The following is a 60,948-nucleotide window of genomic DNA, read 5'->3' as shown; positions in this document are numbered from 1 at the left end:
GAAAAAGGCCGGAAGGGAGATGGGATGCAGACAAGCCCCAAAACAGCTCCCAGAGCAGGTGGAGGTCCCTGTGTGGGCTTTGCTAGTGGGGCCCCTTGGGGGTCGGCAGAGCCCTGTTAGCTCATGAGTCTCCTTGGCACTGTGGTATTTGCTCTACTCCCTGCCTGGCCTCCCTGACCAGGTCTTGATTTAGGGTTATCAACAAGACCCCCCACCCCCCAAGGGCCTAGCAGCCTCTTGAAGCAACCCGTGCAAGTGCAGGCCAGGGCCTGAAGGAAGCCCAGCCTCTGAGAGGGCCTGGAGGGCCACCGACTCACTAGACTGAGCCGGACTGCGGGCGCTTCTGAGAGCTCGGAGTCAGAGGCCTCGCACTCTCACACTCAGGGGATGGGGCTGCTGGGGTGTCCCCCGCCCTCCGGCCCTCCACCCAGGGCACCCAAGAGTGGGCCCTGGGAGCCCCCTCCTGACTCTTCTATCACCACATTCTCAGTGTTTCTGGGACTGTGGAACCTCCAGCCAGACGCGGGCTGGCGAGCTTCCTCTTCCCACCTTCCTTCCTCTAGGGCTCTTAAAGAGCAAGAGGCAGCGGGAATGCAGAAGATGGTCAGGACTGGGGAAAAAAAAAATGGTAGTCTGACACTCCCTGGGGTCCAGGAATCTGTGAGAGACGCGGAGGCTACCTGAAAGGGGCTCTGTGATTCATTCAGGGTGACTCAGCCTTGCAGACCGGTCTCTCTTGGGCATGGAGGACAATTCTCTCACCATCGCGTGAAAAGCTTTCTGCCTGGGCTACCTCCCTGCTTTCCCACATCAACCCTATAAAAACAACAAGAGCATTAACACGAGAAGGGGGCATCTGGGCAGTGGTGTATGGTTCACAATACCTTGGATTTACATAGCACCTTTTTCTTCTAAAGGGCCTGTGCCTCCGTCCCCTCCGCAGCGGCCACAGCCAAGTGAAGCCGTGGGATGCCCAACATCCCCGCCTCCGTGGCCGAGTGGAGAGACTGAGGCAGAGGCCTCGAAGTAGTTTCATGCAGGCTCGGCGGCATCCGGGGCTCTCTGCACCTCCGTTGGGCCCTCCCTGGGCAAGTATGGGCTCAGCCCTCTGGGAAGGGGCGGAGAGGGTGGCCGGGGCGCCAGACCTCACTGTGCGTTCACTTTGTACTTCAGGATGTAGGAGTAGAAGTTGTGGTTGGCGTTCTCCAGCACCATGACGTAGATCTCGCGGCAGCCGGCCGTGCTGCAGCTGCCCTCCCAGTAGCCCTCTTGATTCAGGGTCAGGGGCCACGTGTCCTGCCCCTTCACCAGGGCTTTGGCAACCCCGTGGAGCTTCAGTTTGAACGAGACGTCCCGGTTGGCTGGAAGCACGCCTGACAGAGGCTCCAGCAGTTCATTGTCCTGCCCCCAGTTGCCAAAGCTCTCGGGGAACATGGGCCAGTTCACTTTGGTGTTGGTGCAGCACAGGAGGTAATTGAAGACGAAGACGTAGTTGCCTGGCTCCAGCCTCTTCTTGACAAAGATCTTGAGGGCAAACTTGCCTGCCTGGGGCAGCTGGACCTTCAGCTCGGCCCGTTTCTCCCGCTGCAGCTGGAAGATGTAGCGTCGCTGCGTTTCCTCGGTGATGGGGCCTTCGTCCCCATGCAGGGAAGCCAGGACGCTGATGCCCTCCTCCACGCCGAAGCTGACGGAGCAGCGCCCGTCGCTGGTGTGGATGATGGGGTCGGGGTGGGAGGGCTTCACGATGCCCATCTGCTCCGAGAACCAGCTGGGGCCCACGGGCTGGTGCAACTCGGCCGGCAGCCGGACACTGAGGTCCACGTAGTTGCACTTGAGCGTGTACTCCAGCACCGAGCTGTAGACGTCGGAGTTGCCCTTGGCAAAGATCTGCAGCTTGTGGGTGCCCACCGCCGGAGGGTATATGTCCAGCTTCATCCCGTTCTTCCGGAGGCTCAGCAGCCCATGCTCCTGCTTGCCGTTGAGCATGAACATGAAGAGTGTCGGGGCGCGGCTCTCAATGGTGATGGTGGCCTTCCCGTTCACTGTGGAGAGAGAGCCAGGGTCAGGGGCGGCCCGGGATGTGCCAACGTGCTGCTGAGTGGTTAACACCTGGCTCTCGGGAGAAGAAGCCCTGACTCTAGCATCTGCCCATTTCCACGGTGTAAGTATTTCCAGCACGATGGATTTTAGGTGATTGAGATGATGTCCCCGAACACCGTGTAAACCTCTCGCGGGCTGCAGGTGGTTCTCTCAGGGTGAGCATCTCGGCAGAAAATCTGCCCCAGCTCTACTTGTTTGCCTCACTCAACCGATTCTGGATTCTCATTAGATGAAAGTGGCCTGGAGGCTTAGCCAGATTCCAGCAGGGGAGAGGGCCCGGGGGCAAGGAAGGCCTGTGACTGCTTGGAGGGGCTCCCTTTGTCTTCTTCCAGTCTTAAGCCTTATTTTACATGCTCCCTCCAGCCTCTGTTCATTACAGCGGCAGTGTCTGTCAGGTGAACACAGGACCTTCAAACCTGGTTGGGAGGGTTTCATTGCCAGAAGCTGTGCTCGAGGGGCAGGGCTGCCTCCTGGCTCGCCTCACTGCTGCCACCCCAGGACTCTCACTTGGCTGTGGCTTGGCCTATCTCTGGAGGACTTTTGCCTCCCCTCCCCCTCTCCCCTTGCCCTCTGGTTTTGTCTTCCTCTGTCCTGGTCCCTGTTTTTCAGGGATAGGTGGTCAGTTCTCCGGCTCTACCGACCATGGGCACTCCCCTACCTGGTCCTCCCTGCCTTGCAGGACCATAGGGAGGGGCTGTGGCTCCTTGCGGAGCCTCAATCCTCTTCCTCTCTGAAGCCCCACACCTGTGCCTTGTCCCAGCAACCTCCCCAGCCCCAGTCGGGTTCACAGGTGAGTGCAAAGGAAGGGGACAGACTACAGTCAGAGCCACTCTCACCAGGAATCTTTTCCCAGTCTGAGGTCTAACGCTTTTGCTGGGGAGGCCATGCCTGGGCTCTAGAACAAGTACCTCCAAGACTTCCCCTCTAATCTGCCCCAAAGCCCTGACTCCAGGCTGCTCTGCTCTTGAATTCAGTTCTAATTCCCAACTAGCCAGTGAGAATCCCAAAACGGCCGCAAGGAAAGGATGGGCGCTCACTGGCTGGCTCCTTTCTGTTTCTTCACGGACTTCTTCATCTGGAAACTTTTCCCGGCCTTCCCTTGCAGGGAACCCCTCCCCACTGCAGTCCCCTCCTTCCCTTGCAGGGAACCCCTCCCCACTGCAGTCCCCTGCCTCCCACGTAACTCATCTGGCCTCTGTCCCCACTCTCCAAAGACTTCAGTGACTTCCTTGGAGCCTCTGGGCTGCTGGCCCACCCTCCTGGCCGCACTCTTCTCCTCTCGCAGCCCCTGCCCGCTGCAGCCCCTGCCTGCTCCAGCCCTGTCCGGCCACCGCTGCCCATTCCCTCTGCTGCTGTTCCTTCCCTCTCTGCCAAACTGCTTGTGGGGTGCTTTGGGCTATCTTCTTTGTCCACTTTCTTTCTCCACTGCCTCCAGCCACTATGGAACATCTGTCCTATGGTAACCTCCAAAGGAACGTGCCCCAGAGTAACAGACTTGTTACCAGTCTCTCTTTGTTGAATCTCTCCTCTCCCCTTGCTTCCTCTTATAGGCCAGCTCGGTGTGCAGAGGCTGTCTCAGCCTTCAACAGCTTGTGGCCCTGCCCTGTTCCATCTTGCTTAGGAGTTGGCTGTGAGATGGCACAGAACTCACCTTTGATGTGGAGTCCCATCCGAGGGCCCCTGGCAAATTAGCTACCTGGTCACTCCTGCGTTCACTTGCGTGAGTCACCATCAAACTGGAGACCAGTGAGAGTCCTGTCCCCTCCTGCCTGGCCTGAGTCAGGACCTCCTTTTCGGGACCACAGCGCATTCTCCTGCCTCCTCCAGGGTACACATCCCAGAGCCCTCAAACCTGTACTTCCCTCCACTCTTTTTCCCTAAACCAGATAAGACCTTAGCACAACGTCTGACTATAACCTTTCCCTGAGCCTTCAGTAAGGTCCAGCTCCCCTGGAGGCCTTTCTTGCCGCTCCACATCCCCTTCAGGAACCTTAGCATTGTTGTACTGAATTAGTTCCTGCGATGTCTATCTTCTCCATAGGGATGAGCGCTGTGGGGAATTGGCTTCCTGCCTCCTTTCCTGTGTGTCCCAGGCCTCAGCAGGGTGCCTGGGCCAGCAGATACTCGGCAAAGGATTGCAGAATGGCTGGAAGACTTGAAAGAAGGACTGGCGGCCCTAGGGACTCTGTGGGAGCCTGTGACCTCTCCTGCATCCCTTCCCTTCTCCCTCCACCTCCCCTTACCCCTGTTGCTGGCATCCCGCCCCCCACGTCCCCTGTCCTCTTCCTTCCTTGCTTTTCTCCCACCTGCTTCTCTCTCCTGCTTTCTTCTCTTCCCCACTCTTAACAAAACTAGCTCCAACAAAGAAATAGTCCTTAAATATGCATCACGAATATGGGATCAAATTTGAGATTACTGTATATTAAGAAACCCAGTGTTTACATTTCTGTGTCTCTTGCCAAGGCAAGTTCTACTCTGTGGCATTAATTTGACTTTGGTGTGGCCTAGTCCATTCTTCGCTGTGGTTGCATGGCCTACACCAGTCAGAACAGGCTCCTCATCTGATCTGTGCCCAGAAAACGTGTTCTTGAAGACAGCAATCTCACACTGTCATTTTAACAGCAGGAGCCTCCAGATATTTGTAGTTTTAGAAGAGTATTCGAGAGCTCAGCAAACTGGTTAAGGAAAGCATTGTGAGGCAGAAGGAAGAAATCAGCTGGAAGTAACTTGGGGACACCTGTGCTCCCCATGCCCCTATCCCTCTACATGGGGGATGGGGCTCACCAGCAGACCTGCCCACAGACCTCTCCATGCTAACAGCCAGTGCCAGCTCAGGCCCTCCCTCCTGGGAGTATGGAGACCCCCTACTCTCCGAGATGGTGCCAACAGGCAGGCCTTTCCTGAAATGTGGGGGTGTGTGTGGGTGGGCTTGGGGGGGTAGGTGCACCAACTAGGCTGTGGTGAGCCCTGTAGTGTGTCCAGGTTATATGCCCGGCCCTGGACCAGGCATCAGGGTCTTCGACGTACATAAGACAAAGGTCATGAGGCTCGTGACCACAGTTCTGTACCCTCTCCCTCACAGCTGCCCCCCCAAACCTCAGAGTACCCAAACACACCTGGCTGGGTGCCTGTGGCCCCTGTGGGGATGTGGGGAGCAAAGGTCAGTCTAGGACAGCCACGGGGACAGCTCAGCTATGGGTCCTGCCCTTCCTACTCCCAGGGAAGTTGGGAAGAAAAGGCTGGACTCTGCCTCCAGGAGGGAAGCTGGCAGAGACAACAGGCATCTGAGGTTGTCAAGGGAAGGACAGAGAGGAAGGCAGGCTGCGCCCCTGGAGCCAGCCCTGGTCTGGGGTGCTTGAGTTCAGACGTTGGAGGGCTTGCTGTGTCCTTCCAGAGCGTTTCTGTCCCTTCGTGTGGTGACGCCTGCTCTCTTCCAGATCCTAAGGTCCCGCTCAGCAGCTACTCCCTGATAAAGCCTCCCCCAGTCCTCTGTACTGGGAGACCCCCGCTGCTCTCCCACTCCCTGCTTGGACCGCCGACACACAGAGCCCAGCTTGGCTGAGCCAACATGTCCTCTTGGTCAGGAGTTCGGGAGAACACAGCAGGCTAGTGAGCTTCTGTCAGGGATCCGAACTGGGAGGTGGGGACAGCCAGGCCTGAGGTGATCCTTTACCTGCTGCAGGAACTGAGAGAGACTCACCCAGCTGGGGACCCTCTGTTCCTGGCTCCCTGACAGGCCGGGCTGTAATTGGGGTCCTAAGGCCTAGGGACACCCAAGCGTTTCCTATGCAGCTGCTTTTTGGTTTATGCTGCCATGAGGAGGTGTCTGCCCCTGCAAATGTAACCTATGGCTGTGTCCTCCCCCGAGGGCCCCGATGGCCTTGGCTGCCTTAGTGGGCATCTGCACATACACACAGCTTACAGGGAGCTCCCGGGCCCTGGCTGGGTCCCCTGGGTGCCCAGATGCCTGAGGGGCAGAGCTGGCTTCCCGTCCCTGCTGCCAGTGTGGCAGCCACCAGCTTTGGGCTTACCTGTTCTGAGGACAGAAGTCTCTGGGTGGGCGCTCAGCATCCCCTTGTTGTAGAATTCACTCTTGTGATACATGTTGCTCTCAAACTGCCTCAGGGATTGAGGTGGCTTTAGCAGTTGCCAGTTCTTGTTGTCTGGGAAGTGGTCCTCGATGAACAGCGCAGGGTGGGTGAGGAAGTAGAATTCATTGTAGCTAGAGGTGGGGGGGGGAAGCTGGTCAGTAGTCATGGGGGTAAGTAGGCCTCAGCTCTGTGGAGAAGGAGGTGGGGGCTCGCAGGGGGACATTTGGGGCCTTCTTTTGTTTAGCACCTCCACAGGAGGGGTCCTGCCAACAACCCAGTGGGGAGAGGCACTATCTCCAGTCTTATCACGGGCACAGCAGATGGCCCCTCCATGGCTGCTTGCAGAAATAGGGGCCATGGCAGGAAGGCCTACTCCAGGTGGAGCGGTGTCCAGGTGGGGAATGGGTTCTGCCTACTCTCAAAGCCCAGTAGAGATTTGAGGGAGCAAAGGCATAACCCAGGCACCCGGTGTCAGCTAGCATGATGGAGAGAGGGCAGGCAGCGGAGGTGCTGGGTGAGCAGCCCTCTTGGGATCCCTGGGCCCAGTGAGACATGGCTCTCTAGCGGTCAGTGATGGAGATCAAGAGAAGAATAGGGAGACTCCTCTGAACTAAAGCTTCATGCGTAGCTTGTGTTTGGCTTGTGTGCCGGCCTGTCGAGATTTAAACTGCAAAAATCAGAGACAACGCTCCCATTTTTCGAGATAAAAAAGAATCTGAGTCGCTGAGAGATGTTATGATCCCGGGTGGATGTCATGGCTGTAGGGTAAAACCGGAGTTGGCCAGAGCCTTGGAGAAGAGACGTGCTGCAGTGCCCTGCGGCCCAGCACCCTGCCCCACCGTGGCTCACAGGGACTCTGTGCACCCACAGCACCCCTTCCCACAAACAGAACCCCTTCCTCAGTGGTGTGATGTGGCTGCATTGAGTGGAGAAGTGGAGGAAGGGAATTCTGACTTTCCTGTGTCGTAACACAGCCAGTGGGTCCAAGGCCTGAAGGGAATCTGCGGACGGTGAAGCAACTCTCAACTTTCCTTCTGCTCTTGTGTGGCCTGTGGGCAGATGCGGGGCTTTCAGCCCTTGGGCCAAGGCAGCGATGGGGAGCCAGAGGAGGGCTTTAGGCAGTGGACGGTGAGGGGACAGAAAGATCCAGCTCTTCCTACTGGCTTGGACCTAGCACACTACAGAGCTGGAAGAAGCCTGGGAGTGGCCAGCAGCAAGGAGAGGTGCCCTTGGCCCTCCCAGCCCTCCTTCAACCTCGTGCCTCCCCGCTTTCCACCAGCTGGACACCCAACAGCCCTGAGATTTCTACTTACAGGAAGGTGAATTTGGAGGTGCTAGAATCCACCAGGCCACTGCCCCAGGTGCTGTCCACCAGGTGCCATCTCCCCTCCAGGTACACAGCATTCCAGGCATGGTCAAACTCCCCTGAGAAGCTCTGCCCCGTCTGGTAGCCAAAGCCCTTGGAGTAGCCAGGCACAGTCACGCACTGCACTCCAGCGATCCTGGGGGCGGGACGGGGATCTGAGAGGTGGCTCCTGCTGGGGTTGCCGGACCCCTGCAAATCTATGGCCCCAGGCCTCAGGCAAGTCTGCTGTCAGTCCCTCTGTGTCTCTCCTTTCCCTTCCCTTTCACACAGTCCCATACAGGCAGCCTGAGGGCTGTTATTTCCAGGGCTAGGAGACAGGGAACACAGGGCTGGTCCTACTGGCGCAGACTGGCTTCAGTCCCCACTGCCCACTCCTCCCTAGAGACTGAGCAAATCACTTTAGAAACATCTTTCCCCAGATCAAACCCGCCTGAGTGCTCCACCTGAGGTCTTCAGGAGGACCATGGGTGCAGTGGCGAGGACGCCCCCAAGAACATGGAAACCAGGGAAAGGATGATGTTTTTGAAGGATCAGAAAAGCTCGAAACACGTGGCTGAGAAGTTGGGTCTGGGTGACAGGGATAGGGTGTCAGGGAGGGGTGGGGGATGAGGGTACAGAAGAAAGCTGAGCCCTACTCTCTCCATGACATCATGCTTTAGGACACCTGTGTTAAGACAGCCAGGGCAGGCCAGCCAGTATATCCAGCCCTGCCCAGGGCAGACGGGCCCATGGCTAAGATCACTCAGGTCCACCTGCCAGGGCTACCACAGTGCGTTCAGGTCGTATGCTGACTGACTGTCCTGGCCACAGTTTCAGTGTCCCCCATAGATGTCCTTTGAGGGGTGGAAACGTTGGCCCTTCGGCCTGAGTTGTCCAGCCCTCTCGACTGTGCTCCTCCATGGCTTACAAGCACTCTGGCACCACTTCGGGTGGCCGGGAGAGTGAGGGATGGATGGCGGTCACCTGTGGGGACCACAGAAATCATGGGCAAGCTACAGTGTGGGTGTTTGTAGCTGAAACTCTGAGGCACCACATCAAGACCAAAGCAAGAGCCCGAGAGTCCTTCCATGAGCAGCTGGCCTTCCTCTGCAGCTGCCTGCCCACGCCACGGCAGTTACCGGGGCCAGCTGCTGTTCTGACCCAGGGGACGCCCTGTGTGAGCCCTCTTGGGGGTCTTTGTGTGAAGGACAAAAAGGTGTTCCTTCTTTAAGAGACTTTTCTTTGAATTCTGGCAGCTTGGTATAACAAACACACTGTCTATGCTCCCCAGGATGTTCACGGTGGCTCCCTCGGGGCTCCTCTAAGCATCGCCAGCTGCCCTACTCTGCGCTCTCCTCACATGAGCCAATTCTGTACTCTCTGTGTCAGCCAGGCTTGGTGGCCTCTGGTGTCTGGGGGCCTTCTGTGGACCAGCACTGCGGACTCCAGTGCCCTCAACAAGAAGGCCAGGGGCCTCTCAGGGTGATGGAGAAAACAGCTCCACATTCGTTACAGGAACAGGGGAAATTTTCCCTATAAAAACATATGTTTCTAAATCTTTTTTTTTTTTTTCTTTTTTAAGAGAGTTAGAGAATGAGAGAACACCTGCATATGAGCAATCTTGGGAACGGGAGCGGGGAGGGGAGAGGCAGAGGAAGAGGCAGCGCCTTCAAGAATCTCAAGAAAGCTCCACACTGGGTGGGGCTCCACCTCACCACTCTCTGAAATCCAGTCAGATGCTCAACAGTGGGCTGAGCCGCCCAAGCGCCCCCAGAAAGTTTGATTGCCCACTGGAATACTGGATTAAATACTACTTTTCATTCGTTGAGAGAAGCTGTGAAGCGAAACGGGGAGCCTGCTCGTTTCCACATTCCACCCTGCTTCACCCGAACACTGTCCTGTTCCCACGTGTGCCTGGGCTTCCCTCCTCCATGAGGTGCAGGCCTCCCCTCCTGCCTGCGGCTTCACAGGCTTCACAGAGGAGGGCCGGGCCTCCCAGGCTCTCTGAGACATGCCAAGGGAACAGAGCAGCCAGGCGCCCCAGGAAGGACTTCAGGAGCACTCAGGGAACGGGGACAGAGAGCAAGAGGAACGGGATCCCGATGTCAGGTTTTTCTGCTGATAAAGGCCAAAACCTACTCCTGGAGCAGAAGGGCAGCCCAGAGGCAGGAAGCACAGGAGGCAGCAGGCCCAGCAGAAGCCCTTGGGGTGGAGTGGTGGACAGTGGGTGTGAAGGTGGGGGGCTGTGCAAGCCTGGGGAGTCCCCTGCCTCAGAAGCTGCAGAGAGGGTGAGTGGGTAATTCTGGTGGTCGGAACTGAATGTGTTCACTGTCTCAGAGAAAACAGGCAGCAGAGGGGGAGGGGCGAGAGCAAGGCTAGAAGGGTGGGATGGAGGGGCCCACTGCGGGGCTTCCCTCGGAGGCAGGGCTCCCCCTACTCAGAGTGAGTGAGAAGAAGTGTGAGGTAAGACGTGCTTCTGACACAAGAGGAACGAACAGAAGCCTACGAAATCCTGCCGTCAGCACGAGGCCTGAGTGTGTGTGTGTGTGGGTGGGGGGCTGTGCGTGTGCAGGGCCGGAGGCGGAGAAGGAGGGCAGACTGCACCTGGTCTTCTAGTAATGCCATTATGGGCAATTGTAATTTTTTTCTTTAAACTTCTCTAGATCTTCTAAATTTTCAGTAATGATTATGTGTTACTTTTAGAATTGGAAAAAAGCCATAAATACTCCTTGAAATTACATTCTTCGGTGAGTTATTTTCCTTTCTTGCCCAGAAACGTCTGTGTGCATCCACTTCCGGGCACATGTGGAGGGATGTGGAGTTCCGGGAAGAGTTCTGCACTAAGGGACTGACGGAGGGGAGCTCTGGCCCTCTGGATGTGCTGCCCGTGGGGGCCCGGCCTCCGCTCACAGCACCTTGTGGTCCAGGAAAGAAGGGGAGCCCTGCACATCCCCACGGCCCTGGGGGTCGCAGTGAAACAGAGCAGGTGTCACTGTGGGCAGTGTGGCAGGCCATGTGCCTGGGCAGTGGGCCTAGGGTACCTTCCCAATGAGGGTGGACGTAGGCTTTGAGAACCAAGTGGGGGAGCAGCAGTGAAAGCCCAACCCCAAGCCTGGGAAGGGCGGAAGGAGGTAGAAGTGCGTGGTTGGAGGGGCAGTCACTGGGCCAAGTCAGGGGATCTGGGCTCAGTCTAAGCTCTATGGTCACCTCTAGGGTGACCTTGCCAGGCCCATCATGGGCAAAAAGAAAGGTTGGCATTATGTGATTGATAGGCAGGGCAATTATCCTAAGACAGGCTGGAGGGAAGCTGTGAAGGCCATGGAGAATGCCTGGGGCAGAATAAATAAGAAAAAAGAATCTTAGCTGTGAGTTTACACCATGCTTGACTATGATAGGAGGATATTTTATTATGTGGCAGCAATATGCAAGGTGAATTGGACAAAGAAGTCATGATGTAAAGCATTATTGTTAATAATCCATAATTCTCATGCAAAATTGTGGGACTAGTAATTCCAGCTGCTGGTTGCTAGTCAGGACGACCCACAAACATTTCTTGCCATTGAAAGACCACTGACTTTTGTGCAAAGCATGTACCAGGCACCAGGGTTAGGGTTAGGGTTGTCATATCATATCATATCATATCATATCATATAATAAATACTATAGCCTAATAAAATATTCTGAAAGGAAAGTTCATTGGCTGCCCTAGATAAGTGAACCATCACTAAAATGCTAGTGATGCACACAGCCCTTTTAGGGGACCCAAAGGAAGAGGAATTTGCTGGAAAGATCTAGGAGAGCATGGAATAAGAGATAGAAGATGAGAAATGTTTCCACCTCCTCATGAGATCTGACTGGCCATTCTAGAGCACAAAATACCATTCCAGGACATCGATCTGATAACCTCAGGCCGCAGGGTCTTGGTTTGTACCTGTGGTAGCTTTTAAATGGCCAACACCTGTGGTATCAGTTGCAGAGGGGGTGCAGCCTATCTGTGACTGTTCTTGTATACAGACAGGGTCCACGGCCTGTCATGGGAACCTGGAACACTGCATTAGCCCCACCACTGCCAGGCCCCCTCCGGGTGGCTGCGTTGTCTGGGGTGGGCCATGTGCCCTGCAGGGGCAGGCTCTGACCTCAGTGTACCGCTCCAGCTCCCATCAGATCTCCAGGGAATGGGAGCCACGTGGAAAATAAGAGAGGGAGGGAGGGAGTTAATGGGAGTTGCAAGGAAGCATGCTCTTCTTCCTTTTTTTTTTTTGTACCTCAATGAAAATGTTGATTATTTTCTATCCTTTTTAAAAAAGATCTATCTATCTATCTATCTAGAACACGTAAATAGTGGGGAGGGGCAGAGGGGGACCGAGAGAAAGAATCATGAGCGGGCTCGTGCCAAGTGCAGAGCCTGATGTGGGGCTCGAGCTCATGACCCTGAGATCATGACCTGAACCCAAACCAAGAGTCGGCCGCTCCACCAACCGAGCTACACGGGTGCCCCCCAAATTTTGTGATTTTTTTATACCAAAGCAGAACAAGCAGAACCATAGCTTATGTTTTGCTGTTTATAGAGCCGATTTCCTGTAAATCTGACAGTGCCTCTATTTCCACTGCACGGTCTCCTTTCCCCTTTCTCGCACCACCCTTAATGGTGAGGTCAGTAACTACAACCGCAGTAATTATTCTCACTCTGAGGCCCTGTGTCGGGCCTTTTGGGCGTGTGACCTCAGGGCCTTCCTCTCTGACAAGCGAGGAGTCAGAAGAACAGAAAGGGAGGCTGACTTGCTTGGGGACACACATCCCACCAGTGGCCAGAGCAGCCGCAGGACTCAGCTGTCCTGACACACACAGTTCAGGAAGCTTTGTGATGTCCTTTAGTATGTCAAGATATGTTTTAATTTATAAATGAATGGGTGGAGCAAAATTAAAGGATGATTTGTTGGAGTGACATCCTTCATCTCCGTGGGCACTAGCCTTCAGTGTATCTACAAGGGCGGGGGAATTCAGATGTCCTTTTCAGAGACTTTATATGACAAAGTCAGATCTGGGCATAATTTCAGGTAAGCCAGGATATCTGCCTTTCTCAGGAGGGTGAAATGGTCACTCTCCAGCCTTTGGGGCCTTTGGAAGCAAATGATGTGTTGGGATCGTCTGGGACATCAGGCTGAGGAGAAGCGGGCCACTGCTCTTGCTCTTTGTGACAGCAGGAGGATGGACGGGGAACCGGCTGACACCTGACTGTTGACAACCAGTCTCCCCAGCATCAAAGCCTCAAACGAGCACTAAACTCCAGGCTTTCCCCAGAGTCTCTGGAAACTCTGCCAGCTGGTGGTGCCAGAGTCATGATAACAGGGGGAGGGGTGGTACTGGAGGCTGACTTGGTGGCAGGAATCTGGGAACTGAAGCTTGGCCGCTGCAAGGAGGTTAAGCAGAATTCATGAAGGCCAAGGGGAACTGAGGCAAAAGAAGGGACACTAATGCTGGATGATGGGAAGTCAGAAAGAAGCCAGACCAGCAGTTAAAAGCAATGCACTAACAGAAAAAACTCACATCGGTTACCTGGGAAAGACGATGAGGAAATGAAGGATGTTGCAAAAATATCTGAGTTCCCCACCGAATTACTCTATTCAATCAGTATTTAATGAGGCCGCTGCAAGGAGGCAGAATGGACGGGCAGAAGTAATGATGGCCGTGTGGGTACTACTCTTGCTAAGAGGCCGCGCTGACAGCCGAGCTGGGATCAATCAGCAAGTGAGGATTACATGTCTTCTGTTATTAAGGACTCAGCTAATGAATTTACCAGACCTCTGGCAATTATTCGGAAAGTAGGGGAATTAGGAAAGTGATGCATGGGCGAGGTTACTGATCTTTAAAGCCAAAGTTAAAGGGATCCAGGGAACTGTGAGCTACCGTTAACCGTCTGAGCAATGAACAGAGTTTTCACATGCTGACTGCCAGATTAGAACCTAGCTTGAAATGATGCAAAATGTTGGGATGTGATTTAATCATCAGGTGCAGCCCAGAGGAAGCCCATTGTTAAGCATCCGGATCGGGCCCAAAACTGACAGGTTCACTTGAGGCAAGTGTCAGTTTTCTGGGTCTATGTGTGTCTGCGGGACAGTTCCACTGAGTGACAGTGTTCCCATACTCAAGAAAGACAGGCAACATTAAAAACAAAAAACGAAAACAACCCAACAACCCCAAAGTCAGGTGAGCAAACTCCAAACTGCATGTTCTCACTTAACCCTAGCACTGCCAGCAGGCACTACGGTCCCCATGTACAGATGGGAAAACTGAGACTCTGAGAAGTTAGTGCCTTTCCGGAAGGAACGCAATTAACAAGTGGTAAATTGAGGACTGGAAATTAAGGACAGGGGAGCTGAGGACGGCGAACGTCTTTCTGACTTTCAGTCTGGCACCCCTCAGCACCATGCTTGGAAGGCTTATAACTGGATAAAGAAGGATGTATCCTATGACTGAAAAATCTTATGCCTGAAAAATCAAGTTGGCCAGCTAAGATGAAAATTACACTTTGAAAGGTGCCAGGCACAAATAGAGCTGAAAACAGACTGAGGGTTAGTCCATGATTTAAAATGAGAGGGAGGCCCATTTCATACAAATCTGCTATGAATATCTTGTCATTTCTGGTCATCCTGGGCCTATGGTGTGTAGGATTCTGAGCTGGGTATTCACAGGGGTAGCAGAAACAAAGAGAGGGCGGCTGAAGACACATAAAAGACCTATTAGCCCCACAAGACAGGTAAGGAAAAATGAGCACAGGTAACATGTATATGATAGAGTCTGGGAAGGAATGTGACAAAATGTTAAGTGTTATCTCTAAGTGGTCAGAATGACCTAATTTTCTTCTTTTTGCTCCTGTGCCTTTTATAAATCATCTATAATTAATAAGTTTTTTTTTTTTAATTTTGGAAAAGTTACTAAATAAAAGCATATGGCAAGCCCGGAGCCCGTGTATATGGTGTGTTGATGACATCAAGGGAGGGGACAATGTGGTCGGGGTGGGGGGGTGTTTGACTATCCAGGAGTGGGGCTGGAAGGAGCATTAGAGAGAGGGGAGTGGAGTGAGCTTGAGGACACAGAAGTGCGGACAGTGTCTCAGGGTGCAGGGCTGGAAGGGAGCCAGAGGTCGGATTTTGGAGGACTTTACAGGACAGTGTGAGCCTATTGTGGGTCCTGTTCAGGAACCCAGGGCCTAGGGAGTCTGGGCAGATGGCCAGTGAGGATCCCGTTTCCTGGAGAGGCCCCCAGGCACGTTGGGGTGCCCAGGGCCTGGAGCTGGGGTAGGAATGGGAGGGGTGGGAGGGAAAGCCCGCTCTGGTGGAGTAGATGGTCTGCGGAGGGGCTGGCATCCACAGGGGTCTGACCTGTCCTGGTTGCCTCTGGGACAGGGGTGTCAGGGGTGGGGCGTGGAGGTGGGGGACATGAAGAGCACGTGGTGTGGGAAGGTGGGAGAGCCCAACAACAGGGCGGTGGGGGAGGGGTTAGGCCAGGAAAGAGCTGCATGTCTGCAGGAGCAGGACGTCTTGGGCTGTCTGCTTCAACATGTACACACATCCCCGACACGTCACAACTGCCCACCTGTGGACCCCTGAGTGTCTGCTGCTGTACTTGGTTTGACGAATCTGCACCTGAGTCCTGGTGGGCTGACATGGGTGCCTGCGAAGGCCCACTACCAGAGGCCTGCAGACATGGTGGGCGGAGCCTATCCATTTCCCCAGGGAAGAGGCTCTTCAGCGGTCTCCTGGGCTCCCCGACTGTTTCCCGAGGAACCCAGGAACCCAGCAGACCTTGGACGGTGGGCATGGGAAGCTGTGAGGTCAGCGGGGCTCCACCAGCCTGGAGTCTCTCTGGAGGTCACCTAGAACCAGCAATGGTGCCTCCGCACACAAGTGGTTTCCTTAGCTGCTGTTACCCACTCGGGGGCCTGGCCAGGAGCTCATTCCCAAAACAATGAAAATGGAGCCCAAAGCCTCTAAGAGAAAAGCCTAACTTCCTACTTATTCAGCTCCTCTAGCTGACAAATCCTTTCAGGTAGGAGATTATCTGTTTCCCCTGAGAGAGGGACCCCGTGCCAGCCTGAGGACAGGCTTTCACTGTCCCCTTGGCATCAGGAGCCACTGTCCCACTGCTCCCAGACCTGCCATTCTTCTAACCTTCAGCCAAGCAGAGATCAGAGAAGGTGGAAAAGGGGCCTTTTATAACCAAATTATCTCTGCGCTTTCATCTGCCATTATGTTAATGCATCGCGAAACCCGGCAGATGGTACAAAGTCAATTATGCTGGTGTTAAAGAGGGAGAAATTGACCTTTTCAGGACTCACTTGGATTCCAGAGCAGAGTTTGCAAACTCCGTTTTCAGGCCTGGAATGTGGGCCTTGAAGGTACGTGAGGCTCTTTGGAAAGGGAGAAGGGAGGGAGGGGTTGCAGTGGTCAGCCCGGGGCTGCCTGCCTTCCGTGGGACCCCGCTTTTACCTGCACATTTTCTCAAAGAGTCCAGCGTAGCCATCACAGTTGGTCTTCTGGGTCCGCAGGATATCTGTGGGCTTGAAGGCCTGGCGATCCTTTTCCTGGGCGGCCTCAACGTCATACTCTGCAGGGCAGAGAAGGCTGTGAGTAAGCAGGTCCTGGGAGCCAACCAGGGGTGGTTGCCTGTGGCCTGTGACACTGTACCCACCCTCTGCTGGCTTTTCAGCACCATTTGGACTGGCCTCCCTCAGGTCCCGGAGAAACCACCGCAGGCTGAAGGGAACCAGGCCCAGCCAGGGCAAGCTCTGGGAAATGTCACCTCCTTGTGCAGGTGGCAAGCGGGATAGTGAAGCATCGGCAGAGCAGGCTGCCTGACTTGTTAGGCCTCTGAGGAGAGGCTGGAAGGGAAGGGGGCCAAGACAGCACCAGGGGATGAGGCCCTTGTCCTCTGCCCTTGTCCTCCCCACCACACAGCTCCGTAAGCAGTTCCTGGGAGGCTGCTCACCACCGTGCTGCAGCTGCTACCCCAAGGTCTCATGCTGACCCACAGGGGCGCTTTGAGCTACTGCTAAACGGGGGCTGCTGGGTAGTGAAGGCCTGGTAGGAGGCCCTGAGGCAGGAATCACTGTGGCCGCTGAGGGCATGAAGGGAACGTGTGTGAGGGTGGCAGGCAGGAAATGTGTGTCTTACTAATGTTCTGTTTCTGATTCTGCTCCCTTAAGGCCCAGGCTGAACGGAGCTGCTGGCTTTGGGGAGGGAGGAAGTGGCCTCTCAGGCTCTGTGGTCAGATACCCTACCTGTGTCAGGTGAGTTCATCCTCTAAGCTGCATCCCTCACTGCTGCTCTGGGAGGACAAAGGAAAAGCCCAGTGGCAGCAGATCAGGAAGGCCTCTCCACTGATTAGAAGGTCATAGGGAAAATGCTAGAAGTCCACCGCACCACCTGGCTCTTCCACTGACTGCAAGGGGCAGCATCCAACATCCAACATCCCCCTAGCAGCCCCTGTGGGGTCTGGTTTGACCTGGCCAGACTCTCAAGGCTGTCCTGTGCAGAGCTGGGGACACGTGCACAGGCCCAGGCCCAGGCCCAGGCCCCCTGAGGTTGCTCAGAGTGCCTGGAGACGGGGCTGAGGTCGTGGGTGTGGGAACAGGGAGAGGGAGGGGCCAGCCCACTCTTTCTGGCACTGGTGCTTTAAGAAACCCTGGTGTTGCAATAACTTTCCAGCATCTATGAACCTTCCCTGTCCTTCTTGGGGATGACCTTCTGTCCTGGGTTCTCAGGTCTGTGCTTCAGGTTTACCAGGGAGCCAGGACTGAGGGAATGCTGCCCCTGGGTAAAAGGCCTTAGCTCTGGTCACTGGCTGTGGGCAGATGGCCACGGGGGATCCCTCACCCCATGACCCTTTATGGAGACTGTTAGTACAAGGCATGTTTTACTCTCCTTGGTTAGTCTTTGGTAATTCAACCTAGCCATCTAGGAACCCTTCTCCTCTACTGTCCGTCTCACGCCATACACACTTGTGGTCAAGTGAATCCCAGTCTCCCCTAGGAACAGGGTCCTTCAGGGAGTGGTATCAAGGGAGTCCTAGAGCCAGCGGCACCACAAGTGGGCCTACCTATGTGGTGGCAGATCCAGATCCAGATCACGCGGACCCTCTCCAGGTCACTGTGGGCCTCCTGGAGCAGGTCGCTCACCAGCTCGTCCAGGCCACTCTTGACCGTCACCTGGGGGGTGGGAGGGGTGGGCTATGTCAGGGTCTGGATGAGGGCTGTGGGAGCCCCAGTGCCTTGCTACTGGCAGCCGGTGCTGCTTTTCTTCCAGGCAGAGAAGGAGGAGGAGAGGGCCAGAGGCACAAGGGCTCGGCTGAGGGCAGCCTTTGGTTGGGGGGATGGACAGATTAGGGAGTGCTGACCAGCTAAGTCACTGGCCCTAGAGCCACACACCCTTTCTTGGCAGACCCTGGAGCCATCCAGGTGGGTGGACATTGGGCAGCTGTAGCAGCTCCTACCCATATTCAGTACTACCCAAAGTGATCTATGGACTTAACACAATCCCTACAAAATTCTTTTGCAGAAATGGAAAAACCAATCCTCAGCTTCATATGAAATGGCAAGGGGCCCAGAATAGCCAAAACAATTTTGAAAAAATAAGAACAAAGTTGGAGGACTCACATTTCTGGATTTCAAAACCTACGATAAAACTATAGTAATCAAAATAGTGTGGTACTCACACAAGGGTCATATAGGTGAGTGGAATAGAATTGAGAGTCAAAAAAATTAGCTTATACCCCTATGACTAACTGACTTTTTTGTCAAGGAAACAAGTCTATTCAGTGGGGAGAGAATAGTCTCTAACAAATGGTGCTAGACAACTGGATATACACCTACAAAAGAATGAAGTAGGACCCCTACCTCATACCATATACATAAATTAACTTGGGGTGCCTGGGTGACTCAGTCAGTTAAGCAGTCAACTCTTGGTTTTGGCTCAGGTCATGATCTCAGGGTTGTGGGATTGAGCCCTGTGTCGGGCTCTGGGCTCAGTAGGGAGTCAGCTTGAAATTCTTTCTCTCTCTCCCTAAATAAATAAAGAGATCTTTTAAAAAAGTTAACTCAAAAAGGATCAATGGCTTAAATAAAAGAACAAACATGATAAAACTCTTTGAAGTAAACACAGGAATAAATAACCATGACCTTGGATTTGGCAACAGATTCTTTGATAGAATGCTACAAGCACGAGTTACAAAAGAAAAAATGGATTTATTGGGCTTCATAACAATAAAAAACTTCTGGGCATCAAAGAACATGACTGAGAAAGTGAAAAGACAACTTGTGGAATGGGAGAAAATAGTCACAAATCACATTTCTGATAAGGGATTAATATCCAAAATATATAAAGAACTCCTACAACTCAACTCTTGTAAGGGATTAATATCCAGAATATATAAAGAACTCCTGCAACTCAAAAAGACAAACAACCCAATTTTAAAATGGATGAAGGATTTGAATATACACTTCTTCAGAGATATATAAACGGCCCATGAAAAGCTTCTCACATCATTAGGGAAATGTAAATCGAAACCACAGGACGCCACTTCACACCCACTAGGAGGGCTATAGTAAAAAAGAGAGTAAGGATGTGGAGAAATTAGAACTCTTGTGCCCCGTGAGTGGAAATGTAAAATGGCGCAGGTGTTGTGGAAAACAGTTTGGTGGTTCCTCAAACAGCTGAGCAGGATTATCGTATGATTGGTAATTCCACTCCTAGGTATATACCCAAGAGAACTGAAGAGAGTGAGACAGACACTTGTTCACCTATGTTCATTGCAGCATCATTCACAATACACAGAAGACAGAAACAACGCAAGTGTCCATCACAATGAACGGGTAAACACATGAAGTATATCTCTACAATGAAATATTATTTATCCATGAAAAGCAATGAAGTTCTCACACATGCTACAACACGGGTGAACCTTGAAAACGTGAGGCTATACAAGCCAGACACAAAAGGACAGGTACGGGGTGATTCCACTTACATGGAATATCGAGAGTAAACAAGTTCAGAGAGACAGCGAGTAATCCGGTTACCAGGGAGAACAGAGAGTGACAGTTATATGGGTATAGAGTTTTTGTTTGGGGTGATGGTTGTACAATATCATGAAGGCAGTCAGTGCCACTGAGTTTCACACCAAAAAGTGGTTAATGTGGCAAATTTTAAATTATATGTATTTTACCACAATTAAAAGAAAGAACATATGAGGTTTTCTTGCAGGGACCCTCAGGAGGAAAAATGGCTGGGGTTGCAGGCAACGCAGCCTTGACTATGTTTAATCTTTCTAGAGAAGCTGGGGCAACTGGGTGCTTAATTCTTGCCTGCACCTTGGCCAGCCCCCATCCTACTGTACTCCCTGAGCTCCTGGATCCTTTCCGCCACTCACCTCAGCACTCCAGGATGTACTGTCTGACCACAAGGAGAACTCGACCCCGCTTCTGCTTCCCACCCACCCAGCTGCTGTCTGCCTCCTTTTATTCAATGTCTAGCTCCAACCCCACAGTTCTCGTCTTTGTGCCTTTCTCAGGGCCAAGGACAGCACCTGACACATCGCAGGGCCCCCACTCCAGCCTGGGTGACTCCTGACTTAACCTCCTGGCTTCTGGGCCATTGGTCCTTACCTCCCGGCTCTACCAGGGCCTGGCAGGCTCTGGACACCCACTGCTTTGTGGCTGGGTCTCTGGCCTCAGCTGGGCTCCCAGCACTGCTCTCCAAGCCTGGCCAGCAGCCTGTCCTGTCCCTTCTGGCAGCCATTTGAACACATCCCACCCTCATCAGACGCTGACATACCACCCTTCTCTCCCTCTGAGACAACCTGGCCTCAGACTCAACAAGACTCAGGCAGGATTTCCACTCAATGAACCTCCTCCCATGCAGCCAGCCTCTCTGTCAGCCTTCGGTCTGGGCCTCTTGTCTTTGCAGGCCTTACTCTTCTCAGGCAGTGCCCCTGCTCACCTGTGTCCTTACCTCCTCCCTTCCAGTCCTGGCTGCCCTATCCCCTCCTGTCTGCACCCCCTCCCCAGATCTCCTTCTTAGGGCTACCTACATCTCACCTCCCTTTCTCTGCCAGGTTCCTGTGGGGTCTTCTCTCCACTCCCTCCTCCTTCACCCCTGCTTTGCTCCTCAGCCTGGCTGAGTCTGGCTGAGGATCTGACCCTCCTCTCAACTCCCCCTCTGGGAATAGGAAGTGCTTCAATGAGGAAGTAGTGGAAATGAGTCTATCCTGACCTCACTGGACCAGACTGAGCGGCTCATGCTATTGACCATCCTTGACCTCAAGGAGCTCTCCTTGTACCTTCGAGAACATTGATCCTTCCTGGTCTTGCCTTGGTCTCAGGTGGCTCAGGGCCCTTTTGGACCTCGTACCCTGTCCTCCCCAAGATGACACCCACCCATGGCTTCAGCTCTTAGCTCAATCTGTTGGTTCCTGGATCAGTGTTTCCTGCCCAGGTCTCTTCAGGCTGGAGAGGGCTCTGGGCTTGGAGACGGGCTGCCCAGTGGTCACTTCCCATGCTGTTCCCAGGTACTAAAGCCCACTGCCCCGAAACAAACTCGTCACCCCTGACCCTTGCTCCCTGTAGCAAGGAGCTATCCCACCCTCCCTCCGTCCCTCAGTCCAGCAGCCTGTGAGCCCCCTGCCTTCCACCTCCCTCACATACACCGGGATGCCGTCCTCCCTTCGCCTGCAGCTTAGTGCTGACCTTTCCACTCCTCTCTGCTCTCATTTTTCCCACTTAATCCACGTCACACCTGCTCCTTCTGGGACAGCGGACCGCCCCCTGCTGATGGTCCTGCCTCAAATCTGACTCTGCATTCAGGTCCCTATCCATCCACTCATCAATTCACCAACCTAGCTTCCTGAGCACCTACTAGGTGCCAACCACAGGGTGGTCTTTTTAGACTATAGATGACCTCCCTGCTTACCAGCCTACGATGACTCAACTTTGGCAATGGGCCCCACTTTGTGGCCCTTCCAATCAGACATGCCTGCAGGGTGTGCACCCTGGGTGGGGGGTACGTCAGGACCCCGCGGGCAGCACTGGGGGGATGGAATGGGCTTCTGTCCTGGGCAGGGGTCTGGTGCCTTGGCCTTCTTTTCCCCATCCGTATGATGTGAATAAGCACTCTAGGCCATCTGCCCAAGGGACTGCAGGTGCACTCAGAAGGGACCCGAAGAAAGGCTTCATTACCCTGACTCGGGAATCGCCAAGCCACCTTACACAGAGGGGTTTGTTCCCTTACCTGTGAGGCATAGGTGTCCAGTTTCTCAAAGTGCCGCAGGTCCAGGGGCATGGATTTCAGGCTGGACCGATCCCAGGGGTAGGCTGCAAACGCAGGAAGGCTTGGTCAGCTACTGAGGCCTGCTGACAAGGGTGGCCTGGCCCAGGCCTTTCTGTCTTTTTGAGGAGCTGGGATTTCCCAACCTTCAACATGCTTCCCAGAGCCTGAAACACTGCTCCCAAAGGGCTAGATCTCCTGGAAGCGTTCTTGAGTCAAATTGGCTTGTGAACAATGACAACTCCTCCAGTTCTTCTGGAGACTCACAGGGGATCTAAGCCTATTTGCAGACCCCGGTAAGTCCGCTGTAAAGAAACTGGTTTCCCCTCAATGAACTAAGCAGTGTTCAGATATATTAATGATGGAACCCCCTTCTCCCCATCATACAGCTTTCTGCAGATTCCTGCTAACTGTTCCAGGAAAGTGTGCTTCGTGGGAAGTGTCCAGGAATGCTGCCAGTCCCTGGTGGGCTCAAGGAGGGAGGGTCTGTGCCATAGCCACGGCGCCCAGGGTGGAAGGCACCCTGGGTATCGAAGGAGGGTGTGCTAACACCAGGCCATGCAATCTTCTGTGGGTTTGGCACCCAGACAAGCTTTCTCCCAAGCCCACAGATAGCTGGAGACTGGAGGACCCCAGGAAAGCCAAGTGTATGCTAGTGACGTGCACCCCAAGTGCTGCGGGCAGGCTTCAGAGAGAGGCTGGGCCCCAGAATCACTCATCTGTGCTTGCCTTTCTCATAGGAAGCCAGGGAACAGCACAGCCCCAGTCAGCTGCTGCAGGGCTAACTGACCAGTGGTCAGACCAGCCATGGATGGGCAGCAAACTCCTGTCTCAGGCTGACAGGGAGCCTGGGCTCTGGCAGGGTCCCTCTTATTCAGGGTTCCCTTGTTCAAAAGGCCGACCAAAGCAGGCAAGGTGGGTGGGAAGCCAGGGTGTAGGTGAGGACAATGGGTCCAAAGGGACACTCATCCCGGAACTTGCTGATAACCCAACTCCCCTGGGATGGGTGCTCCTGGGCCCCCAGAGGACGGCAGCCAGCTTGGAAACCACAGAGCAACATGGGAAAGTGTCCGCTGGGGGCTGGATGAAGCCTTGGTTCTCACAGGGGCCTGATGTTCAGGACCTCCCCCTCCCTGGGGGCTGCTGGACTCAGCCACCGGGCTGCAGCACACATCTTTGGGGCCCCCGGGACAGTGAAGGAGATGGTGGATTGCGTTGTAAGGTCAGTGGCACTCTGTTCCCTGGGAGGGTGTGGGCTGGGAGTCCCCTGTGGGCAAACACAGGAGAGAAGGTATAAAACCTCGGTGCCTGCTGAGGGGGCTATGGCTGCCTCTGCCTGTGCATCCCTCAAGGTCTGTGAGAGACCCGTGCCTTGGTGCCACAGGCCCAAGACATGGGGTGAGGGAGTGGGAGGAGCTCCTGCACAACCCTCCTGGGCCAGCATCAGCTGAGGGGCAGTGGCAGCTGGTTAGGGAGCTGGCCAACTTCCAGCCACAGAGGAGCTCTCAAACTCCAGTCAGCTGTCTGAGCAGGCCATGTGGGTCCGCCTGCACTTCCCCACTGCTGCAAGGTCCCTTCCTGTTAAGAACCAGGCCTTCCTTCCTCACAACCCCATTAGCTCTGGTACATTCCCCAAGGCTGCTTTGCACTGCATTCTTGCTTCTTGCTGACATCTGCAGCGGCCCCTAGAGGGGTTTGGTCTCTTTGACCCCAAGCCTCTGAGTGGGTCCTCACCACCTCACGGGCTCAGACACAACCAGAATCTGAGGGCTGTTCCTCTCCCAAGAGGGGGCACAGCGTGCTGGGGGCGGGCAGGCAGGCTGTGTAAACCAGCCCCTGAGGCTGTGGTGGTCACTCACCAACCCAGCATTTTCTTTCTTTGTTTTTCTATTCCTTCTAAAGGGGCCAAGATGTTTCCTGGACCCTTTCCAAATCTTCTGCCCAGTACACTCTTACCCTGGGGCTCCCTGGAGGCCCAGCACCACTGTGGCTCACATCTCTGATTCTGGAGCTGGGATCTCTTGTCTCTTATTACTTAGATCACTGTCAGTCCCTATCCTGTGTGGTGTGAGCACAGCCCTTGTCCAGCCACCTCCAAGGGAGGAGTTAGGGACCGGCAGCAGGCTCTCAGGGCCTTCTCCCTCCACAGAATCTGGCTCCTGCCACTCTCTGACAAGGGCTAGCAGGCTGACCTAAGTGGATATGAAGTGGACTTACATTTAACAAATTTCTGCTCAGCACAACTCTGCAAATGAGGTCTCCCCCGCCCCCACTGAAAAGAAGGATGACATTTCTAAAATAGGACTCAAAACCCTATTACTAATTTTACCCTTTCTTGGTTCCATTTTACAATATCTGAACATTAAAAATACCCACAATGATTTATGCCTCATTAAATTTACCTTCTGAAGAGATTACATAAGCTCTAAATATGATTTTGCATAAATACATTTAAAATACCAGTGGCATTAACTGAATTATTCTAATTTTAAAGCAAAACAATGGGAAGAAGTGCCAAACTCTGCCAAACCTGAGACGTCATCTGGTCTACTGAGAGGAAAACTGAGGCCCACAGAAGGTGAGTGAGGGACAAAAATAGAATTAGAAGGCAGACCATCTATCATCCCATTCAGGGTTTTACCCTCTGTCCCATTCTGTGTATTCACATGCCTCCTACCTTGCAGATGCTTGGCATTCCATTTAAAGTTAACACAGCTCTGAATTCTGTTTTTAATATGTTTTCTGTAATGGGTTGCCTTGTTATTGGGGTTTATGTTTCAGCTTTGGGGTCACATGGTGTGTGAGCTTCTCATTACCCTGCCTGTGTCCATGGCAGTCATCGCTAATCAATCATGATCCTCATCCCCATCCTGAGCCCAGGGGTGGCCCCCAACTCTCACACAGATTGGCCTATGAGGCTAAACCAATTCACCATACCACAGAATGGCCCCGGAGCAGGCGTTGCAACTCACCGTGGGCATCTTTCGTTCCAGGCTGCCGGGGTCTTGTGTTTCCATTTTTATCACTTTGTAAACCTGCAATATCCCAAAGGTCAGAAGTGGAGATGCTTCAAGAGAAATCCAAATGCAAGCACAGACAATAGTCTAGGTGGTGGTCTTGGCTTCTGACCCCTCCTTCTCACTGTCTTCCCCCCGCCTTCTTGCTCCCATATCACCCACCATCTATTACTGCTGGAATGACTCTGGACTTCCTCCTGTGGTTGAGGAAGCACTGGGAACCAGGGAGGGAATGACAAGAGAGAGAACGGTGGTCTGTGAGCAAAGGCAGGATTTACTCGTACATCAACACTAGTGTTCCTCTGTGAGTCTGCCTGGATCCTGGAGCTCCCGCCTTGCTCTGGAGTCCCCTGCCATCTTGGAATGCATCTGGGGTTGCTAAGATCACCAGTGCATTCATTGCCAGATAAGAACTGACCACGGGAAGAAATGAATGTGGGGCAAGTGAAAGGAAGTTCCTACGGAGTTGAAACCCAGAAAGGTCAAGCAATCATTAAATGATTCCTCAGGAAGGTTCAAGGCAACCAAATCCTATTAATCCTGGACTGTTCTCACAGAATTGTTGCCAAGGGTTATTAGACTCCTCCAGGAGAGGGGCTGCTGCTTTGAAACCAGGTCAGGAAGATGTGGGTCCCTGATGGAACCAGGAGGAGGTGGGGAGTAGGGTGTCAACGTGGGCTGTTTTACATACCCTTGAAATCCACCGAAGGTTGTAAATACAACAACCGAAGGTTGCAAATGAATAGAGGCACAGAGAAACAGTGGTCCTTGTGTTTCTTACATCTATATTTTATTTCCATCTCCATTCTTTGGTAGAGTGATGAGGGTTCAACAAGAAGCTAGCGTTTCTTGTGCACTTCCCATGCCTGCCTTGTGCTTTAGACTATCTCATTTAACTTCACAACAGTCCTATGAAGGAAGGTGAATTATTTTCCTCCTTCCATAGATGAGGAATTTGATTCCAAAAGGAAAGTTAAGCTACTTGTCCAAGGTGAGAGCAGAGATCTGAGCCCAGCCAGTTGACTCCAGGGCCTGTCTGCTCTACACCCTGACTGCCTTTCTGAGACTCTGACCACCAATGGCTGTAGGAGCAGGCAGCCAGAAAGGCCTACCTTGCCCATACATGGACATGGAGAGAACCTGAGCCCTGAACCTGAGCCAGAATTTCCCTAGGCCCCTTTAGCCATAAGGTAGACAGATGTCTAGAGAGGACCAGACATCTGGAATAGACATCATGGGCCCGAGTCTATGCACCTTGCACCAAAGCCAGCCAAGCATGTGGCTAAGAGTACAGGTCTCAGGCAGACCTGGTTCTGACCCACTTCTAGCTGGTCCTTTGGGCAGGTATTTTACCTTCCTGGGCCTCACTTTGCTGACTTATAAGGTGGGGATAATGTTGGTTTATACAAAACACTAAAAAGTTAATGAATATAAAATCTTTACCATTGGGTCTGCCACTTTTGGGGCAGACAATAAATGGTATCTAAAAACAACACTCTTGTGATAAAATTCATCTTTAGCTAAATGCCTTGGGTTACCCACACTTAATTGCACAGACTCAAGAACAGTGGGTATCACTTATCACCCGTCATGCCTCTGCCTCCTTCCAGTGTGTAGACCTACGTTACTCTTCTCTTGCCCCCATAAGAGGCCTAGTTTGGGATCTGGCCCATTAAGTGACTTTGATTCCTCCCTGCCAGCCCTCCACACACACGCAGCCCTGTACGTACGTACGTTTAGCCAAGGAGAACTTCTTGAGCAGCTGGGGCATGGCATCTCGAGGGTGGACCTCCACAGTCAGCTGTGTCCCTGCAAAGGAACGGGAGGTGATATTCTCAGCCGGATGTTGCCAGGAAAGGGTGCAATGTCCCGTGACAGATGTTTGAACAACAAAACACGACTGGTTTTAAGCTTTCTTCTGAATATACAAATGACTCTTGTTTAAAAAATTAAAAAAAAAAATACAAGCAGACAGTTTTCAGATCCAGGCAAGATGGAATAAGAACATTCTACCTTGTCTTTCTCACTGAATGTGACCATAAATGTCGGAAAGAATGCATGGAGCGACTATTTGCGGATTCTGTAAGGTAAATCAGAGAAGGCAAGCTGGGGAATAGGATTAGCATTTAAAGCACCACCAGATTTGCAGTGAGCTCACCATTCCCCTCCCCTGTCATATTACTTAGACTGGACTCAAAGGCAACTCCAAATCCAGAAGTACACAAAGGGTAGAGAGAAGCTGTGCTCCATGAGAAGTCCTTTCTTCCAGCTTGTGGAGTAAGAAAGGAAACCTCTTAAGAGTCAGAGAGTGTGGGGGGAAATCCCTTGCTGTACCCCCACCCTTTTTTCTGTTATTTCCTCACTCAGCCCCTAGCAAAGTCTGTTGGTAGCAGTGTAGCAGTGATTTTGTTGGTCAGACAAAACCTTAAGCACCCAAGTCTTTGAGGGAGGGCACTAGAGAAGTTATGATTCCCTAGAGTGTGGGGGCAAATACTCAATTTTTTCCTCTCTCTCTCTGTCCCCCACTGATTGTCTCTAGGTGCAGACAGAGTTGTGAGAAGTACCTGGCAGGGTGGGGAAACTGAGGTCCAGCTTTTGTGCTGGAGAACTGGGAAGTGAATTGTGAAGCGGAGGGAGCTCAAGAAAGCAAATCTATGCAGGTATGGATGAACTCTTTTGGTCACCTCTGTGTTGAACATACATGGATCTCATCCTAAGCATCATACCACAGTCTTTGGGAACTAAACTGATGGGGTAGGCCAATGCCTCGAGTGGCCACTGGGAAGTCAATGTGCAGGGCAAGTCTGCATAGCATTGCAAAGGCTGCAGTCCAAAATTACCCAGCATGGGTAGAACCAGGAGTACCTGTACTTGAAAGGAAAAGATAATCAACAGATGGTAAGTCCAGGATGACACAGATTTTGGAATTATCAGACAGACTTTCAGAGAGCCATAGTAATCATGCTCTAAGAAGTGAGGGCAAATTGTCTTGAAATAAATGGAAAGACAGCAAGAATTAACAAAATAACAGAAACTATAAAGATGAAACAAATAGAAAGTTTAGAACTAAAAAATACAATAGATTGAAAAATTACCTGGATATACTAAGTATTAATATGGAGATGACAGAGGAAAGAATCAGTGAATTTGAAGAAAGATCAATAGAAATTATCCAATATGAACAACAGCAAGAAAAAGTGAACAAAACTTCAGGGACCTGTGGGATAAATCTTAAAGGTCTAACATTCATGTTATTAAAATTTCAGAAGGAGAGGAGAAATAGTGTGGTGTAAAAAAGAAAAATGAAGAAATACTGAGATAATAATCAATGAAACCAGAAGCTGGTTCTTTGGAAAGATCAGCAAAATTAAGAACAAGATTGACCAGAAAGAAAGGGAGGTAAGACACAAATCAGGAATCAAGACACCAGGATCAGGAATGAAATATGTGAGACCCCTACTGATCACATATGTATTAAAAGAATAATAAGGGAATACTACAAACAGCCCTGTGTACATAAACTCTACAACTTAGATGAAATGGACCAATTCCTTGAAAGTTACAAACTACCAAAACTCATCCAATGAGTAGATAACCTCAGTATCCCTGTACCCATTTAAAAAACTAATTGTAGTTCAAAACCTTTGAGAAACAAACAAATGCCAGGTCTAGTCACTGACAAATTCTAAGAAACATTTAAAAAGAAATAAGACCAATTTTTTAAATAAGATCTTTCAGAAAACAGAAGAGTAGCAAATATTTCATTACCCATTTCATGAGGCCATCATCAATCTGATGCCCAAACCAGACAAAGATAGCACAAGGAAGGAACCCTACAGCCTGATATTTCTTTTCTTTTTCTTTGTGTTTTCAGACCGATATTTCCTATGAACACAAAAATTCTCAAAAAATATTGGAAAATTAAATCCAGCAATATAGCAAAAGACTAATACAGCACAATCAAGTGTGATTTATTTAGGCAACTCAAGCCTGGTTCAATATTTGAGAACCAATAAATGTAATTCACCTAATAATATTAGTAGGCCAAAGAAGAAAAACCATGTGATCATATCAATTGATGCAGAAAATGCGTTTGACAAAATTTAACATTGATAAAACCTCTCTATAAACTAGGAATTGGAGGGAACTTCCTTAATCTGAAAAAGGGTATTTATGAAAAATCTATAGCTAACAGCATATTTAATAGTCAAAAATGGAATGTTTTCCGCCAAAGATTGGAAACAAATCACGGATGTCCACTCTTATTGCTCTTAATAAATATTACACTGGAAGTTCTACCCAGTGAAATGAAACAAACAAACAAAAAGCAATAAAAGCCCTATCGATTGGAAAGAAAAAAATAAAACTCTCCTTTTTCACACATGACACATCTATCTACATAGGAAATATCAAGTAATCGACAAAGAAATTTCCTAGAACTAATAAAGTTTAGCATGGTCACAGGATACAAGGTTAGCACCCAAAAATCGATTATATTTATATTTGCAACAAATGATTGGAAATTGGTTTAAAAAATTACTATTTACTATAGCTCCAAAAAATGGAAATGCCTAAAAAAGTTCCGGAGCTGAATGTTGAAAACTATAAAATATGATTAAAAAATTAAAGAAGACATAAGTAAGTGGGAGAACATACCATGTTCATGAATTGAGAACTCAATATTGTTAAATTGGCAATTCTCCCTAAATTGATCTATATAAATTTAATGCAACTTCATTCAAACTCCCTGGAGGAATTTTATATATTTTAGATTGAGGCAAAATGATTCTAAAATATAGATGGAAAGATAGAGCAACTCGAGTAGTCAAACCGATTTTGAAAAAGGAAAAAAAAAAAAGGTGGAGGACTCCAGCCAGCTGATTTTAAGATGTGTTATAAAGCTACAGTCATCAGTGTGATATTGGCAAAGGGATAGATACATAGATAAATGGAGCACAGTTAAGAAATAGAGTCATCCAAATATGGCAAATTGATTTTTTCACAGAAGTGCAAAGACATTCCAATTAGAAAACGGGTAAAAGAACAGATACTCACCAAAGAAGAGATTACAGATGGCAAATAAGCATAAGAAAAGATGTTCAAAATGATTAGCCATTAGGAAAAAAAATTAAAACCACAATGAGGTATCATACCTATTAGAAGAGCAGTAATAAGAAACAGTGATAACATACTGGCAAAGTTGGAGAAATCAGATCTCACACACTGCTGGTGGGATTGTAAAGTAGCAACTCTGGAAGATGGTTTGACAGTTTCATATAAAACAAAACATACACCGAACATATGACCCAACAACTGTACTCTTGAACGTTTATCCCAGAGAAATGAACACTTACGTTCACACGGAAACCTAGACAGAAACGTTACAGAAGCTCTATTCACAGTGACCCCAAACTGGAAACAACCTAAATGTCCTTCGGTGGGTAAATGGGTAAACACCCGGTCCTACGTCTATATAAAGGAATACTTCTCAATAATGCAAAGAAACTCTTAGGAGAGGCAAGAGGATATAATTACGGAGATTCTGCACAAAGGAATTTTGGGGTGACAGAAGTGCCCTGTATTCTGAATGTAGGGGTGGTAACATGAGCAAGCGTTATGCATACATTAAAACCTGTTAAACTATATACAATTTGAATTTAGTAATTTAAAACAAAAAAAAAATAAGTACCTACTGAACAAAAAAGACTGAGCAGAATTAAAACAAGAATCCGGATGATACAGGAAGATATAAAATAAAGAGTGAAAGTCCAAAGCAGGATTATAGTAAACATGTTCTTCGTAACCTGCTTTCTTTTCTTGACTCTTCACATGTCAGTGAATATAGTCCTACGTCATCATTTTCAGTGGGCTGCATAGTACTCTATTCTACACAGGGTTTATAATCCACATAAGCCATCCCTTTTGGTAGGATAGTTAACTTTTCCCCAATGTTTTGTTCTTATAATCAGCGATGTCTGAACATTCTGATACACATCTCTTTACGCTCTTTTCAAATCAGTTCTTTTGAATAAATTCTTAAGTATGGATCACAGCTTATAGAGATTTTTAAGACTTTCATTATATACTAGCAAACTTCCAGTGAATGATTTTATCATTTGAGGACCACACCCTTAGCACGAGAGGATGCCCGCTGTGTTTGCTGTATTTTATCGCAGAACTGGTCACAAAACTTTGTACTTCTGAGAGGTCTTTCGTTCTGTCCCTTGAATGTGAGCTGTCTGTCCTTACGATGTGGTTTGGCTAGTTAGCATGTGATGTTAATATAAGTGATGCTGGGCAAGCTCTGAGCCTAGGTCTCAAGAAATTTTGCAGCTTCTGTCCTCGTTCTTGGGATTCTAGCCACAAATGCCATGTGCATGAGCCCAGGCTGGCCTGCTGGAGGAGGAGAGACCACGTGGAACAGAGTAGAGGCATCTCAGGTGAGGCCGCCCTACCCTTCCTGGTCTCCAGCCAACTTACCAGTTGACCACGAATACAGGAGCAAACTGGGCCAAGACCTGCGGTGAACTGGGTGTGTCTCAGGCAAGCACACCTGGCCAACCTGTGCCCTTGTGAGCTGGTAAACGCTTACTGGTTTAAGCCACTGAGTTTTGGGGTGATTTGTAATATAAAAATAGGTCACTGATATACTCACTGGTGTTTGATTTTTATCAATCTCAGAAATTTTTATTAATGAATAATGACATCTCATCTTTGTGTATTTAATTTTTAGTGTATTTTTCATATGTTCATTTGCCATTTAAAATTCTTCTTTTGTGAATTGCTTATTTTCCTACTCATGTATTTTTTTTTCTTATTAATTTTGTAAGAGTTCTTTTTACTAACAGGTCCCCTACTAAATGTATTGCAATTATTTTTCACAGAGTAACAATATTGACTTTCTTGTATGGCTCATAAACTTGCTCTACATGCCAAAGAGGGTAATTCTCAAATAATTTTGTAAGATACAATGTGGCCTTCCAAGTAGCATTACTCTGTAGAGGTTAACATCACTTTGAGTGTAGTTTCTAGCACATTCACTGTGAAAGAAAATCAGTGTGTGATTTTATAATTAAGACTTTAAGTATTTCAGAATTCAAAGCATAATTCGGTTCTGTTCCTAGGATCGGGGTGCCATTGCCAAAAGCAAGCATTTCCTGTGTGTCTTCTCATGCTGCATGGGCCTGTCGTCCTTTGCCTTTTCACTTTTTCCATCTGAAACACTTTCAGGTGTTTTCCAAAGTGAGTGCCAAGCTGTACTTGGCTGCAAGATGCCTTACAAGAAACGGATTTTAAAAACCTGCCCACTCTCTCCCCTTTTCTCAGGTCTCAGCATGTAATGCTCTGAGAAGTCCTGCAGTGAAGAAGTCAGTATGACCCAGTACTATTTTGTGAAACACAATTCAGAAAATGCTGGACTGGAACAATGCCCAGAAGCTGTAAGAAGCTGCAAACCTGAACAACTTGGTTTAGGGCTCAACAATAAACCCCTTCCCCAAACTTCTCACATCTAACATCTAGGCCCTTCCAACCACCCCCAATTCAGCCATGCTTCTTTGTCAAAGAAGGAGTGAGCTGAAAAACAAGGGACTATTAAAGCCCTGGCAGAGGGTGGCTGTTGAGATATTCTGATACACTGATGTGGCCTGCAAGGTCCAACCAGCCATTTCCAATCCCTTCTCTTTTTCCTGCACTTCCTCTTCTCTACCTGCTCATGGATAGGGGCTCAACTTCCACTATTCTCCTGAGCCCCATTTCCTGACTCTCCCCCAAAGCAGCATTGCTTATCAGCCCCCTTTGAGGAAAACAACAAAGTTCTCTGGCCTCCCTGATCTGTGGGAGTGTGATACCCACTCTTATCACACACACACAGGTGTATGAGGACCCTTGCCAGGGTGGCTGGAGGGGGGCACTTCTCTGCCTGAGAAACTGGGCCTGGGTGTGCTGTCTTACATAAGCAAGAATCACTGAGGAGCTCTGCGCTTCCTAAAGGTGTGAAATGCTAAGATTTTGCAGACTACTACATTCCTGTATCACATAAAACTCTTAATTTAAGACAAAAATTAACTTGACCAATCTTCCGATGATAAAGAGTGGAACATCATTTGGAGCAAAATTTCAAGTAAGGACTAAAACCCAAGTACAGTCAGATACCATGACACCAATCTTAACGGTCATACCAAACCCACAGGAGGCCCTTCCTGGGATGTCAGGTCACCTGGCTAGCTCTCCCACGGTGCCCCTCCCCGGTTCTGCCAGTTGTCACCCAAACAACACCCCGAAGCTGCAGCCTTGGGTGTGTTAGGAGCAGCACATTCACAGGTGTCTCCTGCTCCCCTTGACAAGTGGTTGCTGGGGCCCTTTCCCAGATGCCAGCAGCTCTGTTTCCTTTTCCCTCTCCTCTGAGATATGGAGACGCAGCCGGCAAGCCCCAGCACGGCCATGGCCGACCGCCTGGGGTCTACCTTGTACCTGGTCAGGAGACTTCTCCCCCTCAGCAATTTCTCCCCAGGTCTCTGCAGCTTTGAATGAGGGTTTGTCTCCAGGCCTAATTTGCTCAGAATATCTAATGCAGAGATGGCAAACAGATTTCCCGTTGTTCATTAACTCTGACTGACTGGAAGTGGCTGCCTGGAGTGTCGATTAATTAGCGAGGACTGTGGGCACGTGAGTGTGTGTGTGTATGTGTGTGGCTGGGGGCAGGGGCTGGGGGATTCATGTCAGATACTTGCCACCCTTGGCCGAAGGGGCCTCACTAACACTTTTTGGAACTGGAACTCGGGTTAATAACCGGGTTCTTTGCCTGGAAATCTTTCCCTGCAGGAGTCGAGAATCAGGAAGCCTCAGCTAAAGCATCTGTAATTCAGAGACACTCAGAAAGAGCTCCAGGGTAGGTGTTTGGCAGAGGCGTGCTGTGGTTTCTGCCCGGGGAGCAGCAGTCCACACCCAAGAAGAGGTGCCCCTGCTACCCCGGGAGCAGCACTCCAGAGGGCGGCAGGGGCAGTCCAGCTCTGCAGACTCCTCACCAGTCTTCGGCCAACGCAGCGGGAAAGGCCCACCCAACAGTTCTCATCACCAGATGACCCCCTGACAGCAGAGTGTGCTGAGACCACTGGGGGGGCACCCGTGAGGCTTGGGGGGATGACAAAGGGCGTCTCTCATGCCCCTAACTTGCTAACCCATTCCGGCTTTCACTGGGCTCTTGAAAACTCAGAGCCCTTCAGGGTTCCTTCTGCAGAGCAGAGCCCACTGGAATTTCCCAGGTCTGGAAGTGTGGGCAGTGTGACCCTAGTGCCTGCATTGTCAATGAAGGTTCCAGAGCGCCTGCATGTGGACAAGGGTGCAGGACCTGGAAGGACAGAAGCCTCAAAAGGAAACTCAGGAGTCACTTCTGGGGCCTGAAATCACAGGGACTCGGGGGATCACGCTCCTGTCATTCCACCCACCCACCCATTACAGACTGATATTCTGAGGCAGCCCTCTCAGCCCTCTCACGAAGATCCAAGATTCCAGGGATCTGTTTGTCACCCCCTGCGTTAGGTTTCTCATACCTGGTGCTCCTGCTGAAAGCTCTTCCCTGATGCCCATAAGACTGGCCTCCTCATCTCCTCCCTTATGCAAATGTCATCTTCTCAGGGTGGCCTCCCTCAGTGACTCTGTTTTACATTGTCCTCACGTGGCAGGCTGTGTGATAGCCCTTAAAGACATCCAGGCCCTCATTCTGGGGACCTGTGAATGTTACCTTACCCAGCAGAGGGGACTGTGAGATGTGCCTAAGTTAAGGATCTGGAGAGAGGAAGATCATTCTGGATTATCTGGTGGGCTCAGTGTAATCCCAAGGATTCTCATAAAACGGAGTCAGGAGATTGAGCTACTTATATGGAGAACAGGCAATGTGACAGTGGTCACAGACAATGGGTGATCAGCTACAAGTCAAGAAGGGCCAGCAGTCTCTGGAAGCTGGAGGAGTCGAGGAACAGATTCTCCTCTGGAGCCTCCAAAAGGAAACTTCCCTGTGGACACTTAGCCCAGTGAGACTAACTTGGGACTTGTGGTCTCCAGAGCCCTTGAACAGAATATCTGCGTTCAGCCACCAAGCTTGTGATAATTTGTTACAGTAGCCATAGGAAACTAACACACACCCCTGGGAGCTCACTCTCCCCCCACCCTCCTCACGGCTCTGTTCCCTCCTTCAGCCTCATTCAACACCCTGCACTTTACTTCTGAAGGCTGTCTGTCTCCCTCAGCAGGGAGGGGCAGGAGCCCTTGCCCGTTTTGTTCTGGACTCCAGTTCCTCCCCAGAGAGGCTCAGCCTTTCCCTCACTGGGGCTCAGGCTCTCACAGGACCCCACTGGGCCCATCTCATTCCAACCTACAAGGCTCTGCTCTGCACCTAGGACACCAAGCCCACCATTCTTTCTGCTCTCTGGAAGCCTCGAGTGCTAGTAGGGGGAACATGAGTGGCCTTCACGTTGAGAGCATGAGAGCAAGGGTGTGGTGTGCTAGGTGAGGCTCTGGGGCCTGGTGGGCCCCTTCCCATGCCCATCTTCCTGGGACACGGTGGGGGCAGTGCCCTGTGGAGCCCTGGCAAGTGCACCAGGTTCGGTGACCACAGCATCCCCTGGCTCGGCTTTCCTGTGCACAAGCAGGGATAACACCATGACCCCAATGCTGTGTAGCCAGAACTAAGCAAGACGAGTGATGTAGTGGTGAATCCACTTTCATGTTCGTGAGGTGTTGGTTCTTTTTGATTTGTGGTGAGGTGTGTGCTGCTGGTCCATTTCGGGGAGGCAGGGGGCTTAGGTTTGTCTTGGCTGTGTGCTCAGGGGGAAGGCAGGGGACCCGCTGAGTGGGGCCTGTTCTGGAGCCATCTGCCAAGAGGTACAGTGGCCCTGGTTGCAAGGAAGCTTGGCCTCCTGCTAATCCATCTTGACAGGCCTTTCCTCACTGCCTGCCAGGGACTGTCTGTGGGGATGCTGGATTAGTCTGTTACTGAGGGCAATTCCCCGAGAGACTCTAAGTCCTCCTGGGACTCCTACTTTGCCACTGCCCCCTGGACATGGTCAGATAGTTTCCTTACAAGTCAGGGCATCAGCACTGAGAACAGCAGTGGTGCAAGCTTAGGGCTGAGTTTACGAGAGCTCTCAGGTACCAGGCCCTCAGTCTTTAACACAGAGCAGGAAACCAAAGTGAGAGGTTAGTATGTGGGTGGGGGCGGAGTGGGGGTAGGGGGGGGGGGGGGTGGCGTCTCTATTTAATCTGGTCTCCCCTCCAGCTATAGCTGTAGAGTCCTCCTGTCTCTACCCCAGCTGCCTCATTTCCCCCCACACCCATCCCCCCCCCACACACATCCTGTGTTCTCAGATCCGGTCAACTGCAGAGTCAGCATGGTGACACCCTTGTCTGAGGCTCCCAGAATCCCCCAGAACCCATCCCTATGAAGTGAGGATTCTCAAGGAAGGGCCCTCTCACTTCCCTTTGCTGAGTTAAATTCATCCCTGGGTGGAAGGCCCTGGAAGGCTGCGTCTCGGAAGGAGAGGCCAGGGAACCGCTGTGACTCAGGAGGAGGGAAGGCTTGGGCAGTGAGCAGGCAGGGGGAAGGCCGCTTTCCAGAAGCTCTGTGGAAGAATTGCTGTGTGAGGGTTAACAGCATAGGTCTTGGGGGTGGCTGTGGGGAGGTGGGGGTCAGGTTGCCCCCCACTCTGATGCTTTCTGGCTCTGTGCTCTTGGACCTATGACAACCTTTCCAAGCCTCAGTTTACTCATCTATAAATCGAGGCCAGCTGAGAGTATGGATCACATAGGAGTGTGAAGTTCATTTGCAGGAGGATAATTATGTAAATGGACCACCAGGGTGCCTGGCACATGGTTAGCACTCATAAATGTTAGCTCTGGTGATGACAGCAAGGGCTCTGAGGACAGCTGTGGGTTCTGTGGCCCAAGGACTTGATCACTCTCTCCCATGTCATCCTGCAGCCTCTCACTACTTCCCATGGGATTCGGGGAGAAGGAGAGGGAGAGGGTGCTCCAGCATCCATAGGGCAGAGAAGAAAGTTTGCCTCTTCCCTTGCTGTGTTTCTGGCCTGGAGAGCAGAGACAGACAGATGGGAGCTGGAGGAGAAGCCACGGGGCGTGGTGAATCCTTACCTTGGTTGTCGTAGGAAGTGATGACCTGCGTCTGCTGTGGATGCTGCTTCTCCGCCAGGCTTCCTGTGAAGCAAGACAGATCCGCAGTGACCACTGGGACAATGGTGGAATTTGCCCCGGGGCCAACCAGGGAACTGTGTGCATCTGCAAGAAAGGCAGGCTGATGGGGGGTGAACTCATGCCAGGCCTGACCTAAATGTGTGCCCATCTGTGTGCACATACGTGTGAATAAGCCCCTTTACACACCCGAATGCAAAGGCAAGTGACTGTGAACCTGTGGGCACACACCCTTACATCTCTCAGCGATGCCAGCAGAGGCTGGGTTTCTTCTCGAGAAGTTGGGTGCCCCTCCCATGGGTCCCAGCTTCAGTGTGGCCGGGCTCAGCTGCCAAAGTGCAAAGGGATGCCTTGCTGATCATCACCCTTTCTGTGGAGTGGCCCGGGGAGTGGGGCTCCTACCCCCATTTTATAGCTGATAGGCCTGCTGCCTGGGCCTAACTTTTGGCTAAAGACATTGCCCCCAGGGACTTGAGCCCCCAGTCTCCTGATTCCTAGGTCAAGCTCCTGCCTCCCTCTGAGCAGAATGGGAACAGCTTGCCTTCTACTCCAGCTTAGGAGTTGGGGTGACCTGCAGTATGGGTCAGTTTCACGGACATTCGTAGGGTCCCCACTATGTAAATGTTCTCTCCACGCACTAGGGATCTTTATGTCTTTGGAACATAGAGCTGTCCTCAGAGCCTAGTGGGGTCAGGCTGCTGTGAGAAAGGCCCCATTCCTGCCACAGGCCATGAAGGGGGAACCCACAGGCTTACCTGCCCCTCTTATGGGAAGCAACGCCTTTTCCTACATCTTTCCCTTACCAGCTGCTACGGCGGCCTGGTCTTGCTGAGGCTGCTGCAGGTATGGCGGGGGGGTGTCAGGGGAGGGGCTGGGGAAGGACCAGGGTTGTGGCAGCAGGGCCTTCCCCTACAGTGACCACCTTGGCCTGCCCTCTTCTCCCTGGCCTCCCACTGGTCTGCAAAAAGTGTCGGGCCTGCCACTGGAAGTGGTCGCTAGGGGTAGGGCCTGGGTCTGGAAATCAGCCTGCCTTTGGGGCGCTGGTCTCAGCAGGTTCCATTCAGACATCTTCCTTTGTGCACCCAACCAGATCTGCCACTCAGGGCTTCCCACACCTGGGCCCAGGCAGAAGTGGTCAAGGTGGATAGGCAGGTCACTGAGCTGGGCTGGATCTTTGTTTGATCCCCTTGGCAGGGTCTTGCCCTGGAGAACCTGCCTGCTCTAGTCTTCTCCTATGAGCAGGCCCAGCCAGGACCCTCACCCTGAGGGCTGAGGTCGGTGGGCTGGCCGAGGGCTAGGAGCACTGAGTGTGCCAATCCACGGTGATGTTGGTCTGGAGCTCTAGGCCAGACTCAAGCGAGGACAGCGAGGCTGCCTCCTTCAGGCACAGCTGGCTACATCTCCTGCTGGGCTGGCAGATGAAGGAAACAGGATCCGGGAAGGGAATCCTCAAGGAGGACGATTGGCTGGCATAGCTGCTGTGGGTATTTATAGTCAGGGCTGCACAGTTGGTTTCCCTGTGGCTATGGGGTGTCCGTCCCCATGCTGCTAGGCAGACTTCGGCCAGGACCAAGGAAAGCAGCCAATCACAGCAGGGGAAGCCCGTTGCCGGGCAAGCTAGTGGGGTTGGCTGGGCCCGAACACCTGCTGCTCGGAAAAGTCTGGAGCAGTCCAGGCTCCCCCCACCCTGCCAACGCCCCGGCTCAAGGAGCACACAGGGCAGTGAGAAGGGGAACATGTGCCTTTTTGGATCTGCCCCACGTTCGGCCACATTTGTGCATACTCCACCAGCACAAGCCATCAGCTGCCTCCTTTGCAGATGAAAGCCATCCAGTTTCCAGGGCTGGGTGCCTTGGACGCCAGTGAGGGAAGTATGTACTCAGAGTCTCACCGTCAGAAAACACAGAGAGAGAAGCCGTGATTTTAGTTTCTGCATGCATATGTGCAACTTGAAAATATACATAAAATTTTACTTTAAAATACCTATACTGGTGGAGTGATGCAACCCTTATCTTTTCCAGGCTCTGCAGAGCCTCTCTTCAGGCCTCCACTTACCTGAAACTCTCAGTTTTCTCTGGTGGTTTGGCAAGAACTACTTTCGCACTCCTCGTTTTTTAAAGTTATTTTTAAAAAAGATTTTTATTTTTTTAAAGTCATCTCTGTACCCAACATGGGGCTCAAGCCCACAACCGGGAGATCAAGAGCCACACACTCCACCGACTAAGCCAGCTAGGTGCCCCGTGATGCTCTTTATTTTGTCGTATTTTCCTACTAACCTTCCCTCAAATCAGGGGCCCTAAAGATGGTAAAAGTAGGATAAATTCACTGTATTTCAATCATCTCCTAATGTAATAACATGGCTGAGAAGCCTTAAGATGAATTTCTGACAACTCAAGGTAAGAGAGCTATAACAAATCAAGATGGCTGTGTTTCTTCCCTCCCACCTCAACCCACTTTTCCACTCACCGGCTTGTACACTGGCCAAGCGTGCATATTTGCATTGCCTGCTGTGCATTTTGGGGACAGGTTGCTGGTGGTCTGATTCTCAGAATTCTAATGAGCCTGCAGTCTAGTTTTCTAACTTTGGCATCTGCTTTGGTCCAGGTAGAGCAGGCGCATCTATTGTCTTATGGTCCCGAAACAAGGATCAGGAAGCCATCCCACCATGTATGCCCATGAGCCGGGACTCCAAGGGCTGGTCCCCAGGGCAGGAGCATGTCTCAAGTATGATCTGTCTTCGTGCATAGAGCAGGGAACACAGGAAATCTCTTAACCTCCAGGGAGCTGGATTCTATTGCAGTGAAAAGCATTATGATTATAATCATTAACATGGTCCCATGAGGGCAGGGGGTCTTGACTGTTTTTATTCCAACACCTAGAATCCTGCCTGGCATGAAGGAAACACTGCAGATGAACGCGTTTACTTTTAGAATTTCTTCCTTCCCTTTTGCTGTCAGGAGGGCAGAGCATAGCTGTTTGGTCTCATTCAGCAGGGGGCCCGATTCTCCACCTGCAGAGGATTCTTCACGCCAGCATTTGATGAGCCCAGATCTGAATGTGACCCCTAGTGGGGCCTCAGGAGTGGAGATCTGACTCTTGTTAGAATTCTCACGTGCCCACAGTGCAGTTTAGCTGATGTTTGCTCTTGGAAGGTGGGCTTATGAATCTCTAAAGGGTACAGAAAAAGACCTAGTAGGGTCAGTCCATGGATGGCATTCCCAGAGCTGTCCTGGGCCTGCAGGGTGACAGACAGCCGGCACCAGAGAAAGGAGGCTTTGGAAATGGACTTCTCTCAGATCTTACTATATTCTGGGTCCCCAGCCAGATAGGAACACAGCACCCATCTCTCTAGGCCTGGAGTAATAATGTCGCCAAACAGGCCACCTCCTTTCTGAAAAAATTTTCAAAAGATGGATACCGGGCCTGATGTGAGCAACCCCACCACCAGGGGGAACACATTCAAAACTTGGGGGATGCAATGCCAGGGAAAACTTTCTGGGGTCACAGTGGCCCCAGAGGCATGGCAAACACGAGCAGCTACTTTCTGATTGATTAGATATCTAGAGCCAGTGAAATCGAAAGCTTCCATCATTTTTCAATGTGTTGAATTACAGAGACGTAAAGAAAATAAGATGAAAAGAGCGTTACCATGCACGTCATTTCCTTCGAATCTCTGCCATCTCCGGATTCCGTTTCCGACGCCCTGGAGTCCTGTGGAATACAGAGTCTGGTTTGAGGGTCTCCATGGTGGGAAGACCCAGGCCAGCAAGTGATGGGCCAGCTGCTAATGCATCTAGGTTGAGGTGGGGCTGGAGGAATCCAGCTCTGTCAGCATCCGGGAGAGGCTGCCCACAAATGAGACACACTTTAAAACATTAAAGAAAAATATTAGAATAGTAGTTTTCAAAGGTGGTTGTCAGGATCATTTGGGGAGAATTTTCCCAGTACAGATGCCCATTTTTCACTCCATATCTCTGCTGCATGAATATGGAGGCACATTGTGGAAGCTGCTCATCATTCATTTTGCCTACCTATTTCCCTATGCGGGGAATCTCCCGCTTTTAGAGCTATGATGTAAGGTGGAGGGTGGGCAAAGAGGGTCTATCCTTATAGGAAACTCAAGTGATTGTTGGAAAACTGTGAAAATTCTCCCTGGATGATAGTCTCCCAGGCTCCCTTGCAGCTATGGACAAGCTATGGACCTATGCACCATGGACAAGTGTGGCCCAGGCACAGCCACTCCGAGGGACCTGTGTCAGCTTCCACCTTAGGAGCTGATGATGCAAGAGAGAAGCGCTCGCTCTCGCTTTCTCTCACTCTCTCTCTCTCTGGTCATGGCTGGAAGTGGCGGCTGCGAGGTCGAGTTCCTGGCACAGAAATGGTGTACGTTCTGGCAACGGGAGCAGCTGCGGTAAGATCAAGCTCCTGATGAGGAAGGAGTCCCTAGGGTCCTTTGGTGGCAGCAGAGGTTTCCTCAACAGACCAGCTCAGCTAGGCCACGGATGGTGCTGTTCCAGGAAGCTCGGCCTCTAGCCTGGGTCTCCAGCCCTTGCAACCCCTGCAAGTACCCCAGTGCCTTCCCAATGCTCTTCTTTTCTCCAGTGCTCTCTGCAGCCAGGATCCGGGCTTACTGCTCAGAACCCTTGCTGACACCTGTGTGGAGTGGAATGCACACATCACACCAATTTGGAGGAATGAAACCTGACTATGGGGCACTTTTAGACTGGGTGGTGGTGGCTTTAGGCCACCTCCTCCAGGGCACAGGATAGGAGCTGAGGGTGTCCAGGCATGCTTTTGAGAAGCACTGTGTAAAGAAGAATGGAAGGGCCATAGAGGAAAGAGCAGAGAGCTCTGTTGGCCACCTGGCACACACTCTCTTTGCCTCCTTGTCCTTCTGACTCTTTCTGCCACAAGGACACAGCAGAAAGCCACCTGATCACATTTTTACTTAGCCCTCTGCATTGTGACAATTATGGAGCTCAGGTCCTCCTTCACAGAGCCAAGGACCTGGGCTGGAGGGGAGATAGGAGGAGATGCCTGGAAGAGGTGTGGGGACATTTTGGATCTTGTGCCCCAACAGGAGGCCTCGGAACATGCTAATTTAATTCAGTGTTTTCCTGCCTTCAGCTGTGTGGGCCCATAGGCCAGCTTAGCCAGGGGTCTCTTGGACATCAACACTGCCCAACAGCCTCGGAGGCTGGACACTCTCCCTCTGCTTTGGTACAGAACTGATGGTAAATAAGTGACACTAGTCTCTCTGCTGGCCTAGTGTCTGAGAGAAACCTCCTTCAGGAAAATTTTGGAGACAAACAGCAGAAATAACAGACCCTTGGCAAGCAGACTCTTCTTCCCTTCCGTCGTGGTCATGAGTGTGAAATGTATTGGGCTGGAGTCCTGTAGGGTGTGTGCTAGGGGTGGGACGCCTCAGGGAACAGTCCTGATCCCTGCCATTTCCGGGGCTTCTCTGTGTTCCTCTTCCTCTCTTTCTAGTGTTGGAGCCTTTAGGAGAGATGTAATCGGGGGGGCGGGGAAGGGAGGAGGGGGCTCATAGGCGGACCAGGAACTGGGCCTCTTGGGGGCCCTCTGGCCTTGCCACACACTGGGGGAGGCCTTCTCAACCACAGTGTCTGGAGGAGAGGCAACTTCTTTTCAATCAAGGAGCAGGTGGACTCTGCCAATTTCCTCATTACAAATACCGGGTGGGCCATTTCCACCTCTCCTAGGAGCAGCTCTGAGAATGAAAGAACCAAGTAACCCAAACAACTGGCCCCAAATCCCTCCAGAGACTGGAGTACCTGATAACATGCACAGCCCTCCAGAATCTATTTCTTTCCCCAAGAGGTCATCAGGAAATATGGGGAAGCTCCAGCCTGTGTGACTGGTGGGGGCCAAGCCAATCACGGCACCACTGCTTCCGTGGGGCAGGTAGAAGGTGGGGGTTCAGTGCACACAGGGCCTTTGCAGACAGAAGAGCCAGAGGCAGACTCCGAGGAGCTCTGGAGCTGGAGGGCAGGTAGGAGGCAGAAGTCATTCTACCCCATGGGTTATTAAACATCACTCCCAAAGCACTGGCCCATGGTCAGCCTAGCACAAACCTCACACCAGCCCCCCAGAAGGTTCGGGAGGGCTTCCCCCTAGACCTAGGACTGATTCCCTAACTTCTGAGGGGCTCATCTAACATCTGTGATTTCCCCATCTGTATTCTCTTCAGTGTGTCCTCTTTGGAGATTACAGTGAGTGCTGCTTTCCGCAACTGCTCTATAAACAGTCACTTTATTTTTCCAGTCTACCCTTCCTCAGACTTTCCTCAGAAAATCTGTAGGAAGAGTAAAATTAATAGATCCGTGAGAGTGGAAGAAAGCAGATTTTAGCTGACCGGACCCAAGCCTGTGTGCCTTTTACACCACCCTTTATGGCTTCTACTGTGGGGGGCCAGGATAGGCTTCAAAACAGGGGAAACTGAGGCCAGGAGTTGTGCAAGGACACCAAGGGAGCTCCGTGTCAAAAAATCTGATTCAGCACACAGACTTCCCTGGGTCCCTTGTGCTCCGCAATGTGCCAAGTGAGGAGCAGGCCTCGGCCACACAGGGGTCAGGCCTGAGGCTCTGGACCCCTTCCTCCAAGGCATCTTCTAACCCTGCTGTGTACCCTTCAGAGAATGGCTGGGAGGAAGGTGGCTCCCCGGGGGGCTGACGGAAGCACCGACCAGCCCACGCAGGGAGTCAACTCCGGAGCAATCACGGGGCTGCGCGTTGCCAGGGCACAGAGGCGCAGGCAGCTGCGGGGAGAGGGTCGGTCTCGCTGACCTCATTTGGGGGTGCCTGAGGCGCCCCCCGGCGGGCGGGCCCCAGGGCGAAGAGGCCGAGGTGCGGGGACCGGGGGCCCGGGCCGGGTGCGCGTTACCTCCTCTGCGCTGCGGCAGCGCGCCCGGGTCCGCCTGCCGGTCCGAGTGCGTGCCCTGCGCGGCGCGCCGCTTCTCCGAGTGCACGATCAGCAGCATGTCGATGGACACGGCGTTGCTGTCCTTCTTCAGCTCCATGGTGCCGCCTCGCTCCCCGCCGTGGCGCCGCGGCCGCTCTCGAGGCTGCCTGCGCTGCAAATGGCCCCGTGCGCGCCGCTAGCTGGCGCGGGAGACGGCGAGGGCGCGGGAGAGGGCGCTCCCCCGCCGCCGAGCCGCTGGGCGCCGCGTTTCGCTGACTCTGCCAAACACGCCATTAGGGCCCGCCCGGGAGGGCGCTACCCTAACGAAGCCGCTCTAAGTCACCTTTGAAAAGAAATCCCCAGCCGAGCCCTGACCTGCACCCGGGCCGCGGGCGCCACAGCCGCCGGCTCCAGAGAGCCCCTCGCCCGGTGCGCTTGGAGCGCTTGTCCCGGCCTCCGGCGCTGTTCCCCCGCTGGCCCAGCGCTGCCTCGTTCCCCGCGGGCTCCAGGGATTCCCGGGGCGCCTGCGGAAGCTGCTGCAAACACTGACACCACACAGCGCTGTCAACAGTGCGAGTCCGTTCTGGAAAAGGAAAAAGAGCACGGGGTGGTCCCCCTTTTTCCCTGTGTGGGTTTTGGAGGTCGACGGCCTCCTCTGTAGGAGGGAGATGGGTAGGGTGTTGGGGTCTGGACCTCTGCGATTACGGCTGCACCAGGACTTGGAACGTGACCACTGCGCATCAACTTAGCAGTTCTTTCTGGCTTGTGGTGGAAGTCTTTTAACATCTCTGTTCCTTCTAGAAGCCTGGCTCATGCTTGGTGGGACAGGGGGGAGGGGCGAGGAGGAGGCTGGGGCAGGGAGCAGCCTGCCCGCTGTGCTCAGGGAGCTGGTCGCGAGAGCCCATCTATTTTTAGTGGGGCCTGGCCAGGCCAGCAAGCAGCAGCAGGGCCTTTGGCTCCGAGTCTCAGGAGTGTTTACAGCCGCATCTGCCTGGTAGCCCTTGGCACGGTGGGCCCACCCAGCCGGGGCCAGTCCCCTAACTTAAGTTTCCACCATTAATAAATGCCATGCACATGGAAGCCTTTGCCCTGGGGCCCATCCCACTGGAGGTTAATGACCCTGTGTGGCAGCGTGGTCCCTGAGGGCTCCTACCTCCCCCTTGGAGGCAGACTGTATTGTGCTAGATTGTAGCTCTAGCTTTACCACTGGATGCCCATGGGACCGTGGACAAGCCGTTTCCCCCCATGTCCCCACCCCTCTCGTGGGCATTAAATACAGGGTCTCACAGGGCTCTTGTGAGAATGAAGTGTACTTAAGCTGCTTGGCGCAGAGTAAGTGCTCTCCCAATGGTAGCTGTGGTTCACGCATCATTTTAAGGATGAGGAAGTGGACAGGCAAAGTGACAAGTCAGTGATGGAGGCAGGGGCCACCCAGATATACCCTCAGTTTCTGAAGGTCTTTCTCCACTGACTGTGACTCAGTAAAGGCCACTGCCTTGTTGCATCACCTCCACCCCCTCGCTCACTGGGCATCCTATGAAAGTGGATGTCACTGGTCTCTGGCAGTGCTGAATTGGAGTCCCTAGGGGGATGAGCTGTGGGACTGGTGTAGGTGGGTGACTCCCAAGGCAGGTTTCCTCATGCAGTGAGTCCTGTCCTTTAGTGTCATGTCTGCATGTGTGTGTATGTGTGTGTGTGTGAGAGAGAGAGAGAGAGAGCACGCATGCACACACACGGCTGGGGAGCTGGCTGAAACTTGCTGCTCTCTAGATGGCTAGAAAAGTAAGGGCTATGGGTTGTGCAAAGTCCCTGGGGTCTTGGAGACTGCCCAGGCAGCATCCCCTCATCTGACCTGGGACAGCATGTCCTAGCTCCTTCAAGGGTGTAGGTCCCAGCAAAGCTTCTGGGCAGCACCTCTCACTACAGAATGGGGCTGAGCGGGAAGGGCAGGGAAGCTGAAGCCACCTTGCCTGAATTTGCATTCCCGTCCTTCTCCCTTGCCCCTTGCTGGAGAGTGTCACTGTTAGGAGCTTGCTCACATGGCATCCCTTTCCAGAGCTGCCCCTGACGGAGGCGATGATAACCTGGAGATATATCAACCAGAGGTCTGGGAAGGCGGTCTAGGGGCCTCCTGCCTCTCCAGGATGCCTGAAAACAGAGCCTTTGGAGCGGGGCTTCTTGTCTGTGCTGCTATGGATGTTTGGGGCCAGAGAATTCCTTGTTGTAGGGGGATGTCCTGTATGTTGTAGGATAGCAGCATCCCTGGGGTCTACCTACTAGATGCCAGTAGCACCCACTTCCCAGTTGTGACAACCTGGAATGTGTCCAGGTGTTGGCATATGTTTCCTGGGGGACAAAAATGCAGGGAAGACATTGCTTTGGAGCAAACCCATGAAATGGGTCTGTGTCACATTGGCTGTCCTGGAAAATGCTGCTGCTCCTGGATCCTGATGCTTTCCAGAACCTGGACCCACTCCTCAGAGGTTCCCAGCCATGGCCCTCAGTCCATAGCTGGCTTCTTGGGCCTGCACAGCTGCTCTCTGCCAGCAGCATGGGCAGAAAGATGAGATGCTCTTCTCATTCTTCATATACCCCCACTGGCCTCTGTTGACCCATCCTTTCATCCACACTAGCTGTTTTGGCTGAGAGGGGAACACCACATCACAGGAAGGTGTTAGGGTGTATCTGGAAAGGGGAGAGGGAGTAGGAGAGACTGAGGTTATGAGGTATCATTCAGAGGGTCTATGCCTTCTGTTCAACAACCCCCCACCCCAACCAATAGGACTGAGAGCAGACCCTCAGCCTGTGATTTATACCCTGGGTCCAGCCTAATTCTATAGAGTCATCTCTTACTCCTTCCCTGCCAACTCACACATGCGGCAGCCACAGCCATGACCATTACTCCCCAAACACATTTACCTGGCCTTTCTGCTTCTAGGCTTTCCTCAACATACTAGCACCATGATCCTACTACCATCTTGAACAACATGGAATTCAAGAACTTCCACAATCCGACCTAACAGATTCATCCACATCCTTGTTTAGGCTTTGACAAACCAGGGTCTATCTCTATTCTCGGGCAGACCTTTAATTATCTTAATCACAATGAGTTGGAAATTTCAGCATGCGAAAAGACAAAGAACAGTCAAAATGGTGTACTGTTGCCTTTATCCTCCATTACAGGAATACTCAGTCATGTCCTTCTGTCATCTACACTGCTTCTGGGATATATTCGTGGGCCCAGTGTTCTGAGCCCTGAGCTGTCTTGGAGATGGGGAATGGTTGACAAGGGGAGGCTTGCTTCTGGCGATGAGGTTTTCACCAGAAAGGGTGTGTCCTGACTCACATTTTAGCTTTTCCTAAGAAAGAGTGATGACCACCCGTCTTAACTCTTTCAGCCCTCTAGAGATCTCAGGAGGTAGGTTTCTCTCTTCTCTAGACAGATGTGACAGACAAAGCCAATACATGGAAGGCTTTCTGCAGGCAATACGTAGACATGACATGGTATTCTGCATTGGTACAGTGGGGGAGGGGTGCACAGAAAGTGGGGCAACTCGGTCAAGAGCATGGACTACGTTGTAGACTCTTCAAACCCTCGCTTCTGCTGATATGGACAAACTGTTACATGAGGCACCAGAGAACTTTCCCAGAAACCTTTTTGGAAGCTGGGACTTGCTCCTTAGGCTGCCTTGACCAGCCTGGCTTGGCTCGCTCCCGCTTCTGAATTTACCATTGCTGTCACTTCTTCCTAAAATGTGTGTTTGGACATTCCTGACAAGTACAGTGTGGCCATCCTTTGAAGTCTGATGCTGGCCCTCACCCCCACCCTGAAGCCTTCTTGGTCACGCTGATTCTTGGAGCTCCTGAAGGATGCCAGTTCTCTGAGTTGCCTCTCTTTTTAACCCCCCTCAGTTCCCCTTTTGGAATCGCATGGACATTTAAAAGTCAGTTTGAGGGGGCGCCTGGGTTGCTCAGTCATTAAGCCTCTACCTTCTGTTCAGGACATGATCCCAGGGTCCTGGCATTGAGCTCCCCGGCTCTCTGCCCAGCAGAGAACCTGCTTCTCCCTCTCCCTCTGCCTGCCACTCTGCCTACTTGTGCTCTCTCTCTCTCTCTCTCCGTCTCTGTCAAGTAAATAAATAAAACCTTAAAAAAAAATGTTAGTTAAAAAAAAAAAAAAACAACTCTTCCAAACTACCTCAGGTCTCTTCTACTTCATAGCACAGTGTATGGTGAAGTGATTGCCTGGCCTCAGACCGCATTAAGCTCTTGGAGGGCAGGGTCACGTTCTTCCTCATTCTTGAATTCCCTCCCATCTTCCTCCCCCACCCCCCACCTTGGGCCTTCCATGTGTATCGCACACAGGAGGTGCTCAATAAATGTTTGACTCAAACTGGACAGAATGAGCGATCCCCGCCAGCCACGACTTCCCCCTGTAGCCCGGAGGCGTACCAGCCTTCTGGAAGTTTATAGCGTTTGCTTTTCTGTGCCTTTCTCTCAGACCATCAGGGAATGGAAAAGGAGGTTAACCGAGGACAAGCAGCTCTAAAGGCACCTTCTCCCACTGCTGACAGAACCATCTGGAGCATGAATTTGGGGAGTGCTTAGTTCTAACAGCACTGCTCAGTCCCATGCAGCCGCCTCCACCCTGCCCCAACCAGGAGCCAGTAGCTGTGACTTTCCTGTTAAACAACGTTCCCTTTCCCAGCCTTTCTGACCTGTCTTTCTCCCTGACCGGCCCGACAGCCCGTTTCAGTATTTCTATCTATGACACCTTCATTGATTCTCCCTATTTTTCCTGTCCATAGCTTAGTACAATCCCACCTCCTTGACATCACAATGTGCAAATCCAGGAACACTACATCCCAAGGCCTGGGGAGTTTAAATTTTGGAGTCTTTATACACTATGGCATTCTTGGCCTTTTCCTGTGGATGGAGATGATGAGAATCAATTTGTCTCTCACCACCACTTCCAAAATATCTCCGGGCGTGCCAAGAGAGGTATCCAGTGGCACATGAAAGCCCATGGAGAGATTACCTCTTCAGCTTCGCCAAGTGTTTATTGCGGAGCTATTGAAATGCCCCTCGCATATTCCTCGGTCGGCCTCTCTGAGGGAAACAAGAGTCCGCACACGGACTTCCCACGGCAGGGTTCCTTCCCTGGTGCTCAGTGATTCCTGTAGAGAAGACTGCATTTTGACTTCCACAAACTCACGGATTCCCACAGTAGCCGAAGGCTGGCCTGACGCCTTTATGCCCCTTTTACTGACACTGAAACAGGATTGAGAAATGGGATTGCGCAGTTCTCCCAGGGAGTCAACATTGGCTTCTAGATGGGCCCATGGCTCCCACCAAGCCTAACACACTTGCTGTCCTGCCTGCTTTAGTGAAAAGGGGCACAGAGGTCTTTTCCACCTGCTGGCTAAGATTTAGGCCAGCCTTTCCAGAGGCGGGGCCCAGGGCAGTGCTCTGAGTGACGTGTGTCGCCTGGGGAGAGAGCACTCATACCTGGGTGCTGGGAGGTTGTCTAATGAGGTGGTGAGGAGGGTCAGCCCTGGGAGATAGCCTTGGAGTGTCTGCATGAAAACACAAAGGAAGCCAGAACAGCCTTGTGATTTATTCCTGAAGACCCCTGGCGACTGTCGGAATGAGGCGTTGCGCCTGTTGACCCCAAATGGGATGGGCACCATGACCTGGATCCCAGGGGGCAAGTTTCCAGTCAGTGCAGCCTCCATCCTTGCCTGTCCCCGGGGCACAGCTTCTAATAGGAGCCACGGGTATTTTTAGTCTCACGTGTGCAGGCATAGGACAAGGAGAGCTGGACAGGAACAGCTAATAAGCCATGGTCCTTATTAAGTTGGGAAGGGTGAAATGAGGGGGAGGACAGGGAGCCCAGTGGAACTTTTGCACATGTTTCCTTTTCAGAGAACTCTTTTTTCATAATTCACCGAGAAAGATTGAGGTCAGGGTGATTATGCATAGTTCTAGTTAGAGACATCTGAAAGTGGGACGTGCTCCCCTCCTGAGGCCTGCAAGTGCCCTCCCAACAGACCCCACTCTACCCTCTGAGAGACAAGGCTAGGCAGAAGGGATGATCAGCTTCTGGGCTTGGCTCCCCGGGGGGCGGGGGGTAACTCAAAAGGACCAGACGAGAGGCCAATTCCCAATGAGACCCTCGCACCCCAGCAGAGGCTTGAGCAGTATCAACTACTATCCTGATTTCAGAGGTGAGGGAATGGAGGTTCAGAGAGGTGCAGACCCTTGTGCAAGGCCACACAGCTGGGAAGTGGTAAAGCCCGGATTCAAGCTCAGTGTCCTAGATCAAGGTCTACCATTGTTTCCCAATACATCCCTCTTTCCCTGAAGTGACAGTCAGAGTGTCTAAGACTCATTGTCCATTTTATGTAAACGCAGACATTTTTTCCTACGCCAACTCTGTGCCAGGAATTCCATCCCTGGAATGAGCAGTGAGGACGGTTCAGTCGCTCTTAAGACCTCTGGGCTTAGCGACGGCGGCATAGAGACAAGTCGCGGCTGAACCTCGGCATAGCCCACATGCAAGCTTGCCCTGTGGCAGAGGCAGACCAGGAGGTGAACTTGAAATTGATAGGTTTCCAGCCTTTGGTGCGGAGCCCTAGGACGGCCAGCTCTGTTCGCATGGTCAGTTCCCTTCTCGGCGGCATCTTCCCTGGGGTGAGACCGGTGGAAGTGGCCAGGGAGGGGCCAGGGTGCCCTTGGCCTTTCTCCAGTCCTGTGGCTCTGAGCACTGGGATGCTGGCAGCCTGGGGGCCGGACTCCCCGAGCCAGTGCTTGGCAAATCTGCAACGAAGATAGTACCAGGCTCCAGCTGCTGTCAGCCACTCCCTTCCTTCCCCGCCGCGTCTTCATGGTGTGAGAGCAGAAGGAGACAGTGAAAACATTGATCGACGTGAGCTCTCTGCACCCCTCTGCCTCAGTGCAAAGCCAGCCATGACACGTGCTTCTGTCCATCTGTTTACCCTCCAACAATCCATGCTTTCCCATACTCCCTCACGTCGATCTGTCTGGGCCGTCCAGGCCCCCTCTCATCCATCCATCTCTCAGTCATTTGTTCACACATGCCTCCCTCTCGACCTGAGCATCACCCCTCAATCTCTCTGCCAGCCCCATTCTCTTGTCCCTTGCATCTAACTGGTTCCACCCATCCACTCATTCATCTCTTCGCCCATTTGCTCCCCACCCCACCCATTACCATATCCTTCGTCCCACCCAGAACCAGACATTGTGCTCCAGGCCTTGTGTCTGGGGGCGTGGGGACACAGAGATGAATGAGTCTCTCTCATAGTTGACCTAGAAAATAGTGCGGATCCACTGTTGAAGGGAGCGGTGGAATTGAAGACAGTCCTGGGGAGATGAGGGAGAAGAGGGGGCTGTAGGAGGCTCAACCAATATACTTAGACCCTGCAGTTTGAGAAGATAATAATGGAAAGAGAGAGAGAGGGCGGATGGAGGATAAGGAAGGCAAGAAATAAGAAAAGGAGCCAGGGAGGGAAGGAAGGAGGGAGGAAGGGAAGGAAAAAATATGTGTTGGGTACCTGCTCTGTGCTGGACCCGTGCTAGGAGCTTTCACTAATCTTACTTATTCCCACAACCTTTTGAGGTAGTTCCCTGCATTTAGAGGTGAGGACCTGGGACTCAGGACACGTGTTCCACATGAATAAAACATGAAGAGCAAGGCGAGACTGAACATGCTTGCTAACACAGAGCATCACAATGAGAGCCTGAAGCAAACAGGTCCAGGACAAGTGGAAAGCATGCTGTCTGACAGCTAACTTCTGGACTGCGTTGCCTGAAGTGTGTTTGGATAGGAACACACAGTCACTCACTCCAGCGAGAAGGAGGTTGCGGGGAGGGGGGCGCGGACTGCTGTTGGAGTCTGATGCCTGATTGTACCTGTTTGATGTGGAACTGAGAGCATCCCTTTGGGGCTGGGCCAGATCCAGTGTCCTTCTGGAAGATTCCTGGCCCTGGAGTCTCTCTAGAGGATACACCACACACCTTAGGCAGATCTACAGGCATTGGCACACCAGTCCAACGTCCAGCTTTGCTTTGCGTGTCTGGTCCAAGCTCTCCTCCTGAGAGGCTGGGGGCTCTGGAGTCCCAGCATAGCCCAGGGAATAGAGCTCAGCTTCACCCCCTCTCTGTTAGGGCTTCAGCCAGGGGCCCATGAGCCCCAGCCCTAGGCCCCTCTGGCACGCAGGAGGTGCAGTTTCCCACTGACATATCGCTCCTGGCACTTTCTGGATCCATACCCAGTTCTTGTTGTTTGGTGCCACTAAATTGTTCCCTGGCCACCTGGTGAACTGTAAGTGTTGACAACCACCGTCCCAGGGCTGGAGGACTTCCAGATGGTTAGATGGGTGGCCCAGGCAACCACAGGCTCTACGGACATTCGGGGAGAGGGCTCTGGGTGGGGTCAGGTAGCTCTGCAGTTGACCAGACTGAGGGTTTCTAGAAACAGCTATGGAGCTCGTGGAGTGGGAGATATTATGGCACTAGGGGAAGGGCATGCAGATGAGAGATTCTAGAATTACACAGGTCTCATTTACATGAGCCCTGCTGTCTCCTCCAAACTTCTCTGAAGTCAGTCTGTCTGTCTGTAGAGATACTATTTGACTTTGGCTTTGCCTACCCTGCGGAGTTTAGGGGAATGGAATGCAGGCGCCTAGGTACTGGAGCTGAGTCCCGTGGCCCCAGAGTGGCTGGGAAGAGGGGATGTGTGCGCAGAGGGGCTGCTCGAGGCCCCGGTTACCTCAGCCATCCTTCCTCCTCAGCTTTCTCCCTCAGCATGACCAGGCCACCCACCTGCCAGCTCAGCTGTCCTCCTTGCTCACCATGTAATCCCTGCCAGGAAGAGAGGGGGGAAACATGAGCCAGCCTTCTCCCACTGCATCCTGCCTGTCCTCCCTCCAGCTAGGAGGGATGAAGGGATGGGTCTGGGGACAGGGAAGGGTCGGCCCTGGAGGAAGCTCCCAGGCTCAGTGGCCTCCTGGATGCATGAAAACCACAAAATTCAGGCACTCCGTCTGAGCGCACATGGTGGGGACTGCTCTCGGCTCCCTGGCATCTGGACACCTGCTAGGCCGGTTCCATCCAGCAGAGCCTCTCCTGCCTCCCCTGGGCTCTGCCTTCCCCTTCACTTCCCTGGGTCTGGGGTGGGGGTGAGGGGTCCTGCTGGCTGTTTTTGCTTTCATCCTAAAAAGGTCACTTATGAGGGAGCTCTAGTCCCAGCATTGCCAGGCAAGTGGGAGCCTCAGTCTTCTGATCTGTAACGTGGCCGCAGTGATGTCCACAGCCCAGGGTAGACGACGAAGTGAGAGGGTGCAGGGTGCCACCCAGCGTGGGGCTGGCACTCGACGGCGCCTGTTCTGAGACGGGGCCCGTTCTGTCCCCGAATATGGGATACAACCACAGACAGGCAGCCACTCCCTCATTGTGAGGGTACCTCTGGGACACCGGATGGGAGGAGCAAGGACAGAAACAGCCCCCGTGCGTGCACGTCACTATGGGGTCTCAGGAACATTGGGAGGCAGTGTATAAGGCGGTTCTCAAGACGGTGCTGTCCATCTGTGCCTTCCTCAAGCAGCCTACCTCCCACCCGCAGCACGGGTTCCTTTAAAGCAATCCCAGGGGCGTGTGTGTGGTGTGTAAAGAAGCCACCTGGGGTCCCCCACTGGTGTGGTGGGACTTTGGAAGCCTCACATCACCTCTCTGGGCCTTGGTTTCTCTTCTGAACAATGGGATTGTTGATTCCTGCCTGACGCAGCTGTTCTGAATTCAGCAACTGGTCTCCTCCACTGCACACAGGAAATGAGGGATCCTGTGACATCCCCCTCCTCTCCCCCAACCAGTGCAGAGGTTTGCCCCAGGTTGCCTTGGGGTCTGCTCCAGGGAGGAAGGGAGAGGAACACCCAGAACACAGGATGGGCAATGGAGGTGGGGAGCCCTGGCTTCTCACCAGAGTCCGGCACTCTCTGCAGATTGAGGTCAGGCTGGGCTGGCCTAAGGTCCGCAGCACGAGGCCACTGCGAGTCCCACCCTTCTGGTCTGGGAGAAACCAGGCAGGGGACATCAGGGCTCTTCTGCAAGCCTGGCTTCTTCTCCTCCATGTCCTGGTATGAAAGGGGGAGCTGGTGAAGGTCTGTGTCCATGGAGGAACCCCGGCTCCCAAGGCTGTGCCTGGGATAAGCTTGTTGGGCAGAGGTCTCTGCCCCCACCCCTGCATCCCCCTGCCCTTCCCCTGAGGCCTCCGGTCCATGGAGAGGCTGCTGCATAAACGAAGTGGGGACCTTGCCTCTCACAGGGTTACCTGAGGCAGGCTGGGCCAGGGCTGGGCCAGGCCCTGGAGCACAGTGATGACAGGACCTGTTGGTGGCAGGACAGTTTGCACTCCCCAGGTGGTGGCTGAAAAGCTGCCACTGAGGGAGGAGCCTGTGATGACATGTGCCTCTGACCAAGACCTGACAGCCATCTGTTCCCAGCCAGCAGCCTGGAGGCCTCCAGGGACAGAGAAGACAGGGAAAGGAATACAAAGAGAAACCGGGGATACAGAGACAGAGACAGGGACACAGAGACAGAGAGAGACAAAGAGATGGAGGGACAGAGAGAGGAGAAAGGAGAGAGAGAAAGAGGCAGACAGAAATAGCAGGGCTCAGAGACAGACAGACAAAGAGAGACAGAAGAAGAGAACAACAGGAACAGAGGAGCAAAGAGAGTAATCAAAAGAGAGAGAGAGATGAGGGGGGAGAGACATGGAAGTAGAGAGACAGGGGAAGATGGACATGGAGAGAGAGACCCAGTCAGAGAGAGAGAGATAGAGAGAGACCAATTCCTGGAGGTGGTAGATAAAGAAGGGGCATGTGCTATGGTAGCTGGGGTTGGAGGAGGAGATGGACAAGGGTACTTCTTCTGGTCAGGCTCCTGGTGGAAGGAGAGGCCTCATAAACCATGGCCCTTTCAGCCTTAGCTCATTGAGAGGAAAGAAGTCACACTTGACCCTGGGCTCCTGGGTCTGGGGTCCTGATGGTGGTTTTTAGGGGTTAGTGGGCAGAAGAATCACTGGGGGGGGTACATTCAAGTTCAGGTGCCAGGCCCATCCCCGGAGTCTGACTGGCTGGTCAAAAGGAGGCCAGGAATATGCATTTCCATCAGGCTCCCCAGGAAATTCTAGTGTAGGGTCACACCAATTACATTCAGAAACATTGCACCAGGAGGAGCCAGGAATGGGTCTCCCTGTCCCGTCCCCACCTCCCCACCCTGTGGGTCCTGGATGGCCAAGGGCAAGGGCTCTGAGGGAACTTTCTCCACAGAATTGGAGGCTTCCCATACCCCTTGGTTCACCAGACAGTGACCCGGGAAGGTTTGGGGCCGTCTGTCTGGACAGACGGGGAGGCACCTTGGAGGTCACGAGTCAGTCCCAACCACTATGCACTTGAGGAAACTCAGCAGCCGGGCCAAGGCCATAAAGACAAGATGACAGTTAATTTATCTAGCTCGGGTTTTCTGTGCTGAATATTATTTCCATTCATTGCTTAAACAGGGGAAAGGCCATCACTGTCTCTATCTTAAAGGAGAGGAAATGAGGTCAAGATGAAAAGTGACCTTCCCGAGGGCACACAGCTAGTAAATGGCAGAGCCTGGACTGCCCTCCACGTCTGTCTTACCCTAACACCCATGCTCAATTCCCAGCTTCTCCCCTATTTCTGTTAACAGTTCTACTGGCTCTCAGGCGGAGATCCCAAACGCAGCTATCTTAGTTCCTCCACTGTCCTCATCCAGTCAGTGTCCCAGGCCCACCAGTGCCAGCTCACGGCGGTCATGGCAGACACCAGTTTCCCACTGTAAGAGCTCATCCCCAGGTCAGCCTTCATATCTCTAGTGCAGACCCAGGCAGTACTCTTCAAACTCATCCCCTCGCACCCTCAAACTTCTTACCTACACCCGTGGAAGTGAGGAGGAGGATTTTCGGTAGCTGTCTTTCCAGACAGTTCTAGAAAACAGAGCCTGGCTGGAGCAGATTTTTGGGCTAACACTTCCTGAGAGGGGTTGGGGTGGGCTGTAATCCCAGGATGGCAGGAGGCAAGGGGGAATGATTTCAAGGCAACGAGAAAGGGAAGGACATTTAGGAAGCTGTGTCACTCAGCTGGCCATAGTCTCAGGAAGCAAAGCCTGTTTCTTCAGGCACACAGGCTGTTTCCAGAAAAATGAGTGGGATGTCATTCTTTGAAATGGTATATTTCAGCAGCTCACAGAACACAGGAAAGAGTTTACTTACTCTTGCTGATTTATAACACAGGATATTTTAAAGGCTAGGAATGAACAGCCAGGTGAAGAGATCTATAGGGTGAGGACTGGAAGGCTCCCAAGTGCGGGAGCTTCTGTCTCTGCCAAGTTGGGGTGCACCACCCTCCCAGCATGTAGACGTACTCACCGACCTGGAGGCTCTCTGAGCTCCCTGCTTCTGGGCTTTTTATGGAGGCTTCCCCACACAGTCATGACAAATTATGAACCCATTTCCTTGCTCCAGTCCCCTTCTCTGGAGGATGGTGGTTGGGGCTTAAGCCTGTAATCATGACTTGGATTTTCTGGTGACCCGCTCCCATCCAGGAGGCCTCCCAGAATCATCTCATCCTAGCCTCCTGTCATCCAAGAAATTACAAGAGTTTTAGGAGCTTTGCGTTGGGAACTGTGCTCAGAGACCAAGTATTAGAAGACTCTGGAGGCAGAGATTAATACATATATTTTAGTATTTCACAACTCGGCAGTATGAAAAACCTAGTGGAACAGCCATGGGTCTGCGTCACGGGCATATCTGCCTAGTGACACATCCTGGAAGGGGACTCCTTGGCTCCAAATGAGGCAGCAGGCAAACCTTGTGCTCCAGCCACTGAGGAAGGACTTGTGGGCAGCCGCCACATATCAGCTCCCAGGCCTCTGCTCAGACCTCCCTGATGGAAGTGCCATGACCTGGAGATGTGGTCCTCCAGGGTGTGCTCAGGGGCTGCATTGTGGGGCTGCCCTGGAAGGAGGAGCTTGGGGCTTATAAAATCCAAGTCTGTACTTCGTGAACTCTTGGGGTGCTCTGACATGCTGCTTCTCCTGTGACCCTGGCCATGGTCATGGATGGAGGAAGCCATGAAGCCCATGACCATGGGTCTCCCCATCTATGCAGCTGTCTACCTCGGTGTGAGGAGGAAGGTGAGGACTGAGAAAGGTTGTCCTAGTGTGAGCCAGTAAAGAGGGGAGCTGCCAGGTGGCCCTTGACCCCCAGGAGCTGGGTCCACCCAAAGCAGGGAGGACAAATAGGGGGTGGCAGTATGAGTTCACTGCCACCTTGATCTTTAAAACAAGGAGCTGCTTTTAGCGAAGTGGGCCTTCCTAACTTCTAAGTGGCTTTCTGTCCAAGTGGTTTCCAGTTAACTCCCGTGATAAAATCATTTCTGTTTCTTCTTTTCACTGAACTCAACTCTTCTTCAGGTGGACTTCCAAGTACTCACATCTTATAGATTTCCACAGAGGTGAGTGCATTATCCACTTTTCCCTTGGACTGGTTCACTTTCCTATCAAGAAGCCTCCATCTTCCCCTCTACTTCCACCACCATCACCACCACCCCCTTCATCACCATCATCATCTCCACTTCTACCTCTATCTCATCTCCACCCCATTACTCCCTCCACCACCATCACCATCTCCCTCACCATCACCATCTCCCTCACCATCACCATCTCCACCTCCACCATCATCACTATCACCACCTCCTCCACCATGACCGTCACCATCTCCACCTCTATCTCTACCTCCTCTCTACCCCATCACCCCCTCCACCACCATCACCATCTCCCTCACCATCACCATCTCCCGCACCATCACCATCTCCACCCCATAATCCCCTCCACCAGCATAACCATCTCCGCCCACCACCATCGCCAATACTACCTTCACCTCTACCACCAACACCACCTCCACCACTAACACCATTCCCATCACCTCTACCACCTTCACTCTCACCCTAACACCCAAAAGAATTTGTCTTATACCTCATAGACCCTCAATCTTTGAAGTTGCAGGTAGTAAAAAAAGCAGACTTTACAGTAGGCAGAGGAACACAGGCCATGGATTTGGAGGAACAGCTTTTTCTCCTCTTCATGAGCCTGTTTTTGGGGGTTCTGGTCAGACACTGTGCTGGGGTGATGTCCTGGCTTCTCCTTCTACCCACTCATCCAGCCCTGATGCCTGTCAGCCAAATAACACAAGGGTCTGGCAGTGCAGGAATGACCAGCGGTTCTTGGGCCCCACTCTATGGCTGGTTTGCCTATGGAATGGGTGCACCAGGCTGTTGACAGCTGCTATCTGCTCTGATTGATCAGCTCCCGAGTGGTGTGGATCATTAAGCATTTCATATAACACCAGTGCTGCCCCAGGCTAACTGTGCCTCAATTCTTGTTACTTATTGATTAGGCTGATGGTGATTTCAGTCACGGTGAAACTCTTTAGTCATTTTTCCATCATTTCTGAAGGACTGAAGTGCCTGGGTAATTGGGTCAAAGATCTTAAGTAAAAATAGTGCCAATGCGTTTTAAAAAGATGGAATTTAGGGACAAGAATAATTTCTGAGCACAAGCAAAGGTTTTTATCTATTACCAACTAGATAAACCAACCTGGATATGACTTTTGAGACTCTACAAGATATTTTCACAAATAGTTTTGCAAGTTATTTGCCTCTAATATGAAAACACTCACCCAAAGCCACAACACAGCCGCTCGCCAGGGGCCAGGAGTAGGGGAAAATGGGGGAGTGACTGCTAATGAGTACAGGTTTTTGGTGGGGGGATGATGGAAATGTTCTGGAATCAGACAGAGGTGAGAGTTGCCCAACATGGTCAATATAGTTAAAATAACTGTAAAATTTTAAAAGGGTGAATTTTATAAGTGAATTATATCTGTTTTTAAAAAGAAGAATAAAAAAAGGTGCATCTGTTTGAGAATGGGGTCGACAGAGGAATCGGAGACAGGAGACAGAGGGAGAGAAGCCAGATCCTGTGATCCGGCTTGAGCCCCTAGATCGGGCCATGCCAGAATTCAGACTTCCCTGGAATGTTTCAGTTACGTGAGCCGACAGATTCTCCGTGTCTTAGGTCAGGGTAGGTCAGGTTTTCTGTCACTTACCCCCAAAGGATCCCAGGCTGGCACTCGTGACCTCTGACCTCCCTGGGGTTGGGCCTTTCAGGCAGCACCTTTTGCTCCTGTCCTCCACATCTACCCCTGCTGGTCCGAGTTCATACTTCTCCCATTTAAAAATTAGTCCTCTCCCGATTCCACATGCATGCCCCTTTGTCTTCCCCATTTCACCCACATCTCCCAGAGCATGGTCCATATGTGCTAGTCTGCTTCCTAGCCACCCCTTGCCCTCTTCCCACAGGGCCTGGGTCATGGCCCACAGTCCATGGGCACTCTACTGCCCCCCTGTGGCCAAGCCTTGCCACATCCTGTCTTCCCTGGCTTCCCGGAGGTCCCTTCACCGTTCCCTCATTCCTGGACACTTGCGCCTCCCCTGACCCTGGGCTTGGCCTCTGCTCTGATATTCTGATCCCTCTCCCTGGGCTGCTGCCTCCATGCTTCATTTCAGGATTAAGAACTGGACCCCCTACCAGCATGGCCGACTTGTCCTCCTCTAACCCCCTTCTCTTTCTCTTTCTGAGGCACCCTCATGGACCCAGCACTCTCCCCCTCTTCATATAGTCACCCGGTCACGTCATGCCATGCATGTCTTTTGTAAGTATTCTTGGTGTCCTTGCTCTCTCCATAACCCCATCTCTATGGCCCCCATTCCTTTCTGCTCCTGGCTCACTTTCCATTCTTCCCTCTGGAGTTCTCCCCTCCACTTCCACCTCTTGCTGGGCTCAGGTTTAAACCACAAATCTAAGTATGCTACTCCCTGCTCAGACCCACATGGGATCAAGTCCAAGGCCTTGGCAGGGCACCTGAGCCTCCTGGCCCTCAGAAGTGTCCTTTGTCATCTCTACTTAGGCATGAGCTCATCCGACCCAGAACTGCTGGTTGGTTGCCAAGGGGACCGTACTGCCCCATGTCGCTCTGCATGTGGTGTCCTCCTACCTTCAGCCCTCTCCGAGGATATTCCTACTCCTTAAGACTGGACCAGGTGATGTTTTCCTAGACTTGCCATCCCATGTCAATCCGCTCTCCACTTCCATTCAGGCCAGGTCATGTGCTCTTCCTGGTTTCCATAAGGTGTTATCTCTGGGAGACTGTTGATAAATTGTTTAAGCAGTTTCACATCTACGCATACTGTGTGCTTCTGCAGGGCGAGGCTGTGTGCCTAGCATAGTGCCGGGCACATACCAGCTGCTTAGTCGATGCTTAATGAAGGAACACGGTGAGCTGTGACAGCTCCCTGGCCACTCACCATGGTCCAGCCGCCACTCTAAGACCTCTTCATATACGACCCACTTAAACCCCACCACAACCTTATGCAGTGGGTGCCATAATGGTTTCCATTTCACAGATGAGGACACTGAGGCACAGTGAGGCTAAGAACCTTGTCCAAAGACGTGCAGCTGGATTCAAACCCAGCTCTAGGGGATGGCCAGTACTCACCACCCCGTGCTGCTTCTGCAGATCTGCCCACACCCATCATAGACTTCTGCCCCGCCTCCCCTCCCCGGGAATGCCAGTGCCTGGTCATGTCCGCCACATTGCTGGGGACTCGGCTCAGGCCACACCTCTCCCTCTGCAGAAGCAGTTCCCCGACCCAGCAGGGATGAACCCTAGACACATACCATTCACTGGAACAAGGCCGATACCCACCCCCCAGAGCTCATTCAGGTCCTAGAACAAGTACAGCTTGTGACATATGGACCCATGAGACACCGGCTCTTAAGAAATGCCACCAGCGACA

At 52.1% G+C, this 60,948-nt stretch overlaps 1 protein-coding gene across 1 annotated transcript; it reads right to left on the bottom strand.

The window, feature by feature from the left end:
- Positions 1–1,105: 1,105 nt before the first annotated feature.
- KY (kyphoscoliosis peptidase) lies at positions 1,106–44,377 on the bottom strand. Its single transcript, XM_032869647.1, has 11 exons — positions 43,976–44,377; positions 40,721–40,783; positions 37,016–37,078; positions 26,603–26,677; positions 24,824–24,886; positions 21,816–21,898; positions 17,635–17,743; positions 16,026–16,143; positions 7,505–7,693; positions 6,132–6,322; positions 1,106–2,042 (listed from the first exon to the last, which is right to left on the bottom strand). Exons 1-11 carry the CDS (start codon positions 44,109–44,111, stop codon positions 1,147–1,149), a joined length of 1,986 nt encoding a protein of 661 aa, XP_032725538.1. The 5' UTR covers positions 44,112–44,377; the 3' UTR covers positions 1,106–1,146.
- Positions 44,378–60,948: the final 16,571 nt, after the last annotated feature.

Source organism: Lontra canadensis, unplaced genomic scaffold (assembly GCF_010015895.1).
Source record: "Lontra canadensis isolate GAN:19392208 unplaced genomic scaffold, GSC_riverotter_1.0 scaffold38, whole genome shotgun sequence".
NCBI lineage: Eukaryota > Metazoa > Chordata > Mammalia > Carnivora > Mustelidae > Lontra > Lontra canadensis.
Note: the sequence above shows the minus strand (reverse complement) of the source record. Positions and strands in the feature narration are given on the sequence as shown.

Excerpts from the sequence above, each read along its gene's own strand:
- KY (XM_032869647.1), bottom strand. The coding sequence starts at position 44,111 with ATGGAGCTGAAGAAGGACAGCAACGCCGTGTCCATCGACATGCTGCTG. Across the intron at positions 37,079-40,720 it reads CGAAGGAAATGACGTGCATG|GAAGCCTGGCGGAGAAGCAG; the intron begins GTAACGCTCTTT and ends CTTGCTTCACAG. Across the intron at positions 24,887-26,602 it reads GAAGTTCTCCTTGGCTAAAC|GTTTACAAAGTGATAAAAAT; the intron begins GTACGTACGTAC and ends GGGATATTGCAG.